The sequence below is a fragment of the Strongylocentrotus purpuratus genome, unplaced genomic scaffold (genome assembly GCF_000002235.5).
Source record: "Strongylocentrotus purpuratus isolate Spur 01 unplaced genomic scaffold, Spur_5.0 spur5_scaffold_1, whole genome shotgun sequence".
NCBI lineage: Eukaryota > Metazoa > Echinodermata > Echinoidea > Camarodonta > Strongylocentrotidae > Strongylocentrotus > Strongylocentrotus purpuratus.
In genome coordinates, this window is record NW_022145594.1 from 47164668 (window position 1) to 47236756 (window position 72089).

General features: G+C 37.9%; 4 protein-coding genes across 4 annotated transcripts; 3 read left to right on the top strand and 1 right to left on the bottom strand.

Annotated features, from left to right (window-relative positions):
• Positions 1-25860: 25860 nt before the first annotated feature.
• Positions 25861-41155, top strand: LOC105437579 (NACHT, LRR and PYD domains-containing protein 12-like). Its single transcript, XM_030978370.1, has 4 exons — positions 25861-26151; positions 28304-29985; positions 33583-33750; positions 40240-41155. Exons 1-4 carry the CDS (start codon positions 25875-25877, stop codon positions 40420-40422), a joined length of 2310 nt encoding a protein of 769 aa, XP_030834230.1. The 5' UTR covers positions 25861-25874; the 3' UTR covers positions 40423-41155.
• Positions 41156-42580: 1425 nt separating this feature from the next.
• On the top strand, positions 42581-46549 carry LOC115921394. Its single transcript, XM_030978849.1, has 2 exons — positions 42581-42935; positions 44979-46549. Exons 1-2 carry the CDS (start codon positions 42752-42754, stop codon positions 46547-46549), a joined length of 1755 nt encoding a protein of 584 aa, XP_030834709.1. The 5' UTR covers positions 42581-42751.
• A 3232-nt stretch (positions 46550-49781) lies between these two features.
• LOC115921180 lies at positions 49782-53066 on the bottom strand. The gene is made up of 2 exons (XM_030978371.1): positions 52591-53066; positions 49782-51320 (listed from the first exon to the last, which is right to left on the bottom strand). Exons 1-2 carry the CDS (start codon positions 52793-52795, stop codon positions 49978-49980), a joined length of 1548 nt encoding a protein of 515 aa, XP_030834231.1. The 5' UTR covers positions 52796-53066; the 3' UTR covers positions 49782-49977.
• A 3729-nt stretch (positions 53067-56795) lies between these two features.
• Positions 56796-68064, top strand: LOC105445544. Its single transcript, XM_030978372.1, has 6 exons — positions 56796-57290; positions 57976-58140; positions 58827-58991; positions 59615-59782; positions 64839-64936; positions 66608-68064. Exons 1-6 carry the CDS (start codon positions 57123-57125, stop codon positions 66756-66758), a joined length of 915 nt encoding a protein of 304 aa, XP_030834232.1. The 5' UTR covers positions 56796-57122; the 3' UTR covers positions 66759-68064.
• Positions 68065-72089: the final 4025 nt, after the last annotated feature.

Sequence of the window (72089 nt, forward strand, 5' to 3'; positions counted from 1 at the left end):
ATTGGTAATATTTTGAACTCAAAACGATCAAAGTAGTGCATTTACAATTAGATTGAATTGTAGTTTGTCAACTAGCAGATGATGATAACTATTTTGATGAATGTAAATAAAAATAAACATATAGAAATAAATGTGTAGATAGATATTGTATTAGAACGATGATTTTTTTTTCTCTCTCTCTGTATTATGAACTCATGAAATTACTTTATGTTGTTTAGGTCAAATTCGTCGCCGATAGAAAAATTAGGAGCGCAAGCAAAGAAGAAAAGGAAGGACAATAAGAAGAAGGCTTAGGAAGGAGAAGAAGCAAAACGAGAACAAGGTTCGAAAATAATATAGCTAGTGATATTCGTTTGTCTCCCAATTTTATGGTCAACAAGGGATCAAAAAGATCACGACCTTTTGTGCGCCGCTGCAACACTTCGTCAGGTGAAAAAATATATTGTAAGCAAGCGTGTTTTAACAAGGTTGATAAAGAAGAACACTAGGAAGAAGAACAAGAAGAAAGAAAGAAGAAAGAAGGAGAAAAGAAACCAGACGGCTAAGCGAGAGGGAAAGAGAGAGAACAAAAAGTAGAGAGAGAGAGAGAACAAGAGGGAGAGAGAGAGAGAGAGAGAACAGAGGGAGAGACAGAGAGAGGGAAAAAGAGGAAGAGAGAGAGAGAGAGAACAAGAGGAAGGGAGAGATACCAAGAGGGAGAGAGAATTAGTCATTGGCGTATCTAATAAAATGATCGTTGTATTTTTTTTCTTTCATCTTTAACCCTAAAAAGACGTATTTATAAAATGCATTTTATTTATAGAAATTTCACTAACTGGTAACCAAGATTTCCACAAATCTTCAAAATAGGCTGCAAAGCCCTTTGAAGATGAACAGAAAATGAATGGAAAGGTTATATATCAAGGACGATTATGATTGTAAATTTTTTTCACCATAAAACGCTTATTAGCATCCAATTATGCAAATTAGCCAATATTTTCAAATCTTAGGCTCTACAGAATACCATTCACACTAGAAAGCTGATTTTTGCCACAGATTTTCTCTAAATATATCTCTAGGATGTGAATTATCAAAAACTATTTGTTTTTCTTTTGTTTTTTTAATATGATTTAATTCCTTTTGTTTTTATTTTTTCGGAGCTAATCATCTATTCATGACATTATTACAAGAAAATAAAAAATGTAATGGGATTCTAAATAAATCACCTCCTAGAAAAACATTTCATCAACAAACATGCAAGGTTTAAACAGAATCAGACATCCCACTCTTGAGTTATCCTATTGTGAATTCAGACAATCAATAAAAAAACTGATTCCTAGAAAAACAAAGAGAAACATAAGCTCACATTTTTCTGAGACACAAAACAAGTTATAAAAATACAATATAAAGTTATAAACGATAAATGTTACTCTTTTTAAACTTAGGTTGAATTGTTTTATTATGAAGTTCTCTCATACTTTCAACAATTGATATTTCCATTAAAATGTTTGTATTTGTACAATATACAACAATAGCAATTAACTTAATTGACATAAAAAATAAATAAATTTTCTTAGATTCTTTGTTCAAGGTCACGCATGAAAAGTTTGCTCTAATTTACAAAACCGCTAATTTTATGGCTTTCTCTTAATTTTTTCATGCTGATTTATTTTTAGGATATGGAAAAAAAATTATGTAGTTTCAGAATATGACAAAATCAGAAAATTGTTATATGAGACGAATTTTCATCATTTTGGGCCATAACTCCCCATTAAAGACAAGTGTATAGAACAAAGGGTTTTTCTTGGGAACCACTTACGGATGGGATGCATTGGCCGCTGCTTAAGGTCTCCTTCGGTTTGCAGAGGCAAGGCTTGGGTTCCAGGGGCGGAGCCCCCATGCTCTCTCAAGTTTGAGCTATTTAGAACCTTCAACAAACCCACTCTACTAACGACAATTTTATATAACAAAAAATTCATTTGGGGGTCCAGAGGCCCACCTTAAAGCCTCTGCCTGGGCAGAGCCTTCGGTAGGGAGGCCCGAAGTCCTTCATTTTTTTAACAATTGATTTCAGAACCTTTCAGACGGCCGTCACGAGTGATAGAAGTTGTTATTCTCCTTGAAATTCACAGAACCTTTATCATTTCATTTTAGAAATCATCTCTCTTTCTCTCTTAATAACTATTTTATAGAACTGTTTTTCAAACTGTTCTATTCTTCTCCGTTTTTGTATAGGCCCATGTCAAGCAAACTCATCAGCATCTGTAAACTATAGGTTTCATGATTTTGTTTCCTTTCTCCCCCCCCCCCCCCCCCCCCCTCTCTCTCTCTATATATATATCTCCCCGTTTCCCTTTATTTATTTATATATATATATATATATATATATTTTTTTTTTTTGGGGGGGGGGGTTAAGAGGACACATTTTTTTGGGTCACTAAATTTTTTAATTTGACATTTTGCTCCGTTGGGGGGGGGGGGGGGGGTAAGGTCACCTTTTTAAGTCAGCCATTGGCATAAATATTTTTTTTTATTGGCCGGGGGGGGGGCACGCCCCTGTTTTTCAGTACATTTTGGTCGAATTTAGGGCTGATCAGTTTAACATATTTTTTTTGGGCCGGGGGGGGGGGGGGGGGGGGGGGGGCACGTGCCCCCTGTGCCCCTCCCCCCCCCCTGGATCCGCCACTGATACTGGTTAGTCCAAAATCTGGCCGATTTAATTTTGACCTCCACCACAACGTACCAACACAAAAATATTCAAATATTAGATGCAGCGGTAGGATGGCTGGGTTACGTTTAAAAAAAGACGCCAGCCGGTGATCAGCCCGGGGGCGTCTTATTTTTTCGTACCACGGCGAGCCCGGATTCCTGTTTTATCATGAATATTCATTAGGCAGGGCCGGGGAAAGTCTCGATTCTCTTGAATATTCATGTATGATCGAGGCATGCGCAGCATCGAATAATGGCAGGCCTATAATATGACATAGAAAAGCAATGTCATGGTCATTTAGATAATACAGTCATAAATGCTGTGTTTAATTACTAGTAAATGCCAAAATGTCAGTACCGGTAGACAAGATATATAGCATATATTTCAAGTAAGAGTCTTGATAGGCAATTTGTGAGTAGCCTAGGCCTACTTTTCTGAGATTAATGGGAGTCTAGTTCTTTTCATGAATTGGTAAATAATCAGTTCTAGGTTTGCTTTTTAAATATTACAAGCAGAGGTTGCATTATGGTATTGAATATGTGATACAGTATTATAAACTGTATAAAATAGATAACAAGAATAGGCCTACATACAGACATTTATCAAAAATAAAATACTTGTGTATTGCACTTAAATTATTTCTATGATCTATGCTCACTTAACTGCATAAGGAAGAAAAGGAAGAAAGAAAAATGGGATTAGAAAGAAAAATAACAAAGTTAAAAAGTAAAATATATATAAATAATAAATGAATGGAAGAAATAAAGAATACGGAATAGATACCAAGGAAGAAAGAAATAACTTGCAAGAAAATTGAAATGAAAAGAAGACAAAAGAAAAAGGGAAAGGAGCAAGATAATATTGATACCATATCTTCAATCTTGTTTTCTTTTATCTTGCCTCTTGTTTTTGTTTAGGCCTAGCTACCATTTTTTCCTTTCCTTTCTCTTTTTCTCTTAAAAGTTCTCTTTGCTTTCTTTCTAAAATAATGAGGGAAGGGGGGGGGGGGGGTGGGGGACTCGATGATAATTCATCATTTGAAGGTTTACAATGTGAAGTCCACGAGTTATATGCACCCACTGAAGAAAATCCATGTACAGGGTTGCTGCAGGAACCCCAGCACCCACAGATCCCACGCATGATGAGACAAACTCGAGAGAAAACTACACATTCTTTCACATACATTGAAGAAAAAAAAGAAGAAAAAAAATCCAAGATCGGTTGAACTCTTTTTGACCCCTCCCCAGGACGTCGATCAATTACATGTATGTGTCCCCCCCCCCCCCAAACTCTGGCTACGGCCCTGGCGATAATTACCCACTATTCAAATCTGACAGGTGCCCCTTTTTCTTCAACAAATGCCCCTTTAACTTCATAATAAGTGCCACTGTTCCATTTTCATAAGTGCCCCTTGTGATATCTGATAAAAGCCCTTTCATTTTTTTTTACTTTGACACGCGTCCCCTTAAACTTTCTAACAAGTGCCCTTTTACCTTTTGATATGTGCCCCTTTCCCTGTTTAATAGGAGCCCCTACCCCAACCCTTTCTCATAAATGCCCCTTTGACACATGCCCCTTGTCCTTCTTTTATAATTCCCCTTTTCTCTCTTTCTCTGTCTTTCGAAAACTATCTTCTGCAAGGTTTGTTCTCTTGACTGAGCAACCTGTTGCAATTCCTTTCTGTCTCACTTTCAGTCGTACTTGTTGCCACTCATTTGCATTCACTCGTTATCAACTACCATCAACCATTCCATATTCACTCCATTACTGTCCACATTTCAATTTCATTCTCTTCACTCTCCCTTTTTGCAGCCTTTCCAGGAGCTTTGCTAGAAGTAGAACATTTTTAATGTAGAGGCCAGAGAAACCGGAAAGTATATGTTAATCATTTTATTCAAATATCTAACTTGAAAATAAGGAAAGTGAAACATTGTTTATTTACAATATATTGACATAATTTTGTTAAAGAAAAAAAATTTGAATTTAACACTGGAAATTTGTAATTGGTTTGCCAGCCCCCCCCCCCCCCAAAAAAAAAAAAACACACTCAAAACACAACAGTGGTACCAGGGTTTTTGTTAGGAGGCCCATGTACTGTATAATTTTTATTATTAAGAATAGTTTTCTCTTTTTTATTAATTTGACATTGGCATACCGTAAATTTCACCAGGAACCCCCCCCCCCCTCCCGACACTGCCATTACTTCTACCAACAGTAATGCTATAATTCAAAATTTCACTTTCTAAATCCTTCTAATATAAACATATAATTATATTTGTACAGAGGATAAGATAAGAGGATAGCAAGCCCCCCCCCCCCCCCACTCCCTGTTTTCTTTAGTTGGGAAGCATCGAAACATGATTCTATGAAAGCTACCAGTTTGGATACGAAAGGCAATGAGGATTAGCAGTTTCCATATTTAATGCATTTAGAGTGTTGTCTTTCAAACCTTCTTACATACAATACTTGAAGTAGCAATAATTTCATAATCTACAAAACTTCCCATACAGAAGTCCATAGAGGTAAATGAATTTTAACATGTATAATTATAATCAAAATATCATTGATTAATTCAATCTTTGATATAGACTGATAGACCTTTATCAATCAAATTTGAAGGAGAATCTTTCTGCCCAGTCCTCAGTTTCATCCTATAAGATGGTAGTTGACATTGTTAGAATTTTAATGTTTATTCGTTGAGGATTAGTTATCTTTAATTATTTGAAAGTCGACAAGATGATAAACTTCATTAGCTTTATTGAATGTAGTATTCTACAAACATATAATACAAATAACAAATAAATATCATGTAAATATTCCAGTTTAAACCCATCTCTATTGTCCTCTTTCATTATATGAGGGTGGCATCTTTAAGACGTAGTCTCGTGTAGATATCTTCTGCATCCATCACTAAAGTTGTAGCCTAGTTTTCAGAAAAAAATATAACCCAAGTCTGTTGAATGGAAAAATGAAATAAGATATAAAAAAAATCAACAATGACTAATAACATACACCCTGATACCTGCTCAGAAAAAGGAAGGACTGAAATTCACTTGGGGTTCTAGTGGGCAAACCTAAACTATTTTTTGTACAAGACTAGTTTAAATACTGACCGCATCTTAAATTATTACTGATGATCCCATTAAGACGATAGGCCTGCTGGAGCTCGGATCAGACAAGGTATGAAATAAGTAATACAATGTAATACAACTCGTGCTCATACCGGTAATTGAATAATACTCGGTTAAGTATGGGACATAAAATGACCAAACAACTTTGACCAGAGAATGTACTGGAAATAATGCTACTGAAACATACGTAATGTAGACTTATATTTCATCTATATTGACATTTAATTTTTAATCTAAATTACAATTGTGATATTAAGTCAATTATTCTTTTACAAGTCAACTGACAATGAAAAATATCTGTTTTAGATCTATAATTTTCTCCATGACCACAAAAATTTATTGGGGGTACCTTCATGTATATTAGCACACTTGCTCGTATGAAGTGTAGTAGGCCCGCATCTCTAGATATGATCCCGTCAACATCTGTTCTTTGTTCCTCTCCTGAGTTTGCAAACCAGAATGCCTTCATCATCCACTGTAGAGAGGCATCATCCTACATGAGAGAAAACAAAGTAGGTACATGTACTTCAATTAAAAACTGATACTGATGGATACATATCAACCATAATACATCCTATTAACAGACTTTTATCAATCTTATTTTGTGTTCTTCTTCATCTTCATTGCTCAAGAAGTGAAAGTACCCCTTACAACAACAAAAAAATGAGGGGTCCTGTGTATACCCTACATGTAGTGCTTACAATGTGCATTTGATATGGCTCTTCTAAACACAGGACCTCCTGTAAATAAGGACAAATTTTCCTTTGTAAACATAGAAAGAAAAGACATCAATATTTGTATACTAGGTGCAGAACTAGAATAAAATATACCCTCCACTATATATGCTTGCAATGTCAACTTAGTTCCATTTCCTTTTGAGTGAATTAATAGGTGGTCGTTTAATATGTGTGTGCTAAATAACCTGATAACTGTACCTGCATGTGACTTTCTGCTTCATCTTGCAAATATAAGAGATGTTGTAATGTCCTCCTTCCAGCTCTTCAGTTTCAATCTTTTGGAACAAAAAGAAGAAGAAAATCAATACGACAATCAAGGCATCCCTTTCTCCTTAACAAAATAAAATAGATCTAGCATAATTCAAATTAATAGATATTTTTATGTCATATGGTTGGCCTTAATTTTAATATGGTGTGGAAATCAACATTCCTATTTAATGAACCACAGTACAAAGTAAAACTAAATGGAAGATTTAACTTGTGCATCAAACAGTGGTTTCTATGGCCTATGAACACGAAGCAGTACTAAGTAGAATTAGTTTATTATAACAAGAAGAGGTGGACTACATACTATATAAGCAGAGGCGGCGCTCCGAGAGGGGGGGGGGGCAGAGTGCCCTCCCATTTGGTCAAGTACCCTAAAAGTGCCCCTTTTTGCATAGGAAAAGTGCCCCTTTTTACATAGGAAAGTGCCCCTTTTACTCTGACAAGTGCCCCTATTAAGTTTTTAAAGTGCCCCTTCCCCTTTTAATAACTACCCCTTTTAACTTGGATAAGCGCATCTTATATCTTCACATGTGCTCCCTTTCATTTTTAATAAGTGCCCCTTTTTCTTATAAGTGCCCCCATTTAAAAATAGGCCCTTTCCCTTCTCATAAATGCCCCTTTTCATCTATGAAAATAGTTCCTTTTCATTCTCTTAAGTGCCCCTTTTCATCTCTTGTAAATGACCCTATTCACTTCTGAGAGATACTTGTTTTACTTTGACAAGCACCCCTTCCCCTCCTAGTCAGTACTCTTTTCATCTCTTATAAATGGCCCTTTTATTTTGACACGTCCTCCTTTTCCTTCCTATATAATGCCTTTTTTCCTTATAAGCACCCTTACCCCTTATCATAATTACCGGTATTACTTTTCGTCTTTGATAAGTGCCCCGTTTATTTAAACATGTGCCACTTTTTCTTTTTAATAAGAGCCACTTCCCCTTCTCATTACCCTTTTAACAATGATATGTACCCTATTTCCTTTCTTATAAAGAACCTATCCCTTTTTCATAAATGCCCCTTTTCACTGCTTATAAATGCCCCCTATCAAAATCTGATGGGTGCCTCTTTTCCGTCGACAAATGCCCATGTTCTTATCATCCCTGGTGCATGCCTCTTTGTTTAGGTGTAAGAAGTGCCCCATTTTCACCTCTGATAATTAGCCTTTGTACTTTGACACATGCTTCTTTTCTTTTCTGGTAAGTGTCTTAACCCTTTCGATAAGTGTCCCCTTTTCCTCTCATCATTAAACGTGTCCCTAATTTCAAGCGACTAAAAGCAATTTCCCACAAAGCTCGCTCGCTACGCTTGCCCATAGTTATAGATGTTATAATTATGTAACTTATCACAGATCTATTCAGTCTTCCGTTATGAGATTGTGCTTATATAACCCCATCAGGATTGGGTTTTCCTCTTTATAAGATGTAATTTTTCGCACTGCAAGCCAAAAACTGCAAAGTATGATACTTAAGCAATATCTTAAATGCTGTATTAAGAGAAACAAATATTGAAATCATCCCTGATAATGTAATCACAAAATAGGGGTATATACCAATGTCAAAAAAATGGTATATTTTCCCTCTGAAGGTGCCCTTTTTTCTAGAAAGTGCCCTTTTTGTTGGTGCCCCCCCCCCCACTTTGGAAGTTGCTCCGCCCAAAGGCTCCGCCGCCTCTGCGTATAAGTAAACATAATTGTCGACTACCCTAGGGGTCTTCTCTTATACAACGTCCAACAAAAAATAGATTTATCAAATGAACTGCACACTTTGGAGAAGAAAAAATCTTTAATATAGGTCTAGATCTAGAAAAGTTATGACAACTTGACAAGCACACTGGACACACACAACATCTGAACATTAATTAAATGAATCCTAGGTCTAGTTTGTTTGTTTTTGAATATTTTTATTAATAAGTTCCAGGTTTACGTCTAAATGAAATATGGTTTGGAGCCGTTTGATTATCCATGGTCACAAACAATTTTGGTCTAAAAGTTGACACGCACCAATGATGCAACTGAGCGAACGGATAGTCTTAGTAATACTAGTAGACCTATAGCCAACAGAGTCGACATCTACTAAAGATATAAACAAGAATTAACCCTCTTGGATTATTAAAGAAATCATACTTCATAGATTATTTTAAGATGTAACGTTAAATCTAGATTTAAATTCAATGGATGATTGGTGAATTAGATTCACGATGACGATCAAATTTGGAATAAAACCTGATCAGAAAGTTTTATCTTGATGCAGATGAGCACCGAAATTCCCCCCAACGTGGGCCTGCCGGAACCCCGGGGCTCTAAAGGGTGACATGAAGGCAAACCGCAGTCAAACTACTTCACGACGATGAAAGTCAAAGTGCAATTTCAAGAGAAATATTTTCCTAGCCTTTTCCCCACAAATCTGTTGAGAACAGTCTCAAAATGTAAAGAAATTACAGTAGATCACGAATTACAGCTTTTTCAAATTAATGACTAAATTCTCTTAATCTACTGATATTTCAATCAATTACTCACCCATATGCATTCTCCGTGAACTAAATCTTCTCACTTTGTGCGAGTATAGCGCGCGTCGTGCATTCCCACCTCGATATGAATATTTAAGAGAATATAGACTTTCCCCGACCCTGCCTAATGAATATTCATGATAAAACAGGAATCCGGCCTGCGAATTTTTTTTCCGTACTCGAGAGGGCAAATACCCCATGTGCGCATGCGCGTGGACTTGTGATTTCTCTGCTACTTCCCATACGAAATGTACATGTATTCGCATCTACTGTGCACGATTCGCGTTCTACGAGTAAACGATGGCATAGTAGTCTTCAAACACAGACTCTGATTTGCCAGTTTGACAAAACAATTACGCATATATCGTGCGTAGCAATAGTACTAGTATTCAAGTCTGAGTAGTTGTATGATTCAGACATTTTAGTGCTTACAGAAATGCATCCCAAATTGAATAGCATGGTATAGTAGTCTGCAAGCACAGACGCTAATCGGACAGTTTGACAACATAGTGTCATACATCTACGCAGACTTGAATAAAGCACTTCTCAGCACACTACTAGTATGTTGTCAAACTGTCAGATTAGCGTCTGTGCTTGCAGACTACTATACCATTCTATACAAGTTGGCGACTTGAATAAAGTACTTCTCAGCACACTACTAGTATGTTGTCAAACTGTCAGATTAGCGTCTGTGCTTGCAGACTACTATACCATTCTATACAAGTTGCAATGTATTTCCATATGCACTACTGGGTCTGAATCATACAACTACACAGACTTGAATAAGCACATCGCGACACATACGCATATTGATTTGTCAAACTGGCAAATCAGAGTCTGTGTTTGAAGACTACTATGCCATCGTTTACTCGTAGAACGCGAATCGTGCACAGTACATGCGAATACATGTACATTTCGTATGGGAAGTAGCAGAGAAATCATAAGTCCACGCGCATGCGCACATGGGATTTTTGCTCTCTCGAGTACGGAAAAAAAATTCGCATCCGGCCTCGCCGTGGTACGAAAAAATAAAGACGCAGCCCGGGGATTCCCCTCTTATTCGCGCATCACGTGACCCACCCAAACGTACAGTCGCCATTTTCCTGCCAGAAACGTGCACACGTACTGTCACGCCACACTACTTTTAAGTCTATAATCGACGACATGCTGCCTTTGTAAACCGGCATTCTCGTGATATAAGCCACCGGTGGACTATTTCCCCAGGACACTATTTTCGCTGAAAATGTGTCCTACTACGGAGAGTAAACGAATGAGTAACCGACTTACACTCTCGAAAGCCTATTGGCGGAAAGTTGAGACATGAGCGAAACTTTCTCTTATTCCGCGCGTCAGTCGCGCATCTCTCTAGCTCTGAAAACGTGCACGTGCACCATGACTTGTTAACTGTCTTATATTGATCGTGAAATAAGCCACCCCTGTGTACAAGTCTATGGAGCGATCTCCATAGACTTCTACACAGAGGCGGCTTATTTCACGATCAATATAAGGGATGACCGGATATGAAACTGTCTTATGTTGGTCGTGAAATAAGCCACCTCTGTGTACAAGTCTATGGAGCGATCTCCATAGACTTGTACACAGAGGTGGCTTAATTCACGACCAATATAAGACAGTTTTAATAAGATATATGATATCTATAAGCTACTTCAACAATAGGTAACTGTCTGAAAGTGGCAGTGTGGTCTTGAAGAGGAGGGAAATGAGGGGTAGATAATATCAACGGGTTAATTGCCTATTCAGTTTATGAAAACTAAGGGGTGGCTTATTTCACGACTAGGGCGTTATATCACTCGATTTGGGCATGTTGCTTCTTTAGAATAGTCTGCGGTGACGACGGAATAAAGTGATTTAAACAGGTCAATTACCTTCAGTTTTTCAAACTAAGTCTGGCTTATTTCACGACAAATAATATGATCATCAAATAATCCACCTCCATGTACAAGTCTATGGAGCGATCTCCATAGACTTGTACACAGAGGTGGCTTAATTCACGACCAAATATAGAGAGTTTTAATAAGATTCATATGATATTTACAAGCTACTTCAACAATAGCTAACTGTCTGAAAGTGGCAGTGTGGTCTTGAAGAGGAGGGAAATGAGGGGTAGATGGAATAAACAGGTTAATTACCTTCAGTTTATCAAACTAAGGGGTGGCTTATTTCACGATTAGGGCGTTATCACTCGATTCGGTCGTGGTGGATGACGGAATAAAATGCTTTGATGATACATAATATGGGACTAAAACATGGTGATTTAGAGCTTTATTTCGTCATGCATACTTTGGTGACTTGCACATTAATGAAATAAAGTTGAGCTAATAATATGGGATTAAAACATGGTGATTTAGAGCTTTATTTCGTCATGCATGCGTTGGTGACTTGCACATTAACGAAATAAAGTTGGGCTAATAATATGGGATTAAAACATGGTGATTTAGAGCTTTATTTCGTCATGCATGCGTTGGTGACTTGCACATTAACGAAATAAAGTTGGGCTAATAATATGGGATTAAAACATGGTGATTTAGAGCTTTATTTCGTCATGCATGCGTTGGTGACTTGCACATTAACGAAATAAAGTTGAGATACTTCAATATTAAATATAGTCGGTATAATCAATTAATTCCGTTCTAAGGAAACTATCATTTTACACTGCACTGATTTAGTTAATCCGCCGCGGCGCTGCAACTAGAACACAATGACGGAATAAAGCCGGGTATCTCTCGCCAAATGAGTCACTTCGCCAGTGTTTGTAAACAATAATGTGAATCACTTTATTTTTTCCGTCCTGCTGTCCTGCTTTGGAACAATACCAAATGACGAAATAAATCGATATTAATGGCATATGGTTGGTAACATAATTGATCTAGAGCTTTATTTCGTCATGACTTTTTTGTGTGCATATTATATCGTGACTCCCACAATGACGAAATACGGCGAGTGACTTTATCAGAGGCCGTCTGATTTACACAATCTTGATTTATTTCGTCACAATTGGAAGAGTTGAACTTCCTACCTGTGGCATCATCTTAAGGTGACATGTCGGCACGTGCATCATGATCAATCGGCTCGCCCATTGGCGGAAACGAAGCATGCGCAGTCTTTTCAAATGCAATATCTAGATGGAACCGTAGATCGGCACGTGCCGCACTGGCGCGTGCCTGTTCAAGCTGTCAGTCATAGTAAATTTCACTGCTTTGCGAGCCATGCTGTCAATCATATAGTGAATTTCACCGCTGCGGCATGCGCCGAAATACTGCGTTGTCAATTCCCTTTCAAAAGGAATTGACTTAATATGTAAATTACAATTCCACACCTTATATTGATACAAGACGCGTGCAGTCATGTACAACACAAATAAATATATGCATAATAAGTAGGGGGTGGTTATTAAGGCCCATGCTTTCAAAGTACAGTTTGACATTGACAAATAGGCTCATTTTCTCCATCGGATTCATACGAGGATTATAATATATTTCATACCAATTACCATGCCTTTAACTAGGAATCGAGAGATTTATCTTTTATGGACCGACATACAGGACATTATTGGGGATGCTAGGCGTTGGCCAGTGCTAATTCGAAGACATTTTTGGACTAAAAATTTGAAGCATTGGAATCGAATCTTGGTCGCGGCATTTGTGCATGTGAATGGATTGAATCCTCTCGTATTTATGGAATGGGCGAATCTAATAGGACTTTGTAGAGACAGAGCTAGTGTTCGGCATTTTGAAGCCCTCTTTAGACTTTTTGAAGGTGGAAGAAATTACAGACTGTATGCTTGGAATAATTCCACAGGACGGTACGAATATTTAGATGGGCGACCTCGGTATTACTAACAATAAGGTAAGTGCATTAAACTAAACACCCCCGTAATATAATAGATATGTCTAGATCTAACTGCAGGCTCAATCTTTAAATGACCAATGAGCGATGCGTAATTTCATATTATGCAAATTAAATGTCAATGATGAAAAATTCCTTCAATCAGCTTTGGACAGCCAACAGGTAGGTCAGCTAATTTTACAACACATGGCCTTGAAGTGAATTATTCGTGATCCGGCACCCACAGTCACTAGACTTCACATTCTCTGTCAACATGTCGTGGAGCAAGAAGCTACAAGACCCGACTGCGGGGGATTTCTCGCATTGGCGAAATCCCTTTGATTTCTACAGACTATTAGATATAGAGGATGGAAAGTTGTACAAGTGGCTTGAAGACCACCGCCTCATCGCTTCGGCAATGAACTGTCAAGTGTGCACAAGACCTTGCAAAAGTGTTGGAAACAGTTCAAAGAAAGGTGGCAGGGTATGGCGATGCAAGGGGTCCGTCACATGGAAGCACGAGAAGACATACTCGGTCCACAAACATTCTATTTTTGAAGGGACTCACTTCGATGTGCGGGACATCTTAGTCTTTGTCCGTGAATGGATCTTGCAATCCTCCCTCCACCGATGTGCCATTCAATCTGGACTCGACTATAAGCGCACATCGGTGGATTGGGCCAATTTCCTGCGTGACCTATGTAGGAAATTTGTCGACGGCCTATATTATGGAGGCACGGAAATGATGTTTCGTGGAGAGGTAGAGATTGATGAGAGTTTGTTTGGCCGTCGATGCAAGTACCACAGAGGCGATCCAAGAGGGGGCTCAAAAGTATGGATTTTCGGAATGGTGGAGAGGGCCACGAGACGTATCATCCTCTACCCTGTCGACAGGAGAGACGAGGCTACCCTCATTCCCCTCATCGAGAGGCATGTGGAAAAGGGCACCACCATCTACACAGACGGGTGGAGAGCCTACTCCACTTTGAACGATAGAGGATACCGGCATTTTTCCGTAGAACACACTCATGCATATATGTGCAGGTCTACAGAGAGGTAGCGACGGGCGAGGAAAAGACCGTTCACACCAATACCATAGAGGGTAGTTGGAAACACGCAAAAGATCACTTCCGGCGCATTAATGGCACCAGCATCGGAAACTTCGAGGGGCACTTGAGTGAGATCCTTTGGCGTAATCGCGTGGCGGTAGCAGGAAGTAATATGATCGAAGCATTCTTCTCGCTGATCATCGAATACTACACGTTGTCACGCAAGCCATCCCTGTGTGTCCGTGATCCACTCTTTGACTCCTGGTCGGCACGACACAAGCAAGACAAGGTCATCAGGGAGGAACAGACCCTGGATGAGCCTGCGGTACCGATTCAACCAGAGCATCAACCAGAGCATCAACCAGAGCATCAACCAGAGCAGCCAATCGGTGATCCACATGACCACGGGATACTTCCTGAGCCCGACATCGAGTTCGACGTCGCCACGACTTCGCATGCACATTTCCCGTCAAACTCACCAGATGCCCATCGATCGAAGCGACGTGACTCTGCATCACCCCCACACCGCATCCTCAAATCAAGGAAGGCTGGAAGCCCAACAAGCAAAGCCAAAGGAGGGAAGAAGAAATCCACCAAAGCTACCAGCAGACGCAGCACCCCGGCCCCCCCCCACTCAGTGTTATTTAGGGTACGCATATGCGTGTTCCAACCGACCCCCCCCCCCCCTTTTCAGCAAAAGTCCGGTGTGTAAAGTCAATACGGCTCGACCTTTTTCTTTTGTATACGAGCCTTTTTCAGCATCCCCCCCTTTTCAGCAAAAGTCCGGTGTGTAAAGTCAATACGGCTCGACCTTTTTCTTTTGTTACGAAAAGGACATTTTGGCAACACGCATGCGGTCATTTTGAAACCTGAGTGGGGGGGCCGGGCGCAGCACTCTCTGTCATCCACCAGGTTTTGAGCCGAAGTACACAAAGGGCAAAGTGACTGAGCCTCGTCCATGGAGCTACTCAAAGTCCGACTTCGTCTTCGAGTTGTCGTCGGACAGCGACTTCCAGTAACCGGCGTCAACGGAAATAACATCATCGACTAATTCCATGTTGTTATATCCACGAAATTGAATTTGATTGAGTTGCAGCGACAATGATTAATCATCCGTAATCGACGTTGACTTCGTTTGCCAGTGTGTTCACGTGTTCTAACAATTAGCCAACTCTGCGTTTTGAGGAGTGCCATGTTTTCATCCTTTTCGTCGTTTTTTACCTTATGGATTATTGACATATATCTTGATGCCCACACATTTTGTGACGATGAATCAGAACAGCACATCGCGGTGATGACGTCCCCGCCAGTTTGACAACATATTGGTTCGTGGAGTAAAAAAGTAAGTATATTTCTACGGAGCTTTGTTACCATTTTCCAGTTCCAATCATATGGAAAACTTTTAGCCCTAAACGCGCATAAAAGAATACAGCACTAAACAACCGCTTTAACGAAGAGAGCGCGCTCAAGTGCACTCTTGCGTGAAAGTACAAGATCGGACTAGTTCAATGCGACAAAGCAGGGGTGCGAGCGCTTGCTCTCGTTGACTACTTACTAACACTAACAAACTAGAATTAGAAATGAAACTCACCTATAGTTAAATAAATGCAAAATTACGGTAGACTACACCAGCAGAGGCTTGCCATTACACCGTAGACGAAATCGAACTCATTCCCTTTGCCAATGATTATACTAACTTCCCTCTAGTTGGAGTGCAATGACCCATTCGGGTGCGCATGTATAGACATGATGCGCGTAATGCGGTCTCCGAGATTTTGAGCGCAACGCACACACTCTGTACGCACTGCGTTAAATACACACACTGATGACCTCTACAGCGATTGCACGGAAGCTATAACTGTGCATTGTTTGTACGGTACGGGCGCACTCGTCGTGAGTAGCTATAGCGCTACACTATCCCAGTCACCTTGGTTTACTATGAAAAGCTACCTTTTATTTGTTGGAAAATTGCCACCGTTTCCCCTCCACAAATGAAAACAATCGTTATACCAACGTAAAGGTGGGATGTCAAGGTTTCTGAATCCGTCCGAAGATTTTTTATACGTCACTCGTGTAAGATTTGCCGACTGGTTGACTGAGCGAAACCCGACAAAAAAGGGGAAAAACAGTGCAATCTCCATAGGCAGGCTGAAAAAGTCAAAACTTTTAGGGGAAAAGTGCAACCGTTTCCCCTGAAAGAATAATCCCAAATTTAGTATCATTTTTAAGACGACATTTCAAATTATAAGAAACCGTCCGAAGATTTTTTTTTTAAAATTCCATTTTCCCGTAATACCAGCAATTATATCAAAACATGGCTTTTTTTGGTGTACGTTCCCCGTGCTTAACAGGATAAGCGACGAGGCGCAGAGCAGATGCGCGTAAGTTTTCCATATGTATGTGCTTTATTTCGTCACTGCCAAGATTTTGTCTTAAAGTAAAGTATTCAGCGTCTCATCTCTCTTTATTTACTTAATTGCACACTCATTTCATTATTATCGAAACAAATTCGACGAAATCAATGATGATGCACTAAATTGATTGCCAAGCAAATATTTCTTCTTGAATTATATCTCTGTATCCCAATTAGAACTCAAAATATATTCAGAGAAAACGCTTATTTCGATAAAGTAAGGGCACACATCTTTTTGTGCCATCTACCATACTATTCCCTCGTCCAGCAAAAAAAAAAGAATAGGCCTACACTTCGCCACCAAAGTTATCTGAATAACCTGAACCCTTTGATGATTACCGTATGTTTTACACATTATGTGCAATCCACTCACTAACGTGATCACAGTGAATCCACCTCTGTGTACAAATCTACATAGCGTCCTCTACAGACGTGAATGCAGAGGTGGCTTATTTCACGACCAATCCATCGAAATCCAAGTAAGAGTTCGTTGGACCAATCATAGAGAGTTTTGAATGAGATCTATGATATTTATTAGCTATTTTAAGAATAGGGAACTATCTCATATTGTTTGGTAAATAATATTAATAATATTTTATGATCAATTATACTTTATAGAGAGTTTTTTAAGAGATCTACGAGTATGAAATTCATTAACTACTTCAAGAATAGGTAACTGTCTTATATTGGTCGTGAATTAAGCCACCTCTGTGTATAAGTCTATGGAGCGATCTTCATAGACTTCTACACAGAGGTGGCTTATTTCACGACCAATAATAGAGAGTTTTCCATGGATATACATATCTAACAGTAATATGAGATTGAGATATGTATTGGTCTCCAGCGAATGCTGTGTATGTGTCGTGTGAAATTGTGTCCTGCCCAGTAATTATTTGTATCAATGCGAAATCGTGTGGTGGAAAGAAGTCCCCGCGTGCGAATGTCTGTTTGAGAAGTTTCGCATCGATAACAAAAGATTTTGCACCATATCCTTTGAAAATCACTGAAGCCGTCATTTCTTTTGATTGTGTCCGTGAATTTAGGTAGGAGTTCGATTAGGTCCCCAGTGGCTTATATCACGAGATGGCCTTGTAAACCTGATCACACTGAAACAAGATTACTGGTTAGTCTATTTTAAATAATCTTGTTCCTTGTTTATCATTATGTTACTACTAGATTTTAGACTAACTCCAGATCCAGGAAGCTCGCCCGGCCCGCTGCTAAACACAGGCGCCGCCGACACCGAGGCCGCGACGCCTGCGGCGCCGGTGTCGGAGCTTCCTGGAGTTACTACTAGTAGACCTAGATCTACTAGTCTATGATGGAATGCATGCAGTTTCAAACTTGATGGGGGTTAATTGAGTATAACCATGGGCGGCGGCACAGGGGGGGGGGGGGGGGGGGGGCAGGGGGTGCGGCTGCACCCCCTATCATTTTGAAAAAAGGGAAGAGGAAAGCCGAAAGGAAGGAGAAGAAAAGAAAAAGAAGAGGACGAGAAGGAGGAATTAGGCCAGGAGAAAGAACTATAAAATGTAAATTATGACGTAAGGAAGGGGGGAGGGGGGGGGGGGGGGGGGAATAAAGATAGAGAACATAAAGAAAAAGATAGAAAAAGCAAGCCAAATTAGGCGATCAGATTTTATTAATAGACGCGTCATTACATTCACATTAAATTAACGGAAGTTCAAACATTGGTTTACGATAAAAAAACCTTTCACCAAAAAGAAAAAAAATCAAATTAATCCCATATATCTCCTAAACCTTATGGCTGATTGTTCAATTGAAACGACAAATTCATCCATAACAACCCTTCTGAAAAATATGGCAAACCCCCCCCCCCCCCTCCCCCCCCCCCCCTCCCCCCCCCCCCTGTGTTCTTGTTCTTGTTAGTTGAACTTAAAAACTGTTTAATGAACCACAGTACAAAGTAAAACTAAATGGAAGATTTAACTTGTGCATCAAACAGTGGTTTCTATGGCCTATGAACACGAAGCAGTACTAAGTAGAATTAGTTTATTATAACAAGAAGAGGTGGACTACATACTATATAAGCAGAGGCGGCGCTCCGAGAGGGGGGGGGGGGGCAGAGTGCCCTCCCATTTGGTCAAGTACCCTAAAAGTGCCCCTTTTTGCATAGGAAAAGTGCCCCTTTTTACATAGGAAAGTGCCCCTTTTACTCTGACAAGTGCCCCTATTAAGTTTTTAAAGTGCCCCTTCCCCTTTTAATAACTACCCCTTTTAACTTGGATAAGCGCATCTTATATCTTCACATGTGCTCCCTTTCATTTTTAATAAGTGCCCCTTTTTCTTATAAGTGCCCCCATTTAAAAATAGGCCCTTTCCCTTCTCATAAATGCCCCTTTTCATCTATGAAAATAGTTCCTTTTCATTCTCTTAAGTGCCCCTTTTCATCTCTTGTAAATGACCCTATTCACTTCTGAGAGATACTTGTTTTACTTTGACAAGCACCCCTTCCCCTCCTAGTCAGTACTCTTTTCATCTCTTATAAATGGCCCTTTTATTTTGACACGTCCTCCTTTTCCTTCCTATATAATGCCTTTTTTCCTTATAAGCACCCTTACCCCTTATCATAATTACCGGTATTACTTTTCGTCTTTGATAAGTGCCCCGTTTATTTAAACATGTGCCACTTTTTCTTTTTAATAAGAGCCACTTCCCCTTCTCATTACCCTTTTAACAATGATATGTACCCTATTTCCTTTCTTATAAAGAACCTATCCCTTTTTCATAAATGCCCCTTTTCACTGCTTATAAATGCCCCCTATCAAAATCTGATGGGTGCCTCTTTTCCGTCGACAAATGCCCATGTTCTTATCATCCCTGGTGCATGCCTCTTTGTTTAGGTGTAAGAAGTGCCCCATTTTCACCTCTGATAATTAGCCTTTGTACTTTGACACATGCTTCTTTTCTTTTCTGGTAAGTGTCTTAACCCTTTCGATAAGTGTCCCCTTTTCCTCTCATCATTAAACGTGTCCCTAATTTCAAGCGACTAAAAGCAATTTCCCACAAAGCTCGCTCGCTACGCTTGCCCATAGTTATAGATGTTATAATTATGTAACTTATCACAGATCTATTCAGTCTTCCGTTATGAGATTGTGCTTATATAACCCCATCAGGATTGGGTTTTCCTCTTTATAAGATGTAATTTTTCGCACTGCAAGCCAAAAACTGCAAAGTATGATACTTAAGCAATATCTTAAATGCTGTATTAAGAGAAACAAATATTGAAATCATCCCTGATAATGTAATCACAAAATAGGGGTATATACCAATGTCAAAAAAATGGTATATTTTCCCTCTGAAGGTGCCCTTTTTTCTAGAAAGTGCCCTTTTTGTTGGTGCCCCCCCCCCCCACTTTGGAAGTTGCTCCGCCCAAAGGCTCCGCCGCCTCTGCGTATAAGTAAACATAATTGTCGACTACCCTAGGGGTCTTCTCTTATACAACGTCCAACAAAAAATAGATTTATCAAATGAACTGCACACTTTGGAGAAGAAAAAATCTTTAATATAGGTCTAGATCTAGAAAAGTTATGACAACTTGACAAGCACACTGGACACACACAACATCTGAACATTAAATAAATGAATCCTAGGTCTAGTTTGTTTGTTTTTGAATATTTTTATTAATAAGTTCCAGGTTTACGTCTAAATGAAATATGGTTTGGAGCCGTTTGATTATCCATGGTCACAAACAATTTTGGTCTAAAAGTTGACACGCACCAATGATGCAACTGAGCGAACGGATAGTCTTAGTAATACTAGTAGACCTATAGCCAACAGAGTCGACATCTACTAAAGATATAAACAAGAATTAACCCTCTTGGATTATTAAAGAAATCATACTTCATAGATTATTTTAAGATGTAACGTTAAATCTAGATTTAAATTCAATGGATGATTGGTGAATTAGATTCACGATGACGATCAAATTTGGAATAAAACCTGATCAGAAAGTTTTATCTTGATGCAGATGAGCACCGAAATTCCCCCCAACGTGGGCCTGCCGGAACCCCGGGGCTCTAAAGGGTGACATGAAGGCAAACCGCAGTCAAACTACTTCACGACGATGAAAGTCAAAGTGCAATTTCAAGAGAAATATTTTCCTAGCCTTTTCCCCACAAATCTGTTGAGAACAGTCTCAAAATGTAAAGAAATTACAGTAGATCACGAATTACAGCTTTTTCAAATTAATGACTAAATTCTCTTAATCTACTGATATTTCAATCAATTACTCACCCATATGCATTCTCCGTGAACTAAATCTTCTCACTTTGTGCGAGTATAGCGCGCGTCGTGCATTCCCACCTCGATATGAATATTTAAGAGAATATAGACTTTCCCCGACCCTGCCTAATGAATATTCATGATAAAACAGGAATCCGGCCTCGCCGTGGTACGAAAAAATAAAGACGCAGCCCGGGGATTCCCCTCTTATTCGCGCATCACGTGACCCACCCAAACGTACAGTCGCCATTTTCCTGCCAGAAACGTGCACACGTACTGTCACGCCACACTACTTTTAAGTCTATAATCGACGACATGCTGCCTTTGTAAACCTGATCACACTGAAACAAGATTACTGGTTAGTCTATTTTAAATAATCTTGTTCCTTGTTTATCATTATGTTACTACTAGATTTTAGACTAACTCCAGATCCAGGAAGCTCGCCCGGCCCGCTGCTAAACACAGGCGCCGCCGACACCGAGGCCGCGACGCCTGCGGCGCCGGTGTCGGAGCTTCCTGGAGTTACTACTAGTACTAGACCTAGATCTACTAGTCTATGATGGAATGCATGCAGTTTCAAACTTGATGGGGGTTAATTGAGTATAACCATGGGCGGCGGCACAGGGGGGGGGGGGCAGGGGGTGCGGCTGCACCCCTATCATTTTGAAAAAAGGGAAGAGGAAAGCCGAAAGGAAGGAGAAGAAAAGAAAAAGAAGAGGACGAGAAGGAGGAATTAGGCCAGGAGAAAGAACTATAAAATGTAAATTATGACGTAAGGAAGGGGGGAGGGGGGGGGGGGGAATAAAGATAGAGAACATAAAGAAAAAGATAGAAAAAGCAAGCCAAATTAGGCGATCAGATTTTATTAATAGACGCGTCATTACATTCACATTAAATTAACGGAAGTTCAAACATTGGTTTACGATAAAAAACCTTTCACCAAAAAGAAAAAAAATCAAATTAATCCCATATATCTCCTAAACCTTATGGCTGATTGTTCAATTGAAACGACAAATTCATCCATAACAACCCTTCTGAAAAATATGGCAAACCCCCCCCCCCCCCCCCCCCCCCCCCCTGTGTTCTTGTTCTTGTTAGTTGAACTTAAAAACTGTTTCCTTTTTAATTTGGCAAAAAGTATGCACCAAATCGAGCCATTTATGCATCAATTAAAAAAAAATCTTCAACTTCTGAGGTCGCACATCCCCCCAAGATACCCCCCTTCGTTTTTGCTCATGCATGTTGAGTTGAACTAAAGACTGTTCTTTTTAATTTCGCATAAAGTATGCACCACATCAAGCTTTTTATCCATCAATTTAAACAAAATTTTCAACTTCTGAGGGGGAATATCCCCTCACTGGCTCTCAGACACCCCCTGCGTGGCGCGCCCATCCGCCCTCCCTAACAAAATAACCTAGCGCCGCCCCTGAGTATAACTATAGATTGTTGTTGTTGGTAATAGTTTAATGGCGTTCATTCAGTATTGAGTATATACGCCATATCTTCAGTTTTATAAGAAATTCAGTTATACATAAGAAAACTGAGAATGAAGATTTGTAAGGATATAATCAATTAGTCTCTGGATGGTTTGCAACTTTGTGTTTCTGCTTTTTTTAACAATAGGCCTACTCGCTGTAGTTGTAGTGTTGTAGTTGTCCTTGTTTTATTTGGTTACAGTCATCATTTTGATTCTTGTTATCACCTGTATTCCCTTTAAAGGACAAGTCCACTCGAAAAATAACAGAAAAATCAGACAACCAATCAAACAAAAGTTTGAGTAAAATCGGGGTAGGTTTTGAGTAATATATATTTTTTTAAGTGCTCACTACCCCACCAACCCCCCCGCCCCCACCGTTGAGCAAAACAAATTGCTTACGATACATAGGCTACTGTATCGTATGCTGCTTCATTTTACACGTTTGGCGGGAGGTTTTTTCATAAACCGGGAGATTGCGGGACAGCGGGAGATTGAGCATGGTGGCGGGAGACTCCCTCCAAATGCGGGAGGGTTGACAGCCCTGATTAAGGGCTACTTCCCCCTCTCTCCCCAAATGGCAATGCCAATGATCTCATTTTCTACCCCTTTAAAGTTATCACTTTATTACTGGATGTACTGGAAAAATGCAGAAGATCTGCAGTCAAGTTTCCAGGTCTGTTTTCCAAGGTCCATCTTCCTTCTCCAATATTTTTGATCTGATGATCGATGTGACAGTGTCAGTGTGTAATAAAATTGCTTCAATGTTAATTTAATTTTTGTCCTCCTTTTTTTCTACTGTAGGCCTAAATGGTGTAATGTTTTGATATAAATATCGCCCCTAGGTGCTTCCAAAGCTAAGAACTTTGAAAATTAGCTTGTAACAAGACACTAAATTTGATTAAACATGTACATAACGAAAATGGCCTAGAAGGGTGTCTGTGCCGATTCAAAGTCAGCTGGCCAAACTCCAATGTCACTGTCATGGGTAATTGCCATTGTGACATGAGAGAATAAAAAAATAGCACTATGAACATAACGGACAAAGAAAGTGGACAAAATATACAGTTCCTCAGGTAGATAAAGGAACATCCCTTCACTGCTATTACATGTATGTAAAAATGTGTAGAACGGGTGTCACATGCATATTCAATTTTTACATAATAGCAGTGAAGGGATGTTCCTTTGTCTACCTGAGGAACTGTATATTTTGTTCGCTTTCTTTGTCAGTCATGTTCATAGTGAAGGCTTGTCCATGATGTAGTTATTAAGAAAAGGGATGGACAGAAACAAGAAATGTATAGTGAGTTCATTAAAACATGATGTAAAACAGTTTAACACACCAAAGCATCTCAAATTCTCAATCTAACAGAACGATGTGAAGAAAAGTAAATGGTACAGATAAATACACAAGAAATATGTACAGTGGCAGCCTAATTAAGTCAAGCAATCATTTATAAAACCTAGGCTTTGCCAAGGCATATATTTTAAGTATGTGTCTATAGGGCAAATAAGTTTATAAACTTTTGGAATGTATGATTTTTGGGAGGGGTCGTCTCTTATCAATTTCTGTTTATTGATAATAATTATAACATTTGGGTCTGGGCCTATGACTCATGAGTATGATTTATATATATATTGTTTTGTATGTGTATAGACTCAAATACATGTAGCTGGGATTTATGCAATTATATGAAAGCCTTAAAGCTAAAGACCAGTTCTGGTCATGCGATTGCATTGTGAAAGAAACGTTGTGAAATCGATCAGAAAAGGTTGATCATCTAGCATATAAGTATTGGTGTGTACTGCAAGAAATTTGGCCCAATCTTCGTAAAGTTACAAGCAGTGTACACAGAAAGATGTATATGGGACTACGCACACGTGCGCGATACGTGCGTTTATCTCTCACACACCAATATATAAACTAATTTACCAAATATATCAATTAGTAGGCGGTTTCCCGGCAATTTTTTTATCATCGTGTATTATTCAAAACATATTCTTTCACATGATTGGTAATAAGAGCTTCCATTTCATTTTTTTGAAATTGGGGCGTTTCCAATACTGGTCTTTACTTTTAAGGATCTTTATTCAAACTGTTTTATGTTCATTATGTTTATATTTCTGAATATTGTTTTCAGGTTTTGTTTTCAGGTATTGTTGCCCATGTCATATCACCGTTTTCCAGAGGACTACATTTCTGTCGAGTGAGAAGGACATCTTACACAATGGATGGATTCTGCCTTCTCTATTTGCTCCTGATCCTCTTGATGAGATCTGGTGACGTTGAAACCAATCCAGGTCCGAACACAGCAGTAAGGTATGGATTCTAGTAGTTCCTTCGGGGGTTAACAATACAGTTGACTTCTGGGCCCTGTTTCATAATTGTTATCGATAACAAGTTACAATAATTGTTATTAGCTACTGAAATTGTGGCATTTGATTGGCTGAGAGCAGATTTGTCATAGAAAGTTAGCATTTGTTATTGATAACAAGTTTTATGAAACAGAGACCTACAGTGAAATTACAAAGTTGCAAAAGAACCAATCAAAATGATAATTTTGCCCAGTCTTGCTAAAGTCACATGTACCATACCTGCCAACCCTCCCGAATAATCCGAAATATCCCGAATTTTCAAAATTTCAATTGTTTTTTTTTTTATTTATTTTTTTAAAATAATTTTTTTTTAATTAAAAAAAAATAAAATAATTTAATATTTTTTTTGATGTTGCTTAAGCCAAATTAAGCTTGTTTTATCATATGCCGCGATGTGAGAGTTCAAGTATTGCGTGTGTTGAAGGGCTGCATGATTGAGCAGTGAATTTGTATTCGCTTTTTTGCACAGATTTACTGCGTATTGCCAGTTACACTGCCGCTGCATGTGCGAACGCCTGTTAAGGGTACAGATTTCTTATTTTCGAAGACATACCGTGCTAAAAAATCTTAATTCTCATTTTCAAATGTTGGCAGGTATGCATGTACTGGACACAGAAATTGTCGTGAATGCGTCAATGTGACACTTAAAATCATCATGTTATCAAACAAACTTAGTGAATACATATTATTCAGGATGCTGATGATAATTATGATGACGAAGGTATAATGATATTATTAATAATAATGATAATAATCCTCATCATCATCATCAATTCTAGTAATGATGGTACATGTAAACAATATCATTATTTTTACAAGTAGTAGTAATCCTTTTGTTCTTATTATTTTCATCATCATTATCATTATTATTGGATTTACTGACATACTCTGCTTTTTGGGGAATAATCACCCTTGCCAGAACAAAACCGCACTCACCTGCAACTTGGGCAATATATGTTTCAAATGTTAAAATCACATGCAGGCATTATATTTTGATATCCCCAGAATAGTATATTGCATACTAGAGCACTTATGTAATACAAATTGTTGAGTGTCACATGATAGCTTCTCAGCCAAGAGGATGCTCTTTAACTAATTTGTACCCAGTTGATTTATTATTCATTTTACAGTACTGTCAGTGAAATGGAGTTCCTGAAGCTGGCCCAGGACATCGCTCCATCTTACTATAACGCTGTAGGGATATCTCTAGGGTTCTCCTATGCTCAACTACAGGCAATCCTGGTTGAGAATTTGAAGAACTACACCAATGCCTTACTGGATGTCTTTATGAAATGGAATGTCATGCAGCAACCTTCACACTCAAACACACGACAGCTTTTGGCAGACAAACTACGAGAGATTGACTTGGGTTCCCTATCAGACGGATTACTCAATGGACCTCCAATTCCAAACAGCACAGGTAAACAGATTTTAATTCTTGCTACACCAGAAGACATAGAAGACCATTCATAAAAGTGAAGTCAGTTTTTACCATAGAGATAGTGAGTGCTCTGTGTTCTATTCATTTGCCACAATTTACAGAAGTGTCAAGTTTTATCAGGCCCTTCGCATCTTTTCATAATTTTACTAATTTAGCTTTGTTAATCCTAGCTATTTATCTGGACACCAATATAGTACATGTACAAGTACTTTGAGTGACAGCAGAATTTGATATATGTCAGCTTTCTTAACATGCAAACGTTCTACAAACAAATTATATTTTTTTGCTTCATTCCATTCTGAAACTATAATTATGCATCCGCCCACCGAAGATGGAGCCGGAGAAAATATGTTTTTGGGTTGTATGTCCATCCGTCCTGCTTTTTTGTTATTGCGATATTTCAAAAACCACTTAAGGTATGAACTTCACACTTGGTGATAGTATTTATCACCATAGGAACTAAGGAAGATAATCTTCAATAGATTTGGGGTTTAAGGGCGTCATAGAGGTAAAGTTATGAAATTACAGAATTTACTCTCATGATATGACAGAACCACTGGACGTATGAACTTGAAACTTGGTGTTATCATGCATCACAAAAGTGAGAGGAAGTGGTAAGATTTTGGGATAAGTACAGTGTAGGTCAAAGGCCAAGGGCCATGAGGGTCAAATTAAATAAATTTGTAGGGTTTTAGCCTCATTATTGCAATGTCTCAAGAATGGTTTGAGCCGCTATATTGAGACAAACTGATTATAATGTCAGGTTAAGAGGGTAAAAAGTCAGCAAAATGAAACGATTATCACCATACCAATAACTATTTTAAGTTTATATTTCCTGCATCACAAATTGTTTGGTTGAGAGCTCTTCATGTGATTTTGCAAAAAAATACTATTTACGGCTAGCAAAAAAACTGTAAAATCTTGAAATGTTAAATTTTTGTTAATTTTTTTTGTATTTTTTGTTTTTTTAATGAAATTTAAAGATAAAGGTGAGTTCTGGTAAAAAGAAAGAAAATGAATTCTCACAGAATCAAACAATACTTACACACTGCATGTTCAAGATTACAAATAAATGTCATTTGCCAAACAATTTTGGTAGTAAATGTATACTGGCTGAGTAATGAGCATAGAAAGATTAGGAGATCAAGGTTAGTAGCCCCGACACCATTTGTGTAGTCCCATACAGATCTTTCTGTGTACAGTACTTGTTACTTAACCAAGACTGGGCAAAATTTATTATGACTTTGATGACTCCAGAACTTTGCAGTACACATCAATACTTACATGCTACATGATCAACTTTTTCTGATCCATTCCACACCTTTTCTTTCACAATGCAATCAGATGACCAGAACTCACCTTTATCTTTAATCAAATTCAAAATGTTTAAAAGATTTTAATTTTTGATATTTTTTAATTTTGTTGATGCAGGATAGAAACAAAAAATACTCTTCCTTCTTTTCGAGGTACTGGTTAAAACTATGGGCCTGGGTGACTCCAATAGTACCACTTGCTTCTCTTGCCCGTAGTTTCAACCAGAACCTCTCAAGACAGTGTATATTTGTATGCTATTTTAGGTGATTAAAAAATGTAAAACAAATTACATATGGTATGCGTCAACATAGGGAGACAAGTGATCAGATATTTGATTGTCAGGTCAAAGTTCAAAGGTTGTAAAGATCAATCAACATGTATTTATATATCTAGGCTTTTTGTTCTCATTGTGATATTTAAAGATTGATTCAAGCCCTGATCTTAACTGAATTTAGGCAGAGGCATACTGGAGATGCAGTCATATTTCTCTCGAGTTTTTTCAAAATAAAATGTGTGATTGTCAGAGAAACTATGCATTGCTGAAATGTCCTTGGAAAAATTATTCCAGTGATATTCATGTACAAGTGTCATGTAAACCTAAATTACTCAGATTTTGAATGCCCTTAAACTGAATGAAATCAAATAAGTTCAGACAAACATGTATATGTAGGACTTTGTGTCTTTGAGTACATGCACCTCGTCGTAGGTCACACTATTAGCCCAGAGCCTTTACAATCCTTTTAGATGTACCTTGTAAAGATCAAACTATGTTTACCTTTAGATATCATGTGAATATGGATTATCTATGTATTTTTAGGAGGACCATCACGACTGTCAGAATCACAGACCAAACCTCTATCTCCTGAACTGGTTAAGCGGTGTGCAATTGATTTCAAGTTCAAGTACAGGTCAACTCTTTGTAAGATCAGAACTGATCCTCTCAATCCTGCTTCCACTGTGCAGTTTAAAGACATGTATACTAATCTCTACTTACAAGAAGAGCATGGGACAGAGAAGCGAAAGCTAGATTACAATGATATTCTTGACCTCAAAGTCAATGGAGAGTTCCCCAAGCGGATCATGATTCAGGGAGAGGCAGGGGCTGGAAAAACTACATTTTGTGCTAAGATTGCCTGGGACTGGATTGAAGGGAAGCATTTCAGTGACTTTGTGTGGGTCTTGATTGTTCCTCTACGTGAATTTAAGCGACACACTATTGGCGAGATTGCAAAGTCTTATCTGGACAAAAGCAATCCAGCAACAGTTTCTCAGATTACTGAGTATATCCGCTCAAATCCTGACAAGGTGTTCATTGCATTCGATGGGCTAGACGAAGTCAGTGGCAAAATCATGAAGACAAAATCTTGTGAATCACAGTCTACTGATCGAACGCAACTTCAGCCATCACAGCCAAGGGTCACCTCCTCAGAGGCATGCAGAAGCTCATCTGAGACTGGTGATATTGCACTTGTAGATATTCTTTGTTCGGATCAACTTGCCTCTTGCCCAGTCTTGGTGACGACTCGCCCATGGAGAGCAGTAGAGTTTAGATCAGATGGTGATCTAATGAAGCTCTACACATTCATTCATGTTGAGGGTTTCGACAGAGAGAATTTGTCAGTTTACATTCACAAATACTTTCCAAACAATGATGATAAAGCAAATCAGCTTATCCAGTTCACCAATGATAACGATGTCATATCTGAAAACATGGCCCACTATCCTATATATGTAGCCATGTTGTGTCTCATGTGGAAACAACTTGACGAGCGAAAACTAAAGGAACTGAAATCACTGAAAACTTTTTCTCAGATATTCAAAGTAATGATTGTCTTTCTAAAAGAACATTATGCTCAGAAAAAGGAGAAGAAGGCAGGCAGCCCCTCACTTATTGCCTATTTGAAACAAATTGACGAGCTCCTTGGACCGATTGCCAAACAGGCCCTCAATGGTCTGCTAGAAAATACATTGGTTTTCGGTGAAGATGATTTTGAAATATGCCCTGAATCCATGGACACTGCCTGTCGGGTTGGGATTTTGTCTCAGGAGGACAGAATTACCGATAGCATGGACATACATCAGAGGAATTCTCATGTGCAATTGCCAGTCTTCTTCCCTCACAAACTGTTTCAGGAGTATATGGCTGGAGTCCATCTTGCTTCCCTGTATGAATCGGATCGTAATGAATTCAACAGGTTGATTGAGCAAGTAGTGCTGCCAAGGAAGGAGGAGTTTAGGTATCTCCTCTTCTTCACTGTGTCACAGAACAAGAGTATTGCAACCCATGTAATGAGCTCTATCCTTCAGAGAATGCACATGAACAGAGCGGCATCACAGGAACAGATTGATTTCATTGTTGATGTAGCCTTTGAGAGTCAGGACCCAGATGTAGCAGCCTTGGTAAAGGACAGGGTTTCATCAGAGGAGATTGAGCTGTACATAGACAAGTTCATGACAGCACACACTGTAGCTGGTTATGCATTCATTGGACTACATGTGGTAAGTTTAATCATAGTTTGATGAACAAAATTAGTTCATTTATTTTTGTTAAGTTCTTACTTTTACATCTTTTGCAATTTTCTTACAGTACAACTGTATAGTTATGGAAGGGTGCATCTTGACTAGCACATGTGCTATTACCTGGCCCCTTTTACCAACCAATAATTTCTCTTCTCGTAATTATATCATTGTATGAAATGTATGAAGACTGTATTGATGTTGGTAAATAAATCAAATCAAAGAGGTTTGAACAGTAATAATTTGGAAACTAGAACTGCGATCGTAGAACGATAGTGCATGCATTGGATAAATAAAGCAATTGGATGATCCTATGTACACAACACGCAACAATTATGCACACATCATTTCTCACTTATGGTTTTCCATCTACTTTGGCGTACATGGCCTTGCAGACCATTACGTTTTTCCCAGAATTATTCTGTTTTTTCCTCCAATTTATGGTAGTTCGTCTTTTCTACATAAAACAAGTTTTTTTAAATATATTTTTATAATTTTTGGTTTTTTTATTTTTATTTTTTACATACTGTCAAACAACTGCCCCAAAATGTTGATTTGATCACACATTAAATTAAAAACTAAGGTTAAAACATTCTGGAAAAAATACTTGAAGAGTAAAAATTCTCTAAAAAATGAGACGCCGATTTAATATACCAAAATACCAAAAGAAAATATCTACTTGTAAATAAAATATAGGTCCTAATATGGAAAAAAACAGCATGATCGAGGAATGAACATTTCTGCATTGGAAGTGTGTCGCACGTGGTTGTAAGTTTTGTGTTAATTAATTCCTTTTTTTTTGCCATCATGGTTCATTTTTTTGGTCGCACAAGGCTGGCAGCTCTGGCCTTGCATGCTAACATAATAATATGTGACACATATAGTGCAACACATTGTAATGCAGGATATAAAACAAGACGACAACTCGTCCTTTAAAATTGAAACCCCCATTTGACTTTCACTACTCCTAGAGCTAAGCCTAAAATAAACACTAGCGCTATACAATGTAATCCCCTGCCTAGACCTTGACAGGGTGATAGAGAGGAAGAGAGGAAGGGAGAAAGAGTGCTAATTTTTACAATTAAAATTGTTGTTATATCGCCAATTCTGGGTCATTTTGCTTCGTTCAAACTTTCATTATGATCTTCATCTAAATTATAAGTGACTTTTGGACATGAAAATATCTTAAAACTAGTAAAATATATATTTCCTACTTCTCATTTCCTTCAGGCAGAGCCCCAGTAAGAGTTTGTGTACACTATAACGTAAGATGATGAAGAGTACAGCTGTCATCTCTCACACAGAGCTATGTCCAAGTTTAAACTAGAGAAACGAAAGTGGGGTTGTGACACCCCACCTGATTTACATTGGTTCCAGTGTTATAGTGGCGGGGTCTGTCAAAGTCTTAACGGGAGAAATGAAAGTGGAGTCATGATACCCCACCTGATTTACATTGGTTCCAGTGTTATAGTGGTGGGGTATAGTTTTAACGAGAGCTTTTCGTAATGATGGCATCTAAAAAGTTCTGATTGAAAAAGTTTAAAATCCAGCTGTGAGATATGAACTGCGTTTGGCCACCCAGTATATACTTTTTCTTCAAGATAAAGAAAAATTCGGAAGGGAGCAAAAATCAGCCAAAATTGATGTCGATCATAGCAGTTACAATTGGGCGTAATCCGAAATGTGACCTGCTTTCAATTTTGATTTACAACATTCTATGTGTGGACATATACCATGTATGGTACTATTTTAAAGAACATTTCATTACGGTCATCCACGCTAATGTAGCATGTAAACGCATTGTAATGTACGTGGTGCATAGCAAATTCAGCATTTTTTACAAAAACCTTGTGGTGATCGAAACTTGGCAGGCAGTTGTCATGTAGGTTGATGCACATATCTGCCAAGTTTCATAGACCTAGGTATAAAGTTTGCAAATTGAGCACATGTTGAAGTTATTTAGGAATTTTCCTGAAAAGTATGGTTTTCGAGAGCAATTGTTTGCAGTGGTAGGTTGCATTTCTTTCTCCTTTTTTTGCTGAAAAGCGTATATCTTGAAGTATCTATATCCAAAAAAGGGTAATGATTAAGCCAGGCATGATGGAGCTATGGCCACATAAACACATCAATTTTCAGAACATTGGAAGGCGCTATACATATCATGCGTGACCATTGATGTGTGAAATTCAGCAGGAACGTGTGCAATTGCAAAGATAAAGATGCTGTAAAAATCTCAGGCAGAAAGGAATTGAGATGACAAAGTTCAGGCCTGATAATTACCTGATGTAAATCAATTTCCCGATGTAAATCAATTTCCCAATTTTTTACTCAAGGGGGGGGGGGGGGGTGGTTGAGATTTTTTTTTTTTTTTTTTTTTTTTAGTGCTCTCACCCCTGAAAGATATGGTAAATTTTCTTTTTCAGCACTCAATATTGTAAAATAATTAATGATTCTTGAAAGAGTCGATATTTGACTAAAATATAAAGTATAAAGATTGCATTTTGAAGTGCCATTTGTAGGTCAAAAACGAAGAGCAACTCTTGCACTATCTAGAGTAATTTCTTAGAAGTTTGTAGCAACTAGGATAGTGGAGATACATGTACATGTAGGTAGCCTGAAAAAATATGCATACAAAATCTGAAAGGAATTTGGAAAGAGAAAGGGACCTAATTAGAATTAACAAGCACTGCGTGCAAAACGAACGTGATTTGGGTGGAAGAGGAATAAGATAAAGAATTCAGAACGCGCAAATTTACAAGGCATTGACGAGGACGTCAATGCAAATACACTTAAGCTATGCATGTACTGGCACGTGCATATAATATATACGAAGTGCATCTATACCTTTAAGTTGAGATAACATTTTGGGAAAGGGAACTTCATCAATAGTTTGCACATTTTCATCCCTTACAAAAAAAATATTGGTTTGTAAGTGTAACAGGGCACACAGGAATCTTTTTGATATTCTTGCATAATTGGTGTTATTGATATTGCAACTCTTAACATACGGTACGTGTACATGATTACTGTAGAACAATTCAACCTTTCTTCTGCTTCACTCTCCCTTGGTAAGACTGAATACATGTATGTGCATGCTCATGCACGCAGGGGGTATCAACATGATACTTCTTTTCTCCTTTGCGAGCCTCAATTTCTGCTCCGTATCCACCCTTTAAATTTAGTGATTGTGTTCTTATTAACATTTATAAATGATTAAGTTTTGAGGCACCAGATGGTCACGGTGAACTTAAATAATCTCCTTTGAAACCTGTTTTTTAGACTTATATCCTCCCTTTTATGTTGTTTAAGGATTCTCTGTTTAGTACATGGTAAACTAAGATGAGATATTCCCACTGTCACAAAAATAGAAATTTGATATGAAGTGGCATGGCAATAGTTCTTCAGCCTGTACCCTTATTTATTTCCTTTTCCCTCTTACTCTTGGTAGTTCTAGCAGCACATCTTGGGCAACCGCTCATGTAGGTTACACATGTCCACATGTATGCCTAACATCCAAGTAAATGTCTATATTCTGCATCCCATCAGTAATCACTTTGTCATTTTGTCATTTTTATTAAGGTTGAACTCAAAATTATGGGACATTTTGGACCTGCCGGTACTATGTCACTAGATTTGGCAGAGATAATAATGTGCTCCATGCCATCCTTGAAGAAAGCTTCTCTAACCTCTCTAGCATTCAATCATCAGTTTTTTGAAACACTTGCAAGGAAAGGAAAAGAATCAAAGGTGAGCAGTTTATCCACAATTGTGATGTATGATATGTGTGAGTGTTTAATTTAATTTCACCTCATTACCATTTCTTCCCTTTTCTAATCTACATTTTACTTTTCTTTAATTATTTTAAATGTCTCTCATGTATGCTGGTTCTTTTGACAGAAGGATATATCAATGGTCTTTCACTAAGGCAGAAGCAGTGTTAACAAAAGCATTTAAGTGTGAATACTAACCATTAAAACCTAGAGGATAGTCGGGGAGTAAGCCGTTATATGCTTATAATAAATAATAATAATCTATATAGTAATACCGTAAGGATTTTGTGGATTTGGACGCCGTCGGTTTATTCCCTGCTGCCCCCCAGAACGCGCCCCCGGGTGGAACATGCAGCCAGGGTGCCGGAGCCGAGCCTCACCGGGTTCGCAGTTCGCGAAAGCCCGCCGCTCGGCTGCAAAATATGATTTTCCATCACGGGCGCCATCGACAGAGACGACTTGGATGGTTCGCAACCCGCCATGCCCACCGCCCACCCTCGTACAGACGGTCCAATGTTGCCGCAGGCGCTCGCAAATACCACCCGTCCATCATTGGTGATTTTCCAGTGATCAGTGAACAAACATAGCGTTGTACCGGGCGTCCCCAGACAGTTCTTCCCCAGACAGTTCTGTGTGCAATTCAGATCTTTCAAAACACCGAAAGAAGGACAGGGAAGAAGAAAAACAAGTAGCTTGAATGTCCGTTTAACAGAACAGTCTTCATGAAAGAGAGATCCATGAACAAATGTAGCTTTGTACCAGGCGTCCTTATTTCTTCCCCAGAAATCAGTGGGTTCTACAATGGAAGGAACTCGAGACTTAACTCATAGCCTGCCACAAGGCTGCATGCACGCTATCGCTATGCTGCTTCGTACATGCGAGAGAGCTACCTATTGAGTGCCATGTGCGTGCAATGCAGCATTCGTAATAGCAGTTATTGTTCATGCTCATTGGACTGTGCTGTGTGTTTTGCACTCGCCAATTATAGAACCATCGCGTTAATCAGATTATCTCCAAAACAACCTGGCACGGGGGGATTTGGGGCTTGGCACAATGGGGATTAGCCCTGTGGCATGATAAGAGTTAAACCTCTAAAAATGTAAATGATGATCTTAGACAGTTCTTCATGCAATTAAGATCTTTCATAACACCGAAAAAAGGACAAAGAAGAAGAAAAACAAAAAGCTTAAATGCCTGTTAAACAGAACAGTCTGTACAGAAGAAAAAATGTTAGCAAGCACAGGGTTCCCAGGTATACAGCATGCGTCTTATTTTTTTGTATCATAGCGAGCCCAGATTGAGCTACACGTTCTTTTTCTTCAAAACATTCTCAGGTGGGTTAGCATCGACTACTATGCTTTGCTGCAGTGGGTTAGTACCTTAGGCATAATTCTTTTATTATCCCCTCACCGACGAAGTCGGAGGGGATATAGAAACGCTTCTGTTCGTAACAAATTTGGTTTCCAATCGATAACTTCAGTAATGTTTGACAAAGTTTAATGAAATTTGATATAAAGGTACATAGTATCAAAATACAGGTTAAGTTCGATGTTGGAGTATGTAGGTCAAAGGTCATAGCTCATTAAATATGCGAACAAATACACATCTGGTTTCCGATCGATAACTTTAGTAATGTTTGACGCATTTTAATGAAATTTGATATGAAGGTACATAGTATCAAAATACAGGCTAAGTTCGATGTTGGAGTATGTAGGTCAAAGGTCATAGCTCATTTAATATGCGAATCTGGTTTCCAATTGATAACTTTAGTAATGTTTGACAGATTTTAAAATTTGATATGAAGGTTCGGGGTATCAAAACACAGCCTAAGTTAAATTTTGGAGTATGTAGGTCAAAGGTCATAGCTCATTAAATATGCAAATCTGGTTTGATAACTTTATTATTATTATTATTAGGCATTTAGCTACGCTATTCATATTACACTATATCACAGCGCTTACAATAATATGCAATATAACAATATAACCACAAATCTTAACATAACATTGAACAAACAAAAAATAATAGCGAATCAAGTAGGAAATACATGTAAGTAGGTTTTAAGGAGTTTCTTAAAAACATCCACTGATGGAGCAGCTTTTATACTGGAGGGAAGTTTATTCCACTCCTTAGCTGCTGCAACAGTGAATATGCGATCTCCTGTGAATGTGCGATCTCCTACCTTACTACGAGCCCCTACCTTACTACGAGCCACATGAAAAGTTAATCGAAATGGGTCTGCATTGACTTTGATAATAGTTTAAACATATTTGTGGTTAACTTCCTTGCCTAGTAATATAATAGTATAGTCTAATGGAAGTAATTTGTTCTGACGTATATAGGCCAATTTTACCCTGCGAAGGGGATGCTACTTTTTGCGTTGACTTGTTTCAAGTTATGTCCATAAATATAGACTTTCTGGGTTTTCGAACACCCGGAAAGTGTAGACATACATTTATAAGTGAGTCAGCTCATGAGCCAGCACAGCTCGAGCTCCCTCGCCTGGCCTGCCCTGGCCTGGATAGAACGTTAACGTTAGAAGTCAATGAATAAGCGAGAGAGTGTGATCGTTATGACTACTGCATGTACTGAGTCTGACCTTATCTCGAGAATAGCATATTTCAATGTAAATCTATAAAACACTATTTCACAAGATATGTTCTCAAATGTGATTTCAATTTTTATATATTCTATTGATTGGATTAGTTGAAGATGGGGGAAAAGAAACAAAACAAAGGTAAAATTATGATTACAATTATTTTTTGTTTGTATGATTACAATGATACTGTTTTTGGTTTTTGCCTGGGGTGAGGACTGTCTTCTTTTTTTGGGTTAAAGGTAAAAAAAAAAAGGGGGGGGGGGTAATGTGCACTATTTTTTTATTTTTGGTCACCGAGGGCAGTGAGCACTTTTATTTTTTTACTCAACAAACCCCCCCCCCCCCCCCCCCCCCCTTGAGCAAAACAAAAAAGAAGGTAAAATTATATTTGTTTGGTTGCCAAGGGTGGGGGCCCGTCTTCTTTTTTTTTAAAGGTAAAATTGTGTTTACCATCTTTGTTTTTTCCTTTTTTTTGGCCAGGGGTTGGGGGCCCATGCCCCCCATGCCCTCACCCTGGATCCACCACTGGCAGTCAAACTCATCCTAATGTCAATACACTTTCAATGCCTGGGGATTTCCACGGGTTCCACTAGTAATAATAATATTCCACTTTTATATAGCGTTTAATACAATGTCTCAAAACGCTTTACATTTACCCCGGTCATTGGATTTAGTGCTTGCCCGCACTCACTGTGTGCACAATCTCCATTCCCTGGGGAGCATTCCAGCCAGGCGTTACTTGACGCTCAAAATCTGTTTGACCAAAAAGATGGTCGCATCCTACCGGGTACCCATTAAACACCTGGGTGGAGAGTAGCAAGTGCAGGTTAATATCTTGCCAAAGGATATTAGAGCCGTTTCGGGATTCGAACCCTCGACCTTTGCATCTTCAGTCAAGCGCCTTGAACCACTCGGCCACGACACTCCCACTTGAATGCTCTAAAAGAAACTCACATACATGTAGGTAAATCACAACATACTTAAAGGGGAAGTCCACACTGATATTCAGTTGGTTTTAATAAAAGCAGAAAAATAAGAAAAACAAATTATTGAAAATACAAAAGTCATGAATTTTTGATGATGTCATCAGTGGAACACATATTTGCCACACTGTGATGTATCTTGTGAGCTCCTCCCCAATTTGCTCTGTATAGAAAATTTCATGAACTTTCATTTTCTTAGTTATTGATGACGGAATAGATTTTTTTCATACAGGAGTTGCATTTAAAAAAAACTTATTTGTGATAATTATATTTAGGGTGAATGTATGATTGAAAATTTTCTTAAAGGTACTATGTCCCTTTTGCAGCCAACCTCAAATTCTGTAGAACTTTGCAGGAATTATGAATATGTCATGTACTGTATGTCCTATCTGTGAAATTTAAACGTTAGCAGTGTCCTTATATTCAAATTATGCAAGGAAACCCGTTTACTTGCTAGACTTCACTGTCAGACACTATTGAGTGACTGACTGGCTTTTTTCTTCTTTGGTAATAACATACATGAAAAGAGTTGTAAAGGGTACATGAGCATTTGTCTACATCAATAACCCACTTCTTGTGATGGCCAAGATTAAACTGATTGAATCTTTGCGCAGCATAAAACGTATGACCATTCGGTACAATTGTCTGAAAATCAAGACTATTACTTTTGGGCTCTATAGCCCTAAAGTCGATTTGACAACTAATAGTCATTATTTTCCCACTTGAAGACATTTTCAAGCCCCACCCTTCTTAGGGAAGTTCTAAATAAGTATTATCTTTCAAATGCAGTTGGAATTTAACTTTTTCATTTTTTTGGCTTGCAAATGGGACATAGTACCTTCAAGGAAAACCATCATTTTTTGAAGTATTTTTATTACAGGGTCAAAGAGAGGGGACCTTGCAAGATTCAATGTATGTCACAAAGTTGCCAATTTGTCTTTTATTGAACGCACCTTAAAAAATAACTTTCTTATTTTAAAATCGGCTTTTACTAAACCTTTCACTGACCTGTTAATCTTATTTTTCTGCTTCTATTAAACCAACTTAATATCAGGGTGGACTTCCCCTTTAATATGAAAGATGTACGTGGTAAGAATATTTCATTCAAGGAAGTTCCAAGGAAAAAAGTGAAAGAAATTATTAATCTTATGATTATGTCTAGAAGTGGAGCCTTATGAATGAAAACAAAATAGAAAGAACATGTAGTAAAACATTTGGTAGATGACAATAATATACTGATTTTTTAGATAAATACAAATTGTCATTTTAGGTTACATCCAATGGGAAGAAATAAGAAGGAAGAGGGATTCTTGCCTTTAATTTGGACCTCTGATGTCTTTTAGTGTTTTTAACATTCGCATTTGCAAGAAGAGATTTTGCATGATCAAATCACGTCTTCATCAGCTCGAAACTCGAGCTTGAGAAACTTGCTCAGTGTTTGCGCGTGCTTAGTGCGAGATGGACTCCTCTAAAAGCTTCTGGTATATCTTTTAGTCCTTGTTCCTGTACTTGCAACAGCGTCGAAAAATCGCGTGCATGGCTAGTGAAGACGGACCACAATTAGCGGGCTATTTTGCAAACTAGCCCAAGAAATCTTGGGAAGATTTCCGGTGTAAATAGCACGCTATTTGCATCTTCACCTGCCAAATAGCTCGCTATTTCGTGATCTGGCAAATTTCCCGGATCAGAAATAGCCGGGCTATTTGGCCAACTCGGGCTGATGAAGACAGGCCTTCTCTCTCTTTCTCGATTTCAATGCTATCCACTAACCCCCTTGAGGTGCCTGTTTTGAGGGCAATGCCTACAACTTTGAAAAGTGTGGGGTATGGTTTTGATCGATATTAGAATGATGTAAAACATTGGGTTAGTTTACTTATCAAACCGGGACTTAATTTTAATTGAATCTCAAATTGGGCTTACATGTTTTTTGATCTGTATGAACATCAAATAAATCATTGTATTCAACTGGTTATATAACACTGGATGGCAGTGTGTGGGATAAGGCTTGGAGGTTTACAGGTGCTATATACGAATTAGGGATGTTTGTAAGAAACTTAAAAGTTTATTATTAGGAAACTATCGTCATGTATTTCACAGGTGAGTGTCCTACATTGTATTAACTAAATACAGATCCGTGGGTATTTCACAAGTTGTATTACTATGACATCACTATTTTAATAAAAATGGCAATACCCATGGGAGAATGGGTAGCAAGGAAACTACAAAATGTGGAGATACTGTTTTCCTTGCTAAGTAATCAAATAGGAGTAATTTAAAGATATTTTTGCCCGGCTCACAATATTTTTTAGTAAGGCTGTCAGTTGAAATCTGTTGGATTTCATATTCCTTAAAGATTACGAGTGGAATATTAAAGAACACAAAGACCTTTGTGAAAAACTGAACCTTAACTAAGTCCTTGCTTGTACTAGGAAGGGTTGTTCCTAACTATTCTAAGCTCTGGCAGTTAGTCAACATCTAACTAACTATTGGAATCCATAAAGCCCCACCAGATCTGTATAAGGAAGATAATAAAGAAACGCATCCGTTTCACCTAACTAATCTACATACTTAACATCTTGCACCTAAAAAGATCTGAAAGCACTAACCCCCTACGCGATGCAACACTGAATTGGGACAATCTAAACAAGAGTGAACGTTGTGGCGTAGTGCTTGAGAAGAAGTAAAAGACCACTTAAATAATACTTTTTATTAATTTCTTTTTTGTCAGACATGAGTTGAAGAAAAAAAATGATTCATTTGTTTTTGTTAAGAACGTGAATATATACAGCTGTATTATGCATATATACATGTAGTTTGTGGTAAATATAAGAATGCAATGAGAAAATTTAGTTGAGTTTATGAACTTTATTGACAAACAATGCAGATCCAGACTCTCAGCTTTCAAGATATCACGTGTCCCACACCAGCTTCATCACATCACCTAGCAAAAGCACTTTGTTCTATGCCAAACCTGACTGACCTAATACTTGCAGTGAGGGGGGTCACTGAGGAGTTCTACTCTACATTGAAAGCAATGTCATCATCCATAAAGGTATGTGTGTTCTAAAGTAAATTTCATGGAGAGGGTCATGATATAAATAAGAGCAGTAATGATTATATGGTGCACATATATATATATATATAGTTATTTCTAATTTTAATTTTTTGTAAAGTTAAATGCCATTCACTTGATACGTCGGAATAGTCATGGAATGAAAGCAAACTACACTTTCTTGTTTTAGATTTTATTGAAACATTACATTTTTTTAAATATGTCATCTTTGTCTGAATAGACCCTCAATGTCACCTCTCCACTTTCTTCTAATTCTCATTCCTACCTCTTCCCTTTCTCATTCTCACCCTTCCCTTTTTTTGTATTGCTCTCATATATTTGTGTGTGACTGTGGGTGTGGGCATAGACATGGTTGATATCCACTGTAGGAAATGTTTGGTTTTTCTTTTCCCCTTCTAAATATACATATTCAGTCAGTACGCTGCTGCACGAAAAACACCTGTATTTATCCTAGTCGTATGCAAGCCAAGCGCTCAATATGCATACGTAATGAGCACACAAGCTTGAAAACACAGACATGTTTCCACCTATACATAATGGTATCTTGTTAATTATTTTACATGAATGATATGTCAAATTGAAGAGGGAAAACTGCACTTTCATTAATCTGAATTAAAAATGAACTGGACTCCATTACCTTATGAAATATTTCTCGTCAAGTAAAAGCTTACCTTTTCCCTAATTTCATCGAGTTTATGATGTAAGTGAACGCATAAAAAACATATAAAACGAGCCATCAATTTTTGTCTCGCCTGCATAGCAAAAAGCGAGACATAGGCGCCGCTTCTCCGGCGGCGACGGCGACGGCGGCGTCAACATCAAAAACTTAACCTAAGGTTAAGTTTTTGAATTTTTGATATAATTTTTAAAGTATAGGTTCTTAGTCAATGAAACTTTGACTATAGGGTAATCAAGTATCCCTAATCATGTGAGTAGAATTTCAGATCACAAAGTCAAGGTTAAAGGTCATTTCAGGTCAACGGACTTGGACTATGTTGTAGCATCATCATCGAAAACTAAACTAAGGTTAAGTTTTTGAATTTTTGATATACCGGTAATTTTGAAAGTATGAGTTCTTAGTCAATGAAACTTGGACTATAGGGTTGTCAAGTCTCCCCAATCATGTGAGTAGAATTTCAGGGCCCGTATTCAATAAACTTCTAAGACATTTTTCTTAAGTCTAAGAAAATGTCTAAGAATTTGTCTAGGTTAAGAAAGTTGCCTTAGCCGTATTCTAAACACGTAAAGCAGTTTGTCTTAGCCAAGACGAAAGATAAGACCCGATGACGTCATGTGGGAAAGTTGATGTGGTCGACTCGAGCGAATTAATTGCAACTCGATTTGCCTATGTAATTTGCGTGTTAAAATAAAAATCGCACCGCACGAAAATTATACACTAACATGTATGGGAGAGCGTAAGGGAGGAACGATGCTCACATAATTATTTCGGGATTGACCAACTGACACTAAAACAGTCTAGTCAAGACCACCTGAGGCTAGATCTAACATCCACTGTAGGCTTTTTATACTTTTCTGTCAAACAACTCCGAGGAGCCCAACCGGGCTTACTTATTATGTCGCAGCCGCAGGTCTGTGAGTATGAAGGGAGCGCCGTCGCTAGCCGGCCGACCAGCGCTAGCTAGCATTGGATTTGGAGCTACCCTTTCATTGTTTTACATCGTCTACTGTTATGATGGCCTAAAATTAATCAAATGGCTAAATGTAACCTTTATCAGACTCATACTATAACAAATTTTGTCTCACCTAATATTATGCCGATTGCACATTATTCCCTGTTTCCATACTTTAGCGCCAAAGACTAATAAAGTAAGAGACGGTTTCTTTATATACGACAGCCATGTCATGATTTAGTGTTATGCATACTTTATGCTACTACTCGTTTAGTTGTGTACAAACAAACATACTACTAGTACAAAGAGCCTATGGCGCTCCTGCGCGCTGCGCCGTCGACGCTGTATATTACGCGAAGCTTACGTTGTTATATAGGTCAACTGATAACCTGCGCTCGCGCTGCGCGCGCTGCATGCATTGTTTTTATTCCATTTAATCGAAACCCGAAGCGGTTGCTTGCAGCATCACTGAGCTGCCGGTGCCAAAGCCCCATTTAAGCATCCTCGTAGTATTCTTAAATATAGGGGGACGCAACTTTTACGTCACTTCCGGTTTCCCACGGTCGCCGCCATTTTGTCGCGGTGAAAACATCGTCTGCGCTAGGTGAATACAAATACACGTAGGTCTACACGCTATAGCTATATCGAGATCAGTATTACCAGTGTAATTGCGTTCATTTATCTAGCTCAAAATGTCATTCAACTACACGGAACAGCTCAGTTACGATGCAAGGCACCGTTACAAAGTAAAGTTGGACTCCGTTGGCCTGGAAAAATGCCCTTACAAGCATCCAGCAGATGTTTGGATAGATGATCCAAAGGCTTGGCCGCGCATTGAATATGCCGATGTCTACTGCTACTTAGTTGAAAGCCACGGTAAGTTGAATGTCTAGTCTAAGTAGAGTCTAGACTAGTAGTATTAGTAGTCTACATTAGATTTTTTCCTAGATCTATATCTAGTCTATATTGGATCTTGGAGGGATTTATCTTGAATGAATTGTTTGATGATATTCTCTACGTATTGGTCACAAGCCCATGAATCCATGATTTAACCCGATTTATTGTAGTAAGAGTAAGAGTAAGACTAGGGTGTCTGATCGCGCACCCGATGTTGTGTGCTAAAATCTTTCCCATATTATAGAGATTGCACACATCCCTATGTGGTCTACATGCATTGCGCGACCAAGCAAAATTGGTCAATGGTTTTATGAAAAATTTGAAATTCAAACCTTTATAACAAATGATCCTGAAGGTGAAACTCAATAAATGTGGTGTCATATGAAAGAGCAGGTTTTTCTCCATATTCCCCATAGGGGGCCACCCCCGGAATTCTAAAAATATCTTGCTCAAAACAGCGATTTAAACATCGTTTCCATGGTAACTCGGAGATTTACCAATTTCACGAACTGCTCCCCCGAGGGATAAGTTGGGCCAGCTGTAAAGAATATATCCATGCACTTATTTTTTCTCTAGTCCCAAGGGATCATTTGTTACAACAGTTTGAAAATACCCTTGCTCCACACTTTGCATATCGTGCTGTGCATTAGCTGTGCAGCTTTTGAGCAGAAATTATAACTCTGCGTGAACCACTTTTCTGTCCATTCTGACCAAAATGCTATGAATATTGCACAATTTTTGAGGGGCTGTATCTTTTGATAGAAACATCGGTGAGTCTTGAAATTTGAAAGGTATTAGACTAGACCTATTCTCATTACATTTTTTATTCCAATATCAAACAAAAATGGTGAAAAACGATCCCAAATTGAAAATTGAAAAATCGTTCAGACACCCTAGTAAGACTAAAGTTAGAGACGAGTAAGAAAGGGCAAGGGCCACTTTTCTAATTCTAATTTCTAGCCCAAACTGGCAAAGGCAAATTTACATTTTGTACTAAAAATTGTAGGCACCCGAAATCTAGACTAGATTATCTAGATGTCTTTGTAAATCTTAGGTTGAACTAAAGTACAGAAAGTACTAGAAACATCAACTTAGTTTGAAACACCGTGACCTGCTATGGCGCTAGTTCAGAAGTCTAGATCTCTATCCAAACTTTGATTGACCCGAAACTCCGGCGTGAAGATACCCAAATGAATTAAATATTCATCAAATGTCCAAATAATGGTTATGATTTAAAAGTCGATGTTTGGTACCTGTTTTGTGACAATTTTCTGATTTTTTTTGGAGTATTTTTCCTAAAACAAAGACTTACACTGCAGCACAATACAATTGCATACCGTACCGATGGTGGTTTGCGGGCGCGCGCATGTGTTCAGTTAGGCCAAATAAAAAAATTAACATGTTTAGCGTCATGTTTTTTCGAAAAAAAAAGGAAGGAGGCCCTTTTTTTTCCTCAAAATGGCCGCTCGGTACATTTTCCCTGACAGTCGGGCTATCTTTCAAGATGGCCGCCAATTTTTTTTAATTTTTTCTAAATCAGAAATAGATTTTAGATCCATTTTAGCAAGTGTTTTTCATGTTTTTTTATTAAGCGTCCATAAACTAAGATTACAGGCGCCAACTTAACACACGCGCGCCCGCACCTGACCATCGGTACGGTATGCAATTGTATTGTGCTTCAGTTTGCACATCCGGTGTGTAAAGCCAATACGGGCTGGATTTTTGTGTACTACAAGCCGGACTTTGGTGCATGTACTGGACATTTTGGGAACACGCATGCGGTCCCTCCGACTCCGGTGTGGGGGGCGGGGGATGGAGCTCTTAACTTATAGCTCCATGGTTTGCCGTAAATCCTGTGAGAAAGTGCATAGAGTCTATTATAATATTTTCTATCCGTTTGATAATAATTCCTCAAATCAATATTACACAAATCATACTTTGTTACTTTGTCTTCAATTTATAGGCAGTATGCTTATTTCTCTTTTCTTTCTTTTAAATTCTTTTTTCCCCTTTCTTTTGCAGGGCCATTCTCACATGCCACGATGAAAAACTACCGCAGCTTGGAGGCGCACCAACAATTTCAATCAGGCTGGGTGCAGACTGTTTATCATCAGGTCACGTCCAAGGGGTTTATCATCTTCAGCGCAGCTGTCAAACCGTCTCAGCGCTTGAATGACGCTGCCCACAGTCCCTGGGTGGCAACCGATAATACCGGACAGGTTGTTGCAGCTCACTGTACGTGTATGGCGGGACTGGGGGAGTCGTGCAGTCATGTTGCAGCAGTACTCTTCAAAGTTGAGGCAGCAGTACGTCTAGGATATACGACACAAGCTTGTACTGATGTTGCCTGCCAGTGGAACAATAGGTTCGTGTCAAATGTTGAACCAGCAAAGATTAGGAACATTAAGTTTTACAAGGAGAAGGCAAAGGACAGCATCAAAAAGGACAGTGTTAAGAAAAGGAAGTGGTCTCACTGCACCAAGGACGAAGAAGATGCTTTTATTTCTTCTCTCATGGAAACCGACAAGAAACCGGTGGGACTTAGTTTGTTTGAGGGACTTCCTTGCCACCTATTTAAAAGGAACCCAGCCATGACACCCCAACGTAAACTCCCAGCTCCACTCCCAGCTCCACTCCGTTCCTACTACACGCAAAGCACTGAACTCCAACCACAGAAATTCACAGACCTTCATCAGATCACCATATCAAAGGAAGAGATCGTCGAGATCGAGAAGGCCACAGAAAAACAAGCGGACAGCGTGGTCTGGCATGACCAGAGAGCTGGCCGAATCACTGCATCACGCGTGTACGATGTCCTCCACACAAATCAAGATAACCCAGCAAAGTCAGTTCTCCTCAGTATAACAAACCCCAACATAGCCCCAATCAACACTGCTTCCCTGAAGTATGGTAGGGATAACGAATCTCATGTACTTGAGGAATATTCTCGAACATGCAGCCACAATGACATAAAGATCACTCACACTGGACTACGACTGGATGCAGAGCGTCACTGGCTTGGGGCAAGCGCCGATGGACTTGTGGAGTGCAGCTGCCACGGAAAAGGAGTGATAGAAATTAAGTGCCCCTACTCTGCAAGAAGCATGTCAAGAGAGGAATACCTCAAGAGCGAGTACTGCTGCCTAGATGCGAACTCCAACCTTAAGTATGGACATCGCTATTACGATCAAGTTCAGATGCAGATGCGTGTTTACAATGTTGATTACTGTACATTTATTATCAAAGTAGGGAAGGAACTCATGATTAACCAAGTGCAATATAATGATTTTTATGTACATGCTGTTGTCTCAAAGCTTGAGAAGTTTTGGAGAGCGAACATTATATGTGAACTTGTAACCCGGGTAGTAGAAATAAGGAAGAGCAAAGAAGATGTGAAAAAGATGGATGGAGATACTCTGTTCTGCTACTGCCAGGAGCCATACAACCAAAATGACGACAGTCCGGACAATGTAATGGTCGGCTGTGATGGTGCAAAGTGCAAATATGAATGGGTTCATCTACGATGTATTGTTCCGAAACGAAAGACAGTACCTAAAGGAAAATGGTACTGCAAGGGCTGTAAAAATGCTTAAAGGTGTCCTTGATGTTCGTATTTTGTTGCCATGCATACCTAGTTGCTAACAAATTTGTAACAATATTTTTGTGAAATGTTTTCTCTTTTCAAAAATTATATTTGAACACTTCATTGGCAATGGATCGTGGAAACAAATCCCTTGGCTTTTCAGTTTATGCATGAAGTCTGTATGTGTTATGCACATGATAGGTGTTTTAGTCCACACCTGACGTTTAACTTTTTTTTAAATTACCGTAAGCAAGATAAAACACTATTTGACAGTGTACATGGGTACGTACATGTAGTACATATCTTTTTTTAAATGCGAAGGTAAAGATTTTATGATTGTGATTGATGTTAATCAAGTTCACTTTATAACCTTTACTTGGTCTTCGAAGAGACGCTTTATATCACATTGTTTTATTTTGATGTAAAGGGATTCGGTAACTTTGTTTTAGATTCTGAAATAAAATCCTGGATTTAGCTCATGCTGCAATGATAATTATAAACCTTTAGGTCAGTCAGGAATCCCATGACTTTTGCAAGCCGATTGCCTGTCTGAATATCAAGATATTTATGATTGGAAATTGAAATTAACAAAAATTTGTTTTCCTAACAGTTTTTACGAGTATGGTATAAACAGTCACTCAAAGATTTTAATTTTTTTTGAGGCACTTCATGATCATTTTGAAGCTCAATTTTTTTAGGGCTTCAATATTACACCATATCACAGACCCTGATAACACGTAGGGTCACGCATCTTAGATTTAACATTGTTCAACGATGCCTTTAACAATCATTGTTCCTGTAATTTACTGAATACCTATGAAAATACATGTACAATTGTACATGTACAGTACTTCCATGATCGATGTAAAAATAAAAGATACTGAAGAGACATGGAAACTGGATTTGTATGTCTTAACTTTGCAATGAAAGGTGACCTTGTAATAAGTCGGAAGGAAATAAAATGGCATGTGAAGAAAGTGAAAAAAGTGTTCCAAAAGAATAACCACTTGATTAGAAGTGAGTGAAAAAAAGGTGTCAAAGCAAATTCAATATGTGACAGTTTGAGTGTTGATTGAAAAGATCAAAAATAATTGAGAGTAGGCAAGGAGGCACAGGGTGTAATGAGAAATAAAGAGATAGTAGCAAGGTACATGTATATACCGAGTTGTCAGCAAGTCTCCAAAGTTAAAACTTTCCTCTCTGTTTTCCTTTTCACTACTACTTTTCTATTTTCTACCTTCCCATCTTGAAAAAAAATTCTTAAACTCTTGTCACACCTGAACTCTGCAACTTGTTTCTTTTCTACCTCTTCTCTGTACTTTTTTTTCACTTTCTCCAAGATCAAATTTAAATATGGTACATGAGCCTTGACTGAAAGGTTATGAAAGAACAATGAGTACATGTAGTGATATGGAATATAAAAGAGATGGATAAGAGCAAGAAGAGATGTGATATTGTGACATTTAGATAAGGGAAGGTGGCAGGTGCCCCTAGTGTAGATTTCCTTTTTCCTTCTTCCCTCTTCCCATCCCTTTATCTTGTCTGTAATTTTTCCTAAAAGGGGGTATGATAGTGAGTGGCGAATGCTTGCAAATATTGCAATTGTTCAATTCATCAACTTTTTGACAAATGTTGTCCAAAACAAGCGGAGACATTTTGAAAATGTTTAAGATATCATTGCAGAAAAAGTATTTATGACAATTAAAGCCGTTTGCGAACATGATTGCGAACTTTTTGGCAAATGGTAACCTTTTAAGAACCCTGACAAAACCCAATATACGCTATGTTCGCCACTCAGTGTGATACCCCCTTAAAGGTTTCTTCCTTATCTTTTGTTTTCTTTCATTTCTTATCACCCATTCACTTATTGTTCTTCACTTCTTCATATCAAACTTGATTCCTCTCTTCTCTACACTCCATTCCTTCCAATTCCAATGGGTTTCTCCCTCATTCGACTATCAACCAACAAATATTTCTTGCTCATTTTTCAAGTTTCATTTTTTTTAAATAAATATTTAAAAAAAAGGTTCTTTCTCTTCATTTCTCACTTTTTCATTTCTTATGAACTGTTGCTTCTTCATATCCAACTTCCAAGTGCAACTCCATTCTTCTCTACCATTTACTTTGCATTCTTTCCCACAGTTATATCACAAAAGAGAAAAGAAAAAAAAATGGAACTAGTGTAACCAGATTATGTTATTTAAAAAGAGCTTTAGAATTTATTAAGAAATAAAATCAAATACAGTTCTTCCTCCATTTAGTCATGATTGCCATATCGTGGTAATTTAGTAAAATCAATAAGTTTCCATCTACTGTAAATGCTGATATTTTCGCGAGAATAAATTTTCACGCTGAGCTACCCCAAAATATATTTGTGTTGCACGCAATTCAGCCCTTTCATAACATGCATGAAAAGTGAAAAATCATTCTTATATTTTTGCTGGTTCTAAAATTTGCGCCTTCCGAGTTCCGATCGTAGCGGGAAACCTGCGAAAATTAATGTATCGCAAATTTTTCTACTTTTACACTATTACAAAATATGCAATTAACCATTCAAATAATATTGTGTGGACATGATTATACATCAGTTGAGACTAGGGAAATGCAAATTAAATTATTATCAGCACATTATTAATCAACATGAAGATGGACTATGTATCCATTGTTAGGTTTCAGAAACTATAGAACATTTTACTACAATGCAAGAAATATGAAAGAGAAACAAGGGAAACGCTCTCAGCGGTCTCGCCTGCATTACGCAATTCAATACAATGAAAAATTGAGGTTGGAACATTATTTATAGGCAGGATGGCCCATTAGCAGGCCCCAAAAAATGAAGAATTAGATATAATCAGCATTTTGAAGTGAATATTGACTAAGAATCATCAGAAGAATTAATAACTATTATTTGTACCAAGATCGATAACTTGAATGAAATACATGTATGAATAACAAAAATTGATTTATTAATTCTCATATTAAGTTGTGAAAACATAATCCAAGTCTACTGACCTAAAATGACCTTTTACCTTGTGACCTGGAATTTGTGTCTGTGAGTGTCATATGATTTGTGATACTTGATAACCCTTGGGTACAAGTTTCATGGAATTTGAACAAATAATTTTGAAAATATGCTAACAATTCATATATTTAATCTTGCACAGTAGCACTTCGCTGAGACAGGTACGGTAAGCTAACTCTGAACTGAAAGCAGGAGTCTGGAAAGACAGACCTCCCCCCCCCCCCCCCCCCCCCCCCCCCCAAAAAAAAAAAAAATCAGTAAAAGTGAGCCATGAGATCTTAAGTTCGAAAAGATGAACATCAAAGAAGGAACGCCGTGGCGCAGATAATCTGACAAGATTGAAGAGCGCCATCTAAACGCTAACAACAACAACACTATTCTGTTCGTAATTTCTGCAGTTTGTTCAAAACAGTTAATCAATCCTTGAACACAATGCTCCCACCGAGATTGACCAAAATGCCACACACCCGAAGCAGTCTATCTATGCTGGATAAGTTGTCACCATCTGCCTCGCCTTTCCGTGACTTCACCATGGAAACTGAAAGAGTGTTCTGAAGAATGGTGTAGCGATTCTTCATAAGTCCAATGACACGCTCAACATGGATTCTAATTGACGACATTCCTCGCGACTTCTCCACATCCCATGCTGACAACTGACTTTTCCCCCTTGTAAATGCTGGAGTAATAAGCTCTGCTGAGCAAACCGTAGCGAAGTCATCATGAAGAAGGAATCCTCGATCGGCTAGGATTTGATCGCCAGGTTCATGGAGATGAGGGTCTATGAATCCACTCTGTCTTACAAGTTCTACATCTGATACACGCCCGCCCCATGCTGGAGATAGGTAACAAACAGCTCCAAGAGGAGTGCATGCTATGAATACCTTAACAGTTGTATGTTTTTTGTAATTTGAGTACACTTGAGCTCTAGCATGCAGGTTTTTTGGTTGCTCCATGAATATCTCAAAGCAGTCTATGATGCTTGTCAAACGCGGGAACTTCTTTCTAAAGGCTGATGGAAGGGTAGCTGAAATTGATTCCCGAGACGGCCACTTTAACATGAAGTCCAACTTGTAGAATATCATGTCAATCCAAAGCCAGAAGTACCCCCTGATTGTTGACTCTGCCACTCCGGTCTGGTAAGCGAGGAATTCAAAAGACAAGTCCAGCCGCAAGCGAACAAGAGTGAAAAAGAACTGGTCTTCATATGACAGAGAATCTTTGGTCGTAGCATGGGGTACAAACTTTCTTAATTGCTCAAATGTTTTTACGTAGACAGACAGCGGCAGGCCAGTGAAGAAACGACACTTCTTGTCATCCCCCTGAATTATCTTGGACGACAAACACTTTCCTTCAAGCTGCTCTTTCAGCTTATCTGACTCTTCTTGATATTTTTGACAATCTTCCTGCAGTTTATTGAATTCCTCACGACATTCGTTCCTTTCCTGCTTGACAGCTAGTAACTCTTCCTCAAGCTTTTTGATTTTACACTGGTAAGCTTCTTCTGTAGACACACTGCTTTGTTGACATGCTTCGTCTGCCTGTTCAGCTTCAGGAGGTTGCATGAAATCATCTTCAAGTGGCACTGGATCTGGTACTTTGTCTACGTCCTGAAGATGCGAGAATGATAGCCGACGTTTGCTGATTTTCTCTTTCCGTTGAAAGCGCTTCAAGTTTTGATGCCCCTTTGCAGTGCTATTTGGTTTGTGTGGGAAGATAGAGGGGATGTAGTCTGGATGATTCTGCAGCAAAACTGGGGCACCTGAGCATACAAAGAAGAGGAAAGTAAACACAAATTAGCTAGACTACAGTTTACACCAGGGCGGTGATTTATATTATAGTTCTGCTAAAGAATGTAATTTTTTAATACAATAAAACTTCAAAAACCTGTGAGGGGGTATCATATTCACAGAGTAGTGCTGTAGCCGAACCGAATGGAAGTTCGCCGAACATGACACTTCCGAACCGAGTCGAACCGAACCGAGCACTAAGGCCTGGTTCGGATTTTCGGCAGAATTTTTTTTAACGTTTTCGCAAGGTAATTAACTTGTCATTTTGTACCTAATTTTCATGTCATGATTACCATACTCATTTTATATATACTTTTTCCCCATTATCCTCCTTTGTGATTTATGCCTATCCAGTGGTGGGCGCGACTTAACTGGCGCCATTTAAATCCCAAATCCTGACCTTCGCTACGTTGCGATGACAAGCCATAAACAAGAATACATGTGCGTTCTATAGGCGCTGATCAAAACAAGTTCAGCTCAAACCCAATCAACAACAAAATTAACATTTTAATTGTGTACAGTGGTAAGCTGATTCGGGCAACTCATTGACCCTAAATGGAGCATAGAGCCACGCGCGTACGCAGGGGGGGGGGGGGGGGGGGGGGTTGAACCCCTCCCTTCAGTTTTTTTAATGTGTGTAATTAGGAGCAAAACACCCCGGCTGGCTGAGTTTTTTCTGGGACCAAAAAAAAGAAGAAAAAAAGTGTCCTCAGACCCCCCCCCCCCTCCCCCCTGCGTACGCGCCTATTCAGCGGCTGGCTGAGCCGTTGCGAAATTTTCAGCCCGATTTAAAAATGTTACCCCCCCCCCTGAAAAAATCCTGCGTACGCTACTGCCTTGGCTAGATCATCTAGCTAGAGTCAACACGAACATGGCATCTAAGTTACAGCACTATCATCATAGAGCTATATAATTAATAAGACTGGTTAGTCTATAGCTCTATGGGGGGTATTCACTTTCACCTCTCTTACTTGCGTACTAATGGGGGGGGGGGGGGGCTTGTTCAGTTGTTGCCCCTTAAATAAAATTCAGTTTTTCCCCTGGAATCCACATTAAAAATTGACATCATCACTCCATCAGGTTTTTCTCATAACATTATTTGTGCCAAGTAACCTAGATTGCTAGAGATCTATAGCTGTAATATTTGTAGAAAATATATAGAGGAACTACGTTTGGTAAAGCTTGCAAATACAGACACTAGACTCTAACTTAGGTCTATTCAAAAACAATTTTCTTCCTTACCAGTTACAAAGTGTTTGCTGCACAGTACAGCATGTTTCCCTGGGCTCCATCGCCCACCGGTTTTGGTCAGTTTCTGACATGCATTCAACCATTTGTCTCGTCTTTCCGGAGATTTCTTTCTTGAAGGTAACTTGAAGAAAGACAATTTTTCTACACGTTTAAAGTTATGATTGGTGCAGTACACAGCTTCACAGCTTTTAGGCATGATGATAATGAAGAACCAAAACCTGGTGACGCTGCATGCTGACGACGCTGCGCGTACCCGTGTGTACTGAGTACGTATATCATCAACGCAGAGCTAGAGCTAAGAGCGATACACGGTACATGCTTAAATACCGCGCCGCCGCATGGTCGCGTCAATATAACATGACCTCTATTTCGCGCGCAATGCGTCCAACGAGGTGACGTGAAGCTACAACATTTCACCTCGCTCTGACCCGAGGTCACAAGAGTACCCGGATGTCCCGAAAAGTTGCGTCCCCCTATAGGGTAGATTTCTTACTTATCTTAGATATCTCGATTGTATTAGAATACGACATGCTACTTAAGTCCTTTTTCTTAGATAAAATCTAAGAATCCTTCTTAATCTTAAGGCAAATTTCTTAAGTCCCCATTGCTGTTATAGAATACGATTTTTGGCTAAGATTTTTTCTTAGCCAAAATTTAAGAAAAAGTACTTAGATTTCAAGCTTAAGAAGTTTATTGAATACGGGCCCAGGTCACTAAGTTAAGGTCAAAGGTCATTTAAGGTCAACAAACTTAGACTTTGTTGTGGCATCAACATCAAGATTTTCAAAATGCTTCTTCCTCGTTATTTTTCAACTGATTTTGATTCTGATTGTTTCATATGATAGGGGTAGGAGGGGGATTTAAAACTTCTACACAGAATCGTGAAATTCATTATCTATGCTAATTTATGCAAATTTATTCGAAATCACAAAAAATGCTTCTTCTCCTTCATTTCTCGACCAATTTTGATTTGGTTTGCTTTATCTGGTAGAGCTAACTTTGGTACACTAAATTTCTACACCAAATTTTGAAATTGTTCTCCATTAATTATGGTAATTTATGCAAATTTATTCCAAAAATAACAAAAATTGCTTCTTCTCCCTCATTTCTTGACCGATTTTGATTTGGTTTGCCTTATCTGGTAGAGCTAAATTTGGAACACTAAACTTCTACACAGAATTTTGAGATTTTGCTCCATTGATTAATTATGGTAATTTATGCAAATTTATTCCAAAAATAATTTAAAAATCACAAAAAATGCTTCTTCTCCTTCATATTTCGACCGATTTTGATTTGGTTTGCTTTAAATCGTAGAGCTAACTTTGGTACACTAAACTTCTACACAAAATTTTGAAATTGTTTCCATTAATTATGGTAATTTATGCAAATTTATTCCAAAAATAACAAAAATTACTTCTTCTCCCTTATTTCTTGACCGATTTTGATTTGGTTTGCCTTATCTGGTAGAGCTAAATTTGGAACACTAAACTTCTACACAGAATTTTGAGATTTTGCTACATTGATTATTTATGGTACTTTATGCAAATGAAATGAAATTATGTCCCTTCCAGGGCATCAAATTTTTATTTTTTGACCAGTTCAAAAGTGTACCACATAAAATTTACGATATTTGTTGTTGCCAGATGCGGATGAGCGCTACGTCATTGACGTTCTGGTTTATCTGGTTTATTGAATTGCGTTATGCAGGCGAGACCGCCGAGAGCGTTTCCCTTGTTACATTTTTGGAGAGTTTAGACATCATTCTTTGTATAGTGTGAAGTTCCCGGTTTTTTAAAAATAGTTCCACGTTAGGAAGATATATGAATACGAAGATTTCGATCACCTACCGGATGACCATTCGTCAAAGGTGAACAAAATTATGACTTCGAGGTCTGTTTTCTAGGCACAAAGAATGGCGTTATTTCAACATTTTAACCCCATTTCATGTAATTATTTTGGTATTTATCGATTACAAAGATTGACCATGGACAGTGATACGTTTGAATTTGGAAAATTTAGTTTTAGTTTCTGTCTTTGATAAAGAATTGCTCTCAAAACTCCATGAAAATCTGTATGGGGGACAACACTTTACGATACGCCGCTGCCAAATGTTCTTCCTCAATGGAGGAACATTCGCGTGTTTTGGACCATTTTGCGTCAGTTTACCCAACTTTGAGTACCGGTGAAAACATGATTTTTATGTGACTTTTGGAAGCAGAGTTCACTAATTTCCTGTTGGGGAACCTCAAATTAGACAACTGATTTGGCAATTTCAGACATTGCTGAACACATATCGACATCAAAATACATGTTTCTTATTTCGAACAGGTCAGGTTTACGGAAACAAAATTTAGTTACAAAACTAGGAACGACAACTTTTCAAAATGAAACATTGTTGCATGGTGCTGTAAAAACGTCAATTTTGCGGAAATATATTAACATTTTATATAATTTGAAAGGAAATTTTCTAGAGATAGACTTGCACAAACATGGCTGCTCAAAAACTGCGCATGCACGAGGAATGGAGTCTACGTCATCCCTTGCAATATTTTCGCACGATATCATATCTAATATCGTAACTTCTTGTTTGTTGATATTATTCCTCGAGCTGTTTTGAGAGGCACAACAACGCACGCACAATATGCTCATTAGCGAGCGTGCAGCGGTCTGACGTATATATACCTTGTAATTTTGATTTCTTTTGCAATTTAATTGTATCCCCCGGCAGTATGCCGGTGGGGAACTTTGGATTCAGCAGCGTTACGCCGCCGCGTCATATTCCCGTGTGCGCTCTTACTGCCACATTCCTTGACAGATTTCTTTCAAATTTTGTATGGAGGTGTATCTTGGTATAATCTACACACCCATTACTTTGTTGATGCTGCCCTCAGTGTTACGTCTTTTATAGGGTAAAAGGCCATATTTCATTCTTGTGTGCGCTCTAACTGCATCATTCCTTGATGGATTTCTTTCAAATTTTGTATGGAGGTGTATCTTGGTATAATCTATACACCAGAACTTTTGGTGATGCTGCCCCAAGTGTTCCGTCTTTTATAGGGTAAAAGGCCATATTTTATTCTTGTGTGCGCTCTAACTGCATCATTACTTGACGGATTTCTTTCAAATTTTGTATGGAGGTGTATCTTGGTATAATCTACACACCTATAACTTTTGGTGATGCTGCCCCCAGTGTTCCGTCTTCTATAGGTTAAAAGGCCATATTTTTTTGGATGGTTTGTGTGTGCTCTATAGGCCACATTTTTCAAGGGATTTTGTTCAAATTTTTAACAAAGATGTATCTTGGTATAATCTACAAGCATATAGATTTTGGTGATGCTGCCTCTAGTGTTCCATCTTTTACAGGGTCAAAGGTCATATTTTTATAGATGTCTTTGTGGCACTCTAGTTTGCGGTCTAACTGCATCATTCCTTAACAAATTTCTTTCAAATTTTGTGTGAAGGTGTATCTTGGTATAATCTACAGACCTACACCTTTTGGTGATGCTGCCCCCAGTTTTCCGTCTTGTACAGGGTCAAGAGTTCATATTTTGGTGGGTGTCTAGTTTGCGCTCTGCAGATCATATTTCATGATGGATTTCTTTCAAATTTTGTATAGAGAATCAGAAATGTATCTTGTTACCAATCGACACTTTGGGTGAAGCTGCCCTCATTGTTCCGTCTTTTATATGGTCAAAGGTCAAATATGTCTTTAATGCGCTCTAACTGCGACATTTCTTGACGGATTTCTTTTAAATGTTGTATGGAGGTGTGTCTTAGTACAATCATCTACACCTTTTTAGTGTTTGGTGATGCTGCCACCTGTGTTCCGTCTGTTATAGGGTCAAAAGTCATATTTTGGTGGCTGTCTTTTGTGCGCTCTAACTGCCACATTTCTTGACAGATTTCTTTCAAATTTTCTACAGAGATGCATTATACTCTAATCTACACACATATTGTTTTGGTGATGCTGCTCCTAGTCTTGACAATAGTCTGAGCCACTAGTGGCGATCTCTACGTCATCCTTTTGTTTCAGGGAGGGGAGAGGGGATCTTTATCCCTTCTTCGAACATAAGGATGACACAAAATCGCTGCCACTGCCGAGGGATACATTCGCATTGCGCGGCAATACAGATTGCGATATTTCTAGTTTTTAAATTATTTTTAAAATAATTCCATAAATTGGGGTAAAAAAAAATATTCCACCGTTATGAGCGACAGTGTAGGAGTAGGACTTGTAAATGTTAACGGGTTGGAAGCTCTATAAAGAATACATATGGAAGTTTTAATATATCACTCTTACTCAATCATCCTCTTCATAGATGAGAAACTTTAGTGTGTTTTTTTCTAAATAGACAAGAGTTGAATTTGAAAATAAAATCTATTCAATCATTTTTGATGAGGATGTTATGATTAATACCACTATGAAATTAATGGAATCTGTGTGAAATGTAAGAATACAGTCAGAAATTAGTAGATAAAATATATGCATGTATAGACGTGCTGCTTAAATATATTCACAAACAATGCAGGTCCAGACTCTCGAGCTTGATGTAGAGTGTCCCACACCAGCCTCATCACATCACCTTGCAGAATCACTGTGTTCTATGCCAAACCTGACTGACCTGACGCTAGGAAGGAAAATCAATGACGAGCTCTGCTTTGCTTTGAAAGCAAAGGCATCATCCATACAGGTATGTTTATCCTAATGTAAATGTCACGGAGGGTCATTGAAAGGAAGAAACAACAGTAATAATTATATGGTGCACATGCATATATGTTTTTTTCTTCCAAACTTCCTTTTAAAAAAGCCATTTGGCTTATTGTAACAGTCATTAAACATGGAATAAAAGTAAACTACACATGTGCTGACTCAGTTGGAAGTCAAGTGTATATAAGGTTATCATTGTTTTGATTAATAATCAATATCCAACCTTTTCCAAGTTTGATTGATAGCAAAAATAAGTCATATTTGTTTTTTTAAGAGCCACTTTTGATAAAGGCTGAAATTTACCGAACTGAACCAAATTTAGCAACAAACCTCCTGACTTAGGGGTCTTTTTGCACATGAAATTCAGAGTTATGAATACTTTTAATACATTAATAGCAAATGTATATTTATGGGTAATATTAATTTCAGTGTTAGTAGGAGTAGGACTTATCAATGCAAACATATTGGACGCCCTTTAAAGAATACATATAGAAGTTTTCTCTCCATAGAAACGTAAGTGTGTAGTTTTCCTCAATAGACAAGAATGAATGCAACTATGTAATTAATAGAATTGTTGTGAAATGTAAGAATAAAGTGATAAATTAGTAAATAAAACATATTATGCATGTAAAGATTTTGCTGCTTAAATACATTCACAAACAATGCAGGTCCAGACTCTCGAGCTTGATGTTGTTGAGTGTCCAACACCGGCCTCATCACATCACCTAGTAGAAGCACTGTGTTCTATGCCAAACCTGACTAACCTAACGCTTGGAAGGATAATCAATGACGAGCTCTGCTTTGCTTTGAAAGCAAAGGCATCATCCATACAGGTATGTGTATCCTAATGTAAATGTCACGGAGGGTCATTGAAAGGAAGAAACAACAGTAATAATTATATGGTGCACATGCATATATGTTTTTTTCTTCCAAACTTCCTTTTAAAAAAAGCCATTTGGCTTATTGTAACAGTCATTAAACATGGAATAAAAGTAAACTACACATGTACTGACTCAGTTGGAAGTCAAGTGTATATAAGGTTATCATTGTTTTGATTAATAATCAATATCCAACCTTTTCCAAGTTTGATTGATAGCAAAAATAAGTCATATTTGTTTTTTTAAGAGCCACTTTTGATAAAGGCTGAAATTTACCGAACTGAACCAAATTTAGCAACAAACCTCCTGACTTAGGGGTCTTTTTGCACATGAAATTCAGAGTTATGAATACTTTTAATACATTAATAGCAAATGTATATTTATGGGTAATATTAATTTCAGTGTTAGTAGGAGTAGGACTTATCAATGCAAACATATTGGACGCCCTTTAAAGAATACATATAGAAGTTTTCTCTCCATAGAAACGTAAGTGTGTAGTTTTCCTCAATAGACAAGAATGAATGCAACTATGTAATTAATAGAATTGTTGTGAAATGTAAGAATAAAGTGATAAATTAGTAAATAAAACATATTATGCATGTAAAGATTTTGCTGCTTAAATACATTCACAAACAATGCAGGTCCAGACTCTCGAGCTTGATGTTGTTGAGTGTCCAACACCGGCCTCATCACATCACCTAGTAGAAGCACTGTGTTCTATGCCAAACCTGACTAACCTAACGCTTGGAAGGATAATCAATGACGAGCTCTGCTTTGCTTTGAAAGCAAAGGCATCATCCATACAGGTATGTGTATCCTAATGTAAATGTCATGGAGGGTCATTGTTAGAAAAAACAGCGGTCATAGTTATATGGTGCTCATGTATAGGTTTTTTTTCTTCAAACCCCCTTTGTTTAAGGCCATTCACTTGATATATTGGAAAAGTCATGAAACATGAAATGAAAGCAAACTACATGTACTTATTCAGTGGAAATTAATGTGTGTGTATAAGATTCACATTGTCATGATCAATAAACAGTATCAAACCTTTTCCAAGTTTGATTAATATGAAAATTATGTCCTATATTCTTAAGAGCCAATTTTGATAAAGGCTTGAATTTACCAAACTGAACCAAAGCAACAAGCCTCCTGACTAAAGGATCTTGTGCACATGAAATTTCAGTGTTAGTAGGAGTAGGACTTATCAATGCATTTTTTAAAAATCACTCTTACTTATCAGCCTCTCAATAGAAACTTTAATGTTCTTTTTTCAATAGAAATAAAATAAATTTGACAAATTGAAAATCAATTCATTCATTTGTGTAATTAATGGAATTTGAATGAAATGTAAGGATACGGTGAGAAATCAGTAAATCAAATGTATGCATGTATAGATGAGTAACTTAACTATATTTCACCATGAATGCAGGTCCATTCTCTCAAGTTTTATGGTGTCGAGAGTCTCACACCAGCCTCATCACATCACCTAGCAGAGGCACTGTGCTCTATGCCAAACCTCACCGACCTGACACTCGCTGAGGAGGATCTCAATGAGGAGTTCTGCTCTACATTGAAAGCAAAGGCATCATCCATACAGGTATGTGTGTCCTAATGTAAATGTCAAGGAGAGGGTTATTGATGGACAGAAAGAGCAGTTATGGTTAAATGGTGCACATGTATATTTGTTTTGTTTAAATCTCTTTTTAATTTTTTTTTCTTCAACAAAGTTACTAAAGTCACGAAAGCTGTGCAAATCTCTACTTGGAAATTTGGTAAATTGATTGTGACAGAGTTACAGACAACTCTCCTGTTTGACAAGTAAAAAAATATGAAAATAACTGTTTTACTCCTAAGCACGTTCTCTGTTGGGGAACTCAAAATAATTGTGGATAGCGTATTATTAAAGCCTAAAAAAGAAAAGAAACTCCTAAGTCATAGAATTTGATATGTAATTTGTTATGAAATATATTTGACTGTGACAAGAAAGAAAATTAAACAAATAAAAGTTTACTGCCTGAAAATGAGGTGGCAGTGCCTGAATATGGTGAATTAAAACTTCCAGGGGGAGGGGGGGGGGGGGGGGAGGGGTGGGAAGGAGGAAGTAGTTTCACTTGTCAAACAGGAGAGTTTCAATTTATTAATAGCCAATGTATTTTTATGGGTATTATTAATTTCAGTGTTAGTAGGAGTAGGACTTATCAATGCAAACATGTAAGAAGTCCTTTAAAGAATACATATAGATTTTTTTTTTTAGATCACTTTTATCAGCCTCTCCATAGAAACTTTAATGTTCTTTTTATCAATAGACGTACAAAAAAATTAAAAATCAATTCATTCATATTTGTAATTAATGAAATTTGAATGAAATGTAAGGATACGGTGAGAAATCAGTAAATCAAATGTATGCATGTATAGATGAGTAACTTAACTATTTTTCACCATGAATGCAGGTCCAATCTCTCAAGTTTGATGGTGTCGAGAGTCTCACACCAGCCTCATCACATCACCTAGCAGAAGCACTGTGCTCTATGCCAAACCTGACTGACCTGACACTTCGAGGGGGTCTCAATGAGGAGTTCTGCTCTACATTGAAAGCAAAGGCATCATCCACACAGGTATGTGTGTCCTAATGTAAATGTCAAGGAGAGGGTTATTGATGGACAGAAAGAGCAGTTATGGTTAAATGGTGCACATGTATATTTGTTTTGTTTAAATCTCTTTTTAATTTTTTTTCTTCAACAAAGTTACTAAAGTCACGAAAGCTGTGAAAATCTCTACTTGGAAATTTGGTAAATTGATTGTGACAGAGTTACAGACAACTCTCCTGTTTGACAAGTAAAAAAATATGAAAATAACTGTTTTACTCCTAAGCACGTTCTCTGTTGGGGAACCCAAAATAATTGTGGATAGCGTATTATTAAAGCCTCTCTAAAAAGAAAAGAAACTCCTAAGTCATAGAATTTGATATGTAATTTGTTATGAAATATATTTGACTGTGACAAGAAAGAAAATTAAACAAATAAAAGTTTACTGCCTGAAAATGAGGTGGCAGTGCCTGAATATGGTGAATTAAAACTTCCAGGGGGAGGAGGGGGGGGGGGGGGGGGGGGGGAGGGGTGGGAAGGAGGAAGTAGTTTCACTTGTCAAACAGGAGAGTTTCAATTTATTAATAGCCAATGTATTTTTATGGGTATTATTAATTTCAGTGTTAGTAGGAGTAGGACTTATCAATGCAAACATGTAAGAAGTCCTTTAAAGAATACATATAGATATTTTTTTTTTAGATCACTCTTATCAGCCTCTCCATAGAAACTTTAATGTTCTTTTTATCAATAGACATACAAAAAAATTAAAAATCAATTCATTCATATTTGTAATTAATGGAATTTGAATGAAATGTAAGGATACGGTGAGAAATCAGTAAATCAAATGTATGCATGTATAGATGAGTAACTTAACTATTTTTCACCATGAATGCAGGTCCAATCTCTCAAGTTTGATGGTGTCGAGAGTCTCACACCAGCCTCATCACATCACCTAGCAGAAGCACTGTGCTCTATGCCAAACCTGACTGACCTGACACTTGGAATGGTTCTCAATGAGGAGTTTTACTCCACATTGATAGCAAAGGCATCATCCATACAGGTATGTGTGTCCTAATGTAAATGTCAAGGAGAGGGTTATTGATGGACAGAAAGAGCAGTTATGGTTAAATGGTGCACATGTATATTTGTTTTGTTTAAATCTCTTTTTAATTTTTTTTTCTTCAACAAAGTTACTAAAGTCACGAAAGATGTGCAGATCTCTACTTGGAAATTTGGTAAATTGATTGTGACAGAGTTACAGACAACTCTCCTGTTTGACAAGTAAAAAAAATATGAAAATAACTGTTTTACTCCTAAGCACGTTCTCTGTTGGGGAACTCAAAATAATTGTGGATAGCGTATTATTAAAGCCTCTCTAAAAAGTCATAGAATTTGATATATAATTTGTCATGAAATATATTTGACTGTGACAAGAAAACAAATAAAACTTTACTTCCTGAAAAATGAGATGGCAGTGCCTGAATATGGTGAATTAAAACTTCCAGGGGAAGGGGGGGGGGGGGGTGGGAAGAAGGAAGTAGTTTCAGATCCCCCCTCCCCTTCTTCCCACAGAGAGCAAGCAGAAATGATGAGATTTTCATTCAGTTATGATGTAGTCCCTACATGTATGATGTATCCAATTAAAGCAGAAAAAGGGAAACTACCCATTTTTTATAGCTCAAGTGAGCTATTAATAATAATAAGAGAGGGTTCTTGTATAGCGCTCATGTCTGTCATACGTGACACTCCTAGCGCTCCCAATTATTACCCTGGCTTTAGCACGGCTGCCATACGGCGCTCTAGCATTTCAAGGAATTAATTCCTGCCAGGTACAAATTTTCATCACCTGGGTTGAGTGTGGCAAATGTAGATCAATGTCTTGCCAAAGGACATTAGTGCTGCGGCGGGAGTTGAACTGGGACCTTGTGATCGACAGTCCGGCGACATATCCACTCAACCACGACACCTCCACATTGGTGTGATTTATTGCATTTTGACCGTCCGTATACTTTTTACATTTATAACTTCTTCTCAAAAACGTGTGGCAAAATATTACCAAAACTTGGTAGGAAACACGTACATGAAAGGGAGATCTAAAGTTGTTCAAATGGGGTATATGCCCCCGAGGGGCTTAAGGGCAGCATCCCCCAAAGTGCCCATATGGCAATAATTAGACATTCTGTACTGTTTTTAAAGGGGATGGGAGCTGGGTCCCTTATTGTGAGGCCCCTACTTCCATTGGCTCAGGTGAGTGTAAGGTCAGTGGACCTCTTGTTTTTAACGTGATATTTATGGCAGGATGTATAAAATTGTGGGCTGCTGTTTAAGATCATTATAGTAGGGATATACTAATGTCTTAAAATGGTATTTTCAACCTTGTTTTCACCTTCTGTAGCTTGCCCCTTTCTGTTAGTTCTCCCTTCATTTTGAAGGATGCTCCTGGGAGTAGTTGCCCTAGGGGTAGTTGTCCTGGAAGAAGTTGCCCTGGGGTCCAGGGGGTAATTGTCATGGGTTTGATCACTCCAGGACGTAATTATCCCGAGGCTGATTGTCCTTGGGGGTACTGTATAATTATAAGCAGTGATTATCGCAGGGATTTAATATTGTAAATTTCACTAACACTCACTGTTTGCAAATTTAACAATGCGTGCAACTTACTTCCAGCAACTGATATGGCGTGAAAAAATCACTAACATAAGCCCAGTTGCATGTCATAAATCGTGTCTATGCACTTCCAAAGTGGGGGGGGGGGGGGGGGACCAACCACCCCTATTATGTAATTACATTATCAGGGATGATTTCAATATTTACTTCTTTGTTTCCATGGTTCAAGATACTGCTTTAGAATCATACTTTGCAGTTGGGTGTGATGGTCCAAATATTAATATTAATTTGAAATTTGTGAGGTCGCAGTGCGAAAATTACATCTTATAAAGAGGAAAAAACTATCCTGATTGGTTAGTAAGAACAATCTAATCATGAAAGACAGAGAAGACCTTTGATAAGGAACATAATTACATCAATTAAAAATGCGTGCGAGGGGAAAATTAAAGAATAAGTTGCTTTTAGTTGTTTTAAATTAGGGGCATATTTTATGGTAAAAGGCAAAGGGGACACTTTTCAAAAGGGATAAAGAAACATTTTAGAAAAGAAAAGGCGCATGTGTCAAAGTAAAAGGGTAATTATCAGTGGTGAAAATGTGGCACTTCTCACACCTGAAAAGGGGCATTCATCAGAGATGCACTTATGAGATTACATACCTGCCAACCCTTCTAAATAATCCGGAATATTACGTTTTTCTGGATTTCTAGGACCTGAAAATCCGGAATATTCTGTTTTTTCAATATTTTGTTTTTGTTGTTGTTTGTTGCGCTTAAGCCAAATTAAGCTTGTTATAACATGTGCCGGAATGTGTGAGTTCACATATTGTGAGCGTTGAATGGCTGCATGATCGGGCAGCGAATTTGTATTCGCTTATTGGTACAGATTTACCGTGTATTGCCAGTGACGCTGCCGCTGCTAGTGCGATTTCTTATTTTCGAAGACATACCGTGCTAAAAATTCCTAATTCTTATTTTCAAATGTTGGCAGATATGAGAACAGAAAGTAGGCACTTAGTTTTATAGGAAAAGGGGCACCTATCAGATTTTAATAGGGGCAATTATCAGAGGTGAAGGGGGCACCTATCAGAAACGAAAAGGGGCACCTCTCCTACCTGTTAAGGGGCACTTATGAGAATGGAAAATGGACACTTATTGCAAAGAGAAAAGGGGTATTTGGGGGGGGGGTACTCCCCCCCCTCCCAAAAGCTGCCTCTGTATGACCACATTATGACGGGGCACTTCAATGAAATGTTTATCTACTGCACAAAATTGCTCTTACTCTACCTTCTTTTATTTCTCCATACTTCTTTTTGTTCTTCTTATTTTCATTGTTTTAATAAGGGATCTAACTGTAGCTCTTGAGTGTATATTCTCAAGAAAATAGATTATATACCAGAATAAAATAGATCCAATTACTTGAAACTGATACAAGGTTTACATGCAATTTTGCTGTTATATGTTACAGGGTTGTTTTCCTCAGATCAGGAATGGAAACTTCAGGTTCAATGGAGCTGCTCAAGATGACTTGAACTCATTTATTCACACCCTCACTCGTTTGCAAAGGTTAGTACAGTATATATGATTTTAAAATAACTCGGATAACAGCATTTATACATTTCATGAATAGTACAATACAGAAACAATATAAAGAGACTCTAATGGAATACTAAGAAAAGATACAATAAAGTGATACTGTGTATCTTGAAATAGTTTTTTTGTCTTACAAAACTAAAATTAAGTAATGGCTTTATTGAACAAATTCCCTACTGTAAAGTGCTTTCCACCTTTAATTTGTAGATTCTTTTGTGTTTCTTGTTTTTGTCTCGCCTGCGTAGCAAAAAGCGAGACATAGGCGCCGCTTTTCCGGTGGCGGCGGCAGCGGCGGTGACGGCGTCAACATCAAAAACTTAACCTAAGGTTAAGTTTTTGAATTTTTGATATAATTTTAAAAGTAAAAGTCCTTAGTCAATGAAACTTGGACTATAGGATTATCAAGTATCCCCAATCATGTGAGTTGAATTTCAGGTCACAGAAGGGCAAAGGTCATTTCAGGTCAACAGACTTAGACCATGTTGTGGCATCATCATTGAAAACTTAACCTAATGTTAAGTTTTAGAATTTTTCATATAACTTTGAAAAAACAAGTTCTTAGTAAATGAAACTTGGACTATAGGGTGATCAAGTATCCCCAATCATGTGAGTAGAATTCAGGTCACTAAGTTAAGGTTAAAGGTCATTTTAGGTCGACAAACTTAGACTTTTTTGTGGCATCAACAGCAAGATTTTGAATTTTTAGCATATTTTCAAAGTGTTTGTTCAAATTCCATGAAACTTGTACCCAAGGGTTATCAAGTATCACAAATCATATGACACAAATTGCAGGTCACAAGGTCAAAGGTCATTTTAGGTCAGTAGACTTGGATTATGTTTTTACAACTTAATATGAGAATAAATTAATCAATTTTTGTTATTTGTTCATGATTCTTAGTCAATATTCACATCAAAATGATGATGATTATATTCAGAGGATTTCATTTTTCTGGGCCTGCTAATGGGCCACCCTGCCTATAAATAATGTTCCAACCTCAATTTTTCATCATATCGAATTGCGTAATGCAGGCGAGACCGCCAAGAGCGTTTCCCTTTTTTGTATTTGTCTTACACCGTAGTCCTTACAAGAGGCAAGCTCCTTCTACTCAGTCAAGAGTTCAATTGGGACACTTCGATAAATCACTTTCATTCATTCCTCCCGAAATATTTATTTACTGCACACAATATTTCTTACTCTACCTTTTTGAATTCTCCATACTTCTTTTTGTTCTTCTTATTTTTATTTTATTTTAATAAGGGATCTAAATGTAGCTCTTGAGTGTATATTCCCAAGAAAATAGATTATATACCAGAATGAAAACAGTATATATGGTTTAAAAAAAAAATCAGATAATAGCATGTAAACGTTATATAAATGGTGCACTACAGAAACAATAATTATAAAGTGACTCTTATGGAATGCTAAGAAAATAAACAATGCTGATACCACTCAGGGAGCATGCAATAAAGTGATACTGTATCTTGAAATAATTTAAGATTTCTTGTCGGGCAAAACTAAATATTCAGTTTTATTGAACAAATTCCCTACTAGTACTGTAAAGTGCTTTCAACCTTTAATTTGTAAATTCTTTTGTGTTTCTGGTTTTTAGTGTATGTTTTCTTGATATTTTTGTTACTCTATAGTTGTAGCAGGCCTTACAAGAGGCAAGCTCTTTCTACTCAAGAGGTCTACAAGATGATCCTGAAATTCCAGAGAAGCAACCAAAGTATGAATTCTAGTTGGTATGGTATTGGTAGAGTAAGACAATGTCCCAGTGGTAACACTTCATCTTGACTTTTTACAGGGCTCTAACTTTTCTTTTTTGAAAGGAGGTTCTATTTAACTTTTAACAGTCTGTATGTATGAGTCCTAAGTAAAAACTTCCAAATTTGGGGGGTCCGGACCTTGATGAGTACAGTCCACTATCTGGTGTTATTGTGTAAATTTTCGAGAAAGAGATTATGACATTGTCACAATGTTTGAAAACATGTGAACAGCCTATGTAGAAAGTGATGCGAAAATAGGATACGTTTTGTGAATGTGTACTCCATAAACATGTGAACGGCCTATGTAGAAAATGATGTGAAAATAGGATATGTATTGTGAATGTGTACTCAATAAGCTCAAAACAGAGTAGCATCAAGAGCCCATTGTGTACTTGTTTTATGATTGAAGGGATCATTTTTTTCTGGAAACTATTTTGAAAATACTCTAAATTTTAGGTCATTTTTGACTCGGCTATGATCATGCATTATGCCTGTGTATAGAAGGTGACAACACCAGGGACTAGTAGTTATAATGATAATAACAGTGGCTTCTGATATAGTACACACGCCATCAAGCCATGACACTCCTGGCGCTCAAACATTATTACCATGGTCCTAGGCAGCGGCCAAATATGTAGCACTTTTGGCATATCAGGTGCCTATTTATACTGGGGTTGAGAGTGGATGAATGCCTTGTCAAGGATGTTAGTGCATTAGACACTTTATGTAGTGCATGTACCAAGTATATGTTAGTGCACGCCTGCACGGCCCTATTGTAAAACAGCTTAACAGCTGAACTGGGCTTTTACCGTGAATAAATCAAATCAAATCAATATGTGTATTGTAGACTTGTACCATTTTCATTTTAGGTGATTTGTATGCAATGTATGAAACCACTCAACTTTCACAAAGTGAGTTATGAAGTTAAGTATATAATATTTCAAATTATCATATCAAAATATCCCTGTATATGTCATTGTCATTGACATGTTCTATATAAATACAATTTATGAAGTAGAATCTAAATTAACTTGTGAATTACCAGAAATGACCTAGATGTTAAGAGCCACATTGCTCTAGTTATCATGTCAACAAACTTGATAGAACTCAGTATACGGTACTTGAGAACTAGCTTTGTCTGGTAAGGGTGTATGTCATAGGCCTCAGTTATCAGTGTAACGTCTTATCTGACATGGATTGTTGTTTGTAAATTTAGAGCTACATCCAGTTCTAGATTTTAATATCCATCTGAAGAAATATTTTCCAGGATTTACTTTACATCACTCCAGTGAATATGTAAATATGCTGCTATAATTTTAAGATACATGTCTCTTTTTGTCAATGTAACATGCCTGAGTTATCAGTGTAATATTTAATTTGACGAGGTAAATTCACCAGTACTATATAATAAATCCATTCGAGGAAATTTGTTTCCAGGATTTTCTTTACATCATGCCAGTGTACATGTAAATATGCTACTATAATTGTATGATACATGTTTTTCTAATTGTATTCAGTACTGGACTTCAATAATGTTGATGATACGTATTCCAGGCTTTTCTTTGCATCATTATGATTATGATTATGCAATGTTAAGATACATGTATATTTTGAACTTGTATATATTTGCCATACATACTTGCCTTGTAAATAAGTTTGATATTTTAGAAAGTTTGCATTCCAGATTGGCTTATAACATACAATGGTAGATACTACTCTTATGCGCATTCCGTTACCTTGCCTTTTGATCACCATCCTCTTCTGATTAAGTGATGACATCTTTATAACCAACTCTGCTTTTCATGATAGACAATGCTCAGATCTGTGAGTTTATTCTGAATTATGTCATGCAAAAGGATGAACTAAACAGGTCTTTCTATGTATATATTGGATGATCATGAATAACTGAAATGAAGTTTGCAGTGCCTTAGATATTTCAACAGTTTAATGTACAAAGGAGACAAAAGAACTTGCAAGTTGTAGTTTGATGATGATGTATTTGTTAGTGAGTATCCTACTAGCTAAAACGGTGTCACATACACGACACTCAACATTCCGTTATATTTGCACGACTGTACAATATAACAACCTTATTTTGCATGATATAACGCATGCAAAAGTGAATTAGACTGCGCATATCTCTTCTAGTTCTCTACGCGTTACCCATTGTTTGCATCGTCTTAACTGCACGCACCAGGCGCGAAGGCAACCTGAAAGTAATCAAGAGGGCCTGACTCCAAAGGTTCGCAAATACCCACAATTGTATATAATAAATATTCCATGTAATTCATTGTACAGTGTAATATGTATTCATCTCCAAATTCAGAATTCTTTTCATGCCATTATATAAATTATTACAAATTATTTCATTCACCCGTTACAAATAATTGTATTTTAATAATCAGGATTGAAATTGCATATATTACATGTTGTTAGGTAGGGCAAGCCATAATGTTTGTCCTACCTAGCAACAACTAATGTTTGCCATTTGAATTCTGACTATTGAGATACATTGATTCGTAACAGGTGAATGAAATAATTAGTATCGAAAATGGCCTATTGATGTGTTTGTCATGAGCAGTCATGATTCTAAATTGATTAAAAAAGGAAGATTTAAATTATCAATCTCTGATGTCTTTGTCTGATGTAAAATCTAGGATAGACATGGGAAGACGATGAGAGAGAGAGAGAGGGGAAGGGGGGATAGGGAGGTAGAAAGAGCAAGAGAGGGGGCTATGACAGAGTGAGGGAGGGAGGGGTCTACGGAGGGAGAGAAGAGAGAAACGGGACCCACACATTTAAACTTCAAAGGGATGAAGCAAGAAAAAACAAAAATATAGAGGAGCAGAAAATGAGATGCTAAGAAAAACAAACGGGGAATTTAAAAAGATGAGAGAGAAGATCAATAAAAGGGGAATTCAACAAAAAATAATAGCCAAGGACAAAGCATGGGAAATGATAGCTAGATGACTTTGGAGGGTGAAGAAAGAGAAGAAAAAAAAGAGGGGGAGGGGCACAAAGGAAATGGGGAGATGTGAGAGAGACAGACATACATCAATATTGATGAAGAGAGATATGAAGAAGGATGACGAAGGAAGAGAGGGTGGAGGCAAAACAAGAGAGAGATAACTGTATGTAGCAATGATCGAGTGATAATGGGGAAGGGGAGTTAAAGCATGAGAAACTGTAAACGGGTGATACAAAGAGATGAGAAACATTCATGATTAGTAGAGGAAAGACGAGTAGAGGAATGTAAGTGAGAGGAGCAGAAATAAGGGAGATATACCGGTACAAAAATAAACAGAAATATGGAGGAATGTGACATGAGCTAGAGAGAGAGAGAGAGAGAGCGAAGACAATACGGGGGTGAAGAGAGAACTGAAAGATTGGGAGGAAGAGAGAGAGAGAGAGAGAACAAAATAGTGAGAGACACCATGAGAACTAAATGGAATGGTATTGCGTCTTATTTTGAATTGTATATATTTTGTATGTGATTTGTTTTTAATGTATGCACGGACTTGCAGAAGAACAGCCATTGGCTGAAGCAAGTGATCCGTGTTGAAATAAAATGAGAAAAAATGTTTTGGGGAATCTACTTCTATCTTTATTGATAGGGTCCAATCGTCAAAGGGCACGCCATAGAGACCAGAGGGCGGAGCTCCGGACGCTCTCGGACGCTCTCGAGTATCGAGTAAACGACCCTGGAGTGTCGCCCGCTGACTGCGAGATAGCACAGATACAAATATGCCATTTATATAATGTATTCAAATTTTATGCATAAATGTTTGTTAAGTACCAAATAATTGTATTTCAAAAGTCAGAATGCGAATTACATACATTCCATGTTGTTAGGTAAGACAAGACAAGCCATAATCGTTGTCCTTCCTAGCAACAACTAAAATTAGCATTCCGTTGAAATACAATTATTTGTAACAGGTGAATAAAATAATTTGTAACAAAGATTTACGCATCAAATTTGAATACATTACGAACATGGTTTATTCTAGCTTCACTGACCATAACTGTAGTAGTGAAGCATTGAGCATTGTTCATAGTTAATTTCACAAGCATGTTTTCTTCGTGGAATAGTGTCTGATGATTTATTAATACAAGTGCATATTTCTTCATTACACAATGTGAACATATATAAACTGTAAGATGGCAGCTGAAGGTTCATGAATCATGCATTAGTGACGGGGCGAAGAAGTGAAAAAGTGATGTTTATTCATGAGTGAGTCACGACACCGAATCAACTAGTCAACTGTCGGAGGAAATGAGACATTAATAACTTTTTTTCTTCTATGGAAATCCGTTACAACTATTTGCTATTTCTATGGATCATTTCTTCTTCTATTGAAGATATTTTCGATATGCAAGAATTAGAATGTGATAAAACCTTAATACCATGGACGTTGTATTCCTCGGTTAAGACTGAATCAAATACCAACTAATGTACGTAGGCAAAGATCGACTATTCATAACGCAACAAAGGAGAAAAAACACACTCTTCTTACCGCTTATCACTCGAAAAAATGAAAGTCTAGCCTGTATGAGCTTGTCTTGAAATCTTGTTCCCCCTCTTCCCTTTCTCATTTCTTCTTGTTCGTTTTCTTGTCCCGACTTTTAAAATCTTGTTCTTCTTTCATTTTCTTCTTCCTTCTCTATACCACTGAAAGATGGCCTAATCAATGTAGTTTCAAATTCTTAAATCATGCACCATTAACAGCTTGACTGCTTTCGTGTGATGTATATGTAATTTTATTTGATTAAACATGCGTTTATTCATATTTGCTTAGCTACCTTCATGAATGATATGTGTGTATTAGCTAAGTATATAAGGTCTTTAATTTAAGGCTATCTTTAGAGGGCTACCTACATGTAACCATATTGTGATTGATTTGTAATGTGGTATTCTCATCTTCTGGATAAGTGAATGAGATGAACAAGTCATTTTGAACATTCTTTTGTTGTCGAGCCATGCATGCATTCATTCTCTTATCCAGTTTGTAATTATCACCGACCAATGAACAAGTATAACAAAATGTTGTACATAATGACGCGGGAGAAGCACAACCACTAGATAGGAATTTTTATTTTCTGCAATGATTTACTTTCAACTAATCACTTACACCAAACATTGATTACATTATTTTGTATTTTGTATTTATTAACATTTATTTCCTTCTCTACAGTACAATATGAAACACAATGTATATATAAATGATATATGTAACAATAATTTCAACATAGAGTATACAGTAAATAATTCAGATACAGAAGGAGGTGAAAATTCGGAAAGCATAGCTTGAGTTGGGCCTAAAATACTGTTTAATATATATTATTATATATGATTATTATA

Bases quoted from the DNA above. Each gene is read 5' to 3' on its own strand.
- LOC115921180 (XM_030978371.1), bottom strand. From the start codon at position 52,795: ATGCCTAAAAGCTGTGAAGCTGTGTACTGCACCAATCATAACTTTAAA. The intron at 51,321-52,590 runs GTAAGGAAGAAA...TTGTATGCTCAG, and splicing joins CAGCAAACACTTTGTAACTG to GTGCCCCAGTTTTGCTGCAG.
- LOC115921394 (XM_030978849.1), top strand. From the start codon at position 42,752: ATGTCATTCAACTACACGGAACAGCTCAGTTACGATGCAAGGCACCGT. The intron at 42,936-44,978 runs GTAAGTTGAATG...TTTCTTTTGCAG, and splicing joins CTACTTAGTTGAAAGCCACG to GGCCATTCTCACATGCCACG.
- LOC105445544 (XM_030978372.1), top strand. From the start codon at position 57,123: ATGCAGGTCCAGACTCTCGAGCTTGATGTAGAGTGTCCCACACCAGCC. The intron at 58,141-58,826 runs GTATGTGTATCC...CAAACAATGCAG, and splicing joins CAAAGGCATCATCCATACAG to GTCCAGACTCTCGAGCTTGA. The intron at 58,992-59,614 runs GTATGTGTATCC...CCATGAATGCAG, and splicing joins CAAAGGCATCATCCATACAG to GTCCATTCTCTCAAGTTTTA.
- LOC105437579 (XM_030978370.1), top strand. From the start codon at position 25,875: ATGGAGTTCCTGAAGCTGGCCCAGGACATCGCTCCATCTTACTATAAC. The intron at 29,986-33,582 runs GTAAGTTTAATC...ATTTTTATTAAG, and splicing joins CATTCATTGGACTACATGTG to GTTGAACTCAAAATTATGGG. The intron at 33,751-40,239 runs GTGAGCAGTTTA...CAAACAATGCAG, and splicing joins GGAAAGGAAAAGAATCAAAG to ATCCAGACTCTCAGCTTTCA.